The sequence below is a fragment of the Myotis lucifugus genome, unplaced genomic scaffold (assembly GCF_000147115.1).
Source record: "Myotis lucifugus unplaced genomic scaffold, Myoluc2.0 scaffold_776, whole genome shotgun sequence".
In the NCBI taxonomy this organism is placed as follows: Eukaryota; Metazoa; Chordata; class Mammalia; order Chiroptera; family Vespertilionidae; genus Myotis; species Myotis lucifugus.
The window spans coordinates 96434-155150 of NW_005871824.1; the positions used below are offsets into that span (position 1 = coordinate 96434).

General features: G+C 53.7%; 2 protein-coding genes across 2 annotated transcripts; one reads left to right on the forward strand and one right to left on the reverse strand.

Annotated features, from left to right (window-relative positions):
* The first annotated feature begins 1719 nt into the window (after nucleotides 1-1719).
* Nucleotides 1720-35583, forward strand: CLMN (calmin). Its single transcript, XM_006106162.3, has 13 exons — nucleotides 1720-1978; nucleotides 5871-5932; nucleotides 10151-10246; nucleotides 12315-12398; nucleotides 14762-14854; nucleotides 16807-16997; nucleotides 19274-19462; nucleotides 20286-20373; nucleotides 23985-25592; nucleotides 28644-28840; nucleotides 32583-32643; nucleotides 33224-33294; nucleotides 35338-35583. The coding sequence occupies exons 1-13, from the start codon at nucleotides 1720-1722 to the stop codon at nucleotides 35504-35506; spliced, it is 3168 nt and encodes a 1055-aa protein (XP_006106224.1). The 3' UTR covers nucleotides 35507-35583.
* Nucleotides 35584-36593: 1010 nt separating this feature from the next.
* On the reverse strand, nucleotides 36594-52136 carry LOC102429564 (F-box only protein 31-like). The gene is made up of 2 exons (XM_023746972.1): nucleotides 50424-52136; nucleotides 36594-36826 (listed from the first exon to the last, which is right to left on the reverse strand). The coding sequence occupies exons 1-2, from the start codon at nucleotides 51924-51926 to the stop codon at nucleotides 36626-36628; spliced, it is 1704 nt and encodes a 567-aa protein (XP_023602740.1). The 5' UTR covers nucleotides 51927-52136; the 3' UTR covers nucleotides 36594-36625.
* Nucleotides 52137-58717: the final 6581 nt, after the last annotated feature.

Sequence of the window (58717 nt, forward strand, 5' to 3'; positions counted from 1 at the left end):
GGCCAGCAGCCTGGCTGAAGGCACCCGGAGGACCCTGCAAACGTGGGAGGCACATGGGGCAGCGTGACCCTGGAGCCCGGGTTCAAATCCCGATCTTCCAGGGAGAGGCACGTTACTAAAGGTCTGTGCCTCAGCCTCCTCCTCCGTGGAATGGGGACAGCTCTAGGCCAGCTTCGGGGATGTCAGTGGACAGCAGCGTGACGCAGCCCCCACTGCTGCTTTCAGGCCTTCCCAGCGGCTGCACGGGGTGGGCTCCCTAACTCCCAGGTCTCCTCCTGCTCCTCAGCTTCCCTGGGGAGGGGAGTGGCTTCCTGCAGCTTGCCCAGAGCCTTCGTCCCGGTGTCGGTCGGGGTCCGTGGGCACCGAGGGTCTGCCCAGCCGATACCCTCCGCCTCCTGGACTCTGGCTTGGAGGAGTGAGCACAGAGTGGTGGGGCCTCGATCCTCCCTCCTCCTGCCCTGGCAGCGCCTGGAGCTGGAAGCAGGTGCCCCCACGGACCCACCTGGACGATGTCACAGGGACGGCTCCCTTTGGGAACTCAGTCCTCGCAGGGGAATCCCGACTCATCTCTCAGGATCGGAGACTCCCGACTGCGTTCAGGGACGGCAGCCGCTGCCTGCAAGTGCTTGGGCCACAGAAGGAACAGAAGCGACGCTCCTGCCTAAGCGATGCGCACAGAACCGGAGCCAGCGGGGGTGGCAGTCCTCCCGGCTCCGCATCTGCGGTGGGCCCCGTGCTGCCTGCCGCCTCTCCTGGGCCAGGTGATGTGCCACGGCCTTCCTCCTCTGCCCAAGGGGACCACGGAGCCGTGGCACTTGTCTTCCCAGCTAATACCCGGCTTCCTACACTATGCACCGTCGTCACCCCCAGCTGGAGTGAGTCAGTAGGTCAATTGGGGGGGGGGGGGCGGTGTCCAGGGATTAGCCTGTCAGCCGCTGATGCTGTGATCTGTGGGTCCTGCTTCGAGAAACGCTGCGTCGTTCACTGATCACATTGAAATGGTGCGCAGTAATATCCCTCTCCAGCCTTAGCTCCATGTGTGTGTGTGTGTGTGTACGCACATGCTTCCGGAAGGATAGGCAATAAAATGTCAATAGTGGTGATCTCTGGGTATGCTGAGAGTTCAAGATATTTTAGATATATTTCTACAGTGGGGCCTTGACTTACGAGTTTAATTCTTTCCATGACGGAGCTTGTAACTCAAATTACTCGTATGTCAAATCAAAAGGGAACGAGTGAGACACGTGATGCTGGGCTGATGTTGTGGCGTTCACTGCGCCAACTAGCGGTGGGGTATCTGAAGCTGGCTCGTAACCCGAATTTTAGCTCGCAACTCAAAGCAAAAAATCGGCAGAGAGACGGCTCGTATCTCAAAAAACTCGTTAGTCGGGATACTCGTAAGTCAGGGCCCCACTGTATATGCTTTCCTAATGGTTTTAATTGTTTGTGATCAGTATACAGTTTTTATAAACAGATACAGTCACCAAGCCTTCCTCGTGGGCGGGAAGAGCAGACATTTTACAGAGGAAACATGACAAGGATGTGGTGCGAGGGGACCGTGGGCAGAGGGAGAGGGCCACGCCTGCTGTGCAAACGACAGTGTTTGCGCTCAGCTGTGTCCCTCCCTCCGTGGCTCCCACCTCCTGAGCCTGCCACCGACAGCTTGCACACTGTCTGCGTTTGGCAAAGCAGGGACCCCACTCACGCCTGGGGATAGCGATGGTGGGTGAGCCGGAAGGCTGGGCCTCCCTGGGTGAGCCGGAAGGCTGGGCCTCCCTTTCCATCTCTGTCCCCGGAGTCCTGGGCCTGGTGACCTCCTCGCCCACCCTGGCCGGCCAGGCAGAGCCGGGGCTGGCCATTTTACAGCACTGTTACTACTCTCGCTGCCCAGGAAACCCACAAAGGGCCCCACAAACGCCGTGTGAGAAGGCCAGACCCTTCCCGGGCAATGGTTTCCTACACCTTTACAACGTGATAGGTGCGGTGGAAAAAAGGGGCCGTTGGCTTTATGGAAACTATATAAAGTTTATGGAGCCTTGGCAGGCCAGAAGTAGCAAAGGCCTGCAGCGGGGGGTGGGGGCTTCGAGGTGGAGGGAGCCCTGAAGGAGCGGCAGACCTGGTGTGGGACACCAGGCACCGCGGCCTGAGGCTGGGCGTGCCCGTGGAGCGGGGGGTGGGGGGCCGGGGCGAGTGGAGGTGATCCGATCGAAGTCTGGGTGACAGCACAGTCACCTTCCTTCTGCAAAGGGAGGACTAAAGCAAAGGTTTTTGAAAGCTGTGAACTTGCCCAGGTCGCCCAGCTAATGGCGTGTGGCTCTCACGTGATGGTCCAAATTCACACGCTCTCTCTGCTGTGTATTGAGTGATGTGTCCCAGTTTCAGGTCCAGAAAGTATGGTCTCTGCACCCAGTTTCAGTTTGGGACTCGTCTGTTATTTGTGGTTTAGTCTTTTTTTTTTAATATTTTTATTGATTTTTTAGAGAGAGAGGGAGAGGGATAGAGAGATAGAAACATCGATGAGAAAGAAATATCATTGATAGGCTGCCTACTGCACACCCCCCACAGGGGATGGAGCCCATGACCCATGCATGTGCCCTGACCGGGAATCGAACTGGTGGCCTTTTGGTTCTTGGGTCAATGCTCAACCGCTGAGCTACACCGGCCAGGCTGTGGTTTAGTCTTATGGTTCCCTCATAACTTCAGTCACCACCTTGCGCTCCTGTGGGTCAGCTTTGCTGTCCACGCTGAACTGTATGTGCTAGGATTTGCCCACTGACCATGGCTGGGATGGAAGGAAAGCCTCCCAGAGCTTGGCCCTGGTCAGGGCAGAGTGAGACACATGTCCTGGTCTTCAGGAGCCCCTCCGTGTCCCACTTGCACCGTGGGGTCCTCTTAGAGTCCCTGGCGGAGCACCCCCGGGGGTCTGAAACCATGTCCCCACCCTAGAAACTTCTAATTCATTTCTCCTTACATGGGTGCTCCGTGGTGTCTGTGTTTTCTCTCCTACTTGGCTGTGAATTCTTGGAGTGCTGATTCTGTGAGTGCTTAATTCTTTATCTGATTTTGCCCGTAGGGTCTGGCATAGTTCCTGGCATGTAATAATCATTGAATAACTATCAGATGGGAGGAAGCGTGGATGGGAGGATGGATACATGGTGGGGTGGAAGGATGGAAAGATGGATGGATGGATACATGGTTGGGTGGGTGGATGGATGGATGGATGGATGGAAAGATGGAAGGATGAATACATGGTTGGGTGGAAAGATGGGTGGATGGATGAGGCATATATAGACTAACAGACACCCGCTTCCTCATTTTCACCTTTCTGCACAGTTAAACCAGCAGCCTAACCCAGGTTCTCTCGGGCTTCCACTGAATGTACTTCTGTTTCATACTTTGCTCTCTCTGACGCCATGTGGAGGAACCAGCCTGAGTGCTAGAACGTGTGTATAAATACTTTACAATCCCCATAAACTTGTTTAAAGACAGTTGGGGGCGAAAGTATAAACTGGGGCAGCCTTTTGGGAGGGCAATTTGGAAGTAGCTATTAAAATTTTAAATGTGCCTACCACTAAGACCCAGCAGTTTCACTTCTAGTTGTCAAGCAGGAGACATGTATGCATGCGCTTGTGCACAAAGAGCCACATGCCGGGCGCTTGTACAAGGGTGCTCGTAACGGCGAAAACGGGAAGTAGCTAAGTGCCCGTCAACAGAGAGATGGACACCCACCTGTGCAAAAAGCTGCAGAGGCACCAAGGTCTCCAGTGGGGCTTGGGGAGGTGTCTCGGACCTTCTGGAAAGCTCCGAGACTCTGAAGCTCATGCCCCCAGCAGAGGCCCCCCTCCCTACCTCAGTTCTCTCAACTCCCTTTCTCCCTCCTCTTCCTCGCACCAGTTACAAGAATTAGACACTTAACCCTTAGGCCTACTTGCCAGCGACCTTCCCTTATAGAAAAGGAGGAAAAAGAGAGAAAAATCCGTCTCATAAAGCATAATTACTGTCTGCTGGCCCTTCAATTAAAAAGATTGAAGGGCACAATATTAAAATTTGATTTATGGGCACCACTATCTACCCAGTAATGAGGCCGAGAGGAAAAAAAAGAACCACAGTCATTAGAGAAAACTGTAGCCTTCTTTCTCCCGCAGGAGATAAATGGCCTCTCATTTGCTTATGAAATGTTTTCTAAAGAAACGTGAAATGGTCTGAAGTATGTGTGATGTGTCCCCGGCTGTTGAAACCCAGAACTCGGTGACTAGAGAGGCAGCTTCCTGAGAGGCGTAGCGGCTTGAGCCGGCGGGGCTGCCAGCGGGCCCAGCCCTGGGACCCGGCTGCCACATCTCCAAACAACCTTCGGGTCCAGGGGGGCCAGGCCAGGACCGCCACAGGGCTGGGGAGGAGGGGGAGGAGCGCGGCACCAGCTCCGAGTCCCAGCGTCGCTGCTCATTCCTTACTTGACCCTCCGTTTCTTCATCTCAAACTAGGAGCGGTGACCTTAGTGACCGCGTGACCTTGGCAGGTGCCCCAGGTTTCCCATCCGCCTCCACGGGTGGTAGGAGGGTTAGAACAGTGAACGAGGGTGAAGGGCCTAGATGGGCACCTGCCACAGCGAGCGCTTGGTAAATGTTTTCCAATCTCTGTTACTGTTATTGTCGATGTTTTTGCCGTAATTGAAAGACCTGGATTTGAACCCAGACCTCCCCTTTCCGAGTGCCCATGGGAGGCAGACTGACCTGAGGGTGAAGCCCAGTCCTGCCTCTCCAGCAGGTGCCCTGGGCAGTCCTGGTGCCTGGCTGGGCCCCTTTTCGTTCATCTGTAAGATAAGTCTCTGCTCGCAGGCAGCGCTGTCAGGTGTAAAGATGAACGGAAACAGAGTTGATGGCAGGGACTCCTGGAAAGGGAAGCTCTTTCCCTAGGAGCCTGTATGGGGCGCTGTCGGCGGAGGAGGCACCGTCTGGTTTCTGGCCCCTCTGGCCTCTGTGGCTCCTGCAGGACCCTCCTCCCGGGAGGAGGTCACATGTTTCTTGGCTCTAGAAAGAATAGCAACAAAATGTGAAATAAAGTAAATGAACAGCCGTTGTTCCAGGTGCTGTGCTGAGTTGACTTGGGGATCGCAGGTCCCTGAGGGCGGCCTGGGAGTGAGCAGGTCCCACATGGGGACGGGCGGCTGGCCAAAAGCATCCCGCTGGGAGATGACAGGGCCGAGTGAGAGTCCAAACCCAGGCCTGTCCGTTCTCTCCACCCCACGCTGGTACACCCCAAGAGCCCGCACCCCAACCCCTAATCGCTGGCCTCCGCCTGCCCCATCTCTCCTGGGTCCCCGCTCCTCAGCCCCATGGCTTCGGCCAGGCGGGTGGCAGCGCCATCACCTGTGGCTAATTTGTATCTTACCACCAGCGCTTCTTTTTTAACAAATATATTTTTATTGAAGGGAAAAGAGAGATAGAAGCATCATTGATGAGAGAGAATCATGGATCAGCTGCCTCCTGCACGCTCCCTACTGAAGATGGAGCCCGCAACCCGGGCATGTGCCCTGACTGGAATCGAACCGTGACCTCCTGGTTCATAGGTTGATGCTCAACCGCCGAGCCACCACCAGCACTTTACTAAAGCTGCAGAGTCAAGGGCCCAAATGCTTCACGTGAGGGCCGTGTAGAGCATTTTGTTCTGTGCGTCTCAGTTTGTGGTGCTTCATCTACGGGACACGCTGGGGATGGTGGACGCGAGGTGCCACCCAACCCCTTGCCAAGCCCCTTGAGCTCGTCCATGGGACCCTCGGGGCTGCCTGCCATCCGCCCACGACCCCCTGGGGAGGAGCAGGTGGGGCTTCGTCCATGTTTCTGTGCCCGGCTGACGCGTTTCTCTGTTCTCAGAGGAGAGGGAGAATGTGCAGAAGAGGACCTTCACTCGGTGGATAAACCTCCATCTGGAGAAGGTAAGCGGGCCCCTGGGTTTGGGTGACGAAGGGCCCATCCATAACCGAGTACAGTTGGGGAGCCCGGTGAGGGCACGCGGGGCAATGGGTTTCTGTGGTTGTTGTTGTCATTCATTCATTTAAACCTCCACAGTGTGTGTTCTCACGGCCTGGCATCGCGCCCCGGGCCGGGAACTGGGAGGTGAGTAAGGCGCGTTCTATCCTCCGGGGGCCGTCAGTCTAGTTGGGGAAGGAAAGGTCTACCTTTTTATTGATTGATTGATTTCAGAGAGGAAGTGAGAGGGAGAGATAGAAACATCAACGATGAGAGAGAATCATCGATCGGCTGCCTCCTGCACACGCCCCAACTGGGGATCCAGCCCGCAATCCGGGCCTGTGCCCTGACGGAGAATCGAACCAGGACTCACCTCTTGGTTCATAGGTCGATGCTCAACCCCTGAGCCACACCGGCTGAGCTGTTTTGCTCTTTAGCAGAAAGCTGACTCACCGGGACTCATCCCACCCGCGTCACTTGTTTCTTCTGACATCCCACCGTCTGGGTGTCCGGACAGGCAGCCGCAGCCTCCTTCCCTCCTCAGCCTGGCAGGTCCGGTGGGCTAGTGCTTCCTTCTCTCCTGTCCCCTCACAGGGACAGGAGTGACTGCGGACTGTCCTAGACTTAACCCAAATGAGGGCCTGAGAGGGAACCATGGGAGCGGCTGGTTAGGCAGCAGAGAAAATGAATGTGGTTTGTGGGGAGTGGGGCTCTTGGCCGAAATTTTCATTCACGGAGTTGATTTTCGGGGCCTCGGATGTTTCCCTGGCAGCACTTGGCCACCCACACCTCTGTCCCCCACCTGCGGGATGGGGTACCCTTGACCCAGGAGGCTCCTGAACTCTTCAGGGGCGAGCCTCCCTGTCGTGGGTGAAGCGGTAAAAATCATTCGCCAGTTACTTGACTGTGGGTGCATTTCCCAGGGCTCGTAAAGAGAAGTGTTACTTCTGGAAAAAAGGGAGTCCGCGTCCCAGGCCTGAGTTCATTGAACTCCAGATTCGCCCGATGCGTGCGAGGGTGGCCAGTTCCTCCCAGTGGACGGAGTGTGGCCGTGGCGGCTTTCTTCCGTTCTTTTTTTTTTTTTTTTTTTTGCTTTTAATTAAAAAGTAAATAGAGGGAGGTACAGAGGGGAATAGAGCAAATCCCTCCGTTAGCATTTATCCTACGGGGGCTTCTCCCCCTGGCCTGGCCCGGCTCGGCTCCGTCCGGGCAGGTGGGCCGCGCCCACTCTGAGGATAAATCAGGCAGCACCTGGAACTGATGCCTAATAAACGGGGCAAAATTAACAGCCCCGTTTCCAACCCCGAGACGTTCAAGAGCAGCCTTTCATGGGAAGGAAACCCAGGCCTCCTGGGGGAATTGGGCTTACCTGCAATTTGAAGGCTGTCAGAAATATTTACCGAGGCTCTGGCTTCTGGAAAAATTCCTTCATTTACCGAAGGCTTAGATCATGAAGAAAGCCCTGGGGGTGCTGTTTGCTCGGCCATACCGATCTCATGAAGCCCACGGAACGTTCGGCCCGGAGTGTTTGTCCTGGAGCCGTTTCAATTCCTCCGCCTGCCTCGCGCAGGGTGGACTGCGGCCAAGGCCCGGCCAAGGCCCGAGCGCTGCCGCTGCCGCCCAGGCTCCCAGATCCTCCCAGTTCTACTCGCACAGGAGGCTCGGCCACAGTCCGGGCTGCTCGCGGAAACGTTGTTTGTCCGTCCATCAGGGGGTGTTGGTTCGGGTCTCTCGATCGCCGCCTCCCATTAGCAGGGAAAGTGTTTCCGGGAGAGGCTCCATACCCGACACCCGGGTGCTCGGCCTGGAACCTCCCAAGGGGCTGCGGGAGTTTGCAGAGAAAAGAACCTGCCTGTGGCTCAAAGGCAGTCGCTGTTGCCCTGGAAGCGAAGCCCTTTGCTGTGCACCTGTGGGTGGGACCGCCCTGTGTTTGGACACCACAGGCCTCCAAGGCTGGCCGGGCAGGAGCCTTCCTGGAGGAAAGGGTGCCTGGGCCCCAGCTCCACCGTGAGTCTCCGGGGTCACCACCTCTGTGGACACCCCCTTTCATTGTCCCCGGGAGCAGAGAGCACCAGCCTGACTGTTTAATGTTGCAGAGGCCCCAGCACTGAAACGTAAAGGGAATCTGTGTTGGGTGGGGCTCATTAGCACTGGGTGGGGGCTCATTAGCATTGGATGGGGGCTCATTAGCATTGGGTGGGGCTCATTAGCACTGGGTGGGGCTCATTAGCATTGGACGGGGCTCAATAGCATTGGGTGGGGCTCAATAGCATTGGGCGGGGCACATTAGCATCGGGTGGGACTCATTAGCATGCAGGTTTATGGACCCTGTTCTGGAGGTTCTGTTGCAGTAGCTCTTCACCAGGCAGCATTAAAGCTTTAGTTCACAGAAGCCTTTCTTTAAGCAAAGCCTTGCATGAGACCCTGAACAAAGGCCCTTAGGAGCTGGAGGGGGTGCAATGGATCAGCCTCCTTCTTGGCCCCCAGCCCCCGGAGGGCACCCTGTTCTGCTGAAGCCTAGGGGCCCGGCAAGCCCAGTGTGCAGATCCCTGCACTGGAGCATCCGAGCGGCCCTGTGGGCTCCCGGCTGCGTCGAGCCAAACCCTTGGTGGACACAGCCACCTAGACAGCAGGCCCTCCAGGTCTAGGCTCAGAGAAGAATGCCGGGCTGGGAGTGGGGCGTCTACCTCCTCCCGGCCAGGCCCCTCCACCCCCCAGATCCCCTGTGGAGAGGAGCCTTTTCCTCAGGCAGCGGGAGAACCTGGTGAGCTAGGGCCCAGGGTGCCATTTACCGACCCCAGGAACCCAGAGAGAGAAGCAAGTGGGGCATAGAGACGATGCTCAAAGAGTGGCTCCCTGCGGAGGGGCACCGGCTAAGGACACTTCCCTGCAGGACTCCCAGCCCTGAGGCATCCACGGCTGGGCACCCCGAGACCTGCAGGGAGGTAGCCCCTCCATAGGAAACTGGTTTGACGGGTGGTGTTGGTCTGGGGCACAGGTGCTGTGGGGGAGGACAGGCCTTTACCTGTACGACCTCACCCCATTGCAGCTCCCGTCCCTGTGGTGGGTCGGATTCCAGTCCTGACCTTGCAGCCAAGGGTACTCAGGCCCAGGGAGGTGAAGGAAAATGCCAAGGCCAAGTTCAGTCAGGGTAGACCTGGATTTGAACTCAGGTGTGTCCTACCCCCTTGCCTCTTCGTGGGACAGGCGCAAGGTGCATCTGAGAGAACAGTTTATCTCGGGAGCCTGATGTGGTGGAGGCAAGAGGCAGTCACATCCCACCAATCAACTTCTTAAAACTTTAATTAGTTTAATTTGCTATAATGAGCATGTGTTGTGTTGTATTCCTGAACATATAAATGCTCATCTAATTCAGCCTCTCAAATGCTGAGATCCTGGCAGACCTGCAGACTTGGGGGTGGAAGGGAAGATTCTCTCCCTTCATCCAACTACCAGCATCTAGCGGGCCAGCTGTGTGTCCAGCTGTGTGGCCATCAACACCAGCCTCCTTCCGGCTTCCGCGGCCGGGGGTGCCCCACCTCCAGACGTGGACCACAGGCCCCTCAGGAAGGCGTGATGCTTGGACCAAGGAGCATTGGAGACAGGGGAGCCCTGCTGACATCTGGACTGAGTCCCAAAGGGTCACTGACCCAGGGTCATGCCCTTGCGGGGTGGGTCGGGCGGCACTGTGGTCAGCCAGTGTGTCCTGATGCAACAGGACTGCACCAAAGAGCTGACTCGTCCAAACACTGGGCACGTCGCCCAGCCTCTTGGAGCCTCGGGGTCCCCAAACCTGAGGCGAAGGGCTCGCCCCAGGGCGTTTGATGTGAGCCCTGCTTCTAGAATTAGTTCATCAGTGGGAGGCTTAACTCTCTGGCAAGCCTGTTCTTTCTACCCTGAAGAGCAGCGTGGGGGTAATATGACTGGGGTCTGAGGTATCATATTAGGAGGGTCCCCAAGGGTCACTCGCTCGATGGGGCCCCTGACACCGTCCCCCCGCAGCTCCCCAGGCCCCCTGCTGCTCAGGCATCCCCTGGGGAGGGTGGGCCTCTGTGGATGGGCCTGACTGCCCGTGCACGGATGTGGGTGCTGGGGAGTTCTCTCTTGAGTGACAGCCACACACGGGGACTAGTTCCGGGAGTTACAGGTCTCTAATCGCCCGACCTCTTCCCCTCCTTGCGCAGTGCGACCCTCCTCTGGAAGTGAAAGATTTATTCATTGACATACAAGACGGCAGAATCCTAATGGCGCTGTTAGAAGTCCTGTCTGGGCGAAACCTGGTACGTACGGCACGGAAGGGTCAGAAGGAAAGAAAAGGCGAGGGAGGCGGTGCTGAAGGCTTCTGTTAGCACAGACCCTGTGCATGTGCGTCCCGGCCCCACGCACGTCCTGTGGCACCAAACTGTGGTGACGTTCCTTCCTCGGTGATAAGACTGACACAATCCCGCGTAACTAAGCAGCATCTCCCTCTTTTTATTTTTAGCAAATATACTTTAGTAAGTAGGTGAATAAATGCCCAGTGTTTTCTGTGAATATGATAAGGCAAAGAATAAGAACTGGCCAGCCATTGTATTAACCAGAACGATAGCTAAGAATCAGGGTGATGGCCATAGAAAAAGAAGGAGCTCTTACCCTTGGAGACAGCATGGAGGGACCTGGAGAGCATCCTGCTAAGCGAAATAAGCCATCAGAGAAAGACAGGTGTCACATGATCCCACTCATATGTGGAACCTAATGAACAAAATAAACTGATGAACAAAATAGATCCACAGACATGGACGCAGGGAACAGAGTGCGGAATCTCAGAGGGAAGGCGGGGGAGGGTGGGTGGGTGTGAGGTGATCAACCAAAGACCTTGTGTGCACATATGTATGGCCCATGGACACAGACAATAGCGGGGTGGAGGCCTGGGGTGGGCGCGGGGGCGAGCTAGCAGCAATCAATGGGGGGGAAGGGGGACATATATAATACTTTCAACAATAAAGATTTAAAAAAAATAATCAGAATGATGGGAAAGTATATTACAACCACATTCTATCATCCGTCCCAAGGCTGAAACGAACTGCCAGCTTCTAGAACCTTCTTATACGTATGACCAGAATGGACTTGGACCCGCTGGTCTTGAGGCTGTTTCACTTTGATCTGAGCCCACCCCCTTCACGTGGGGCGTCTGGCGTGCGCAGGCCAGCCCTGTCCCCCTCGCGGCCGCGGCTCCGCCTGGTGCTCTGAGGACTCGGTGGGAGGGTTCCTATGGGGGGGCCGTCTGCGCACTGCAGGCTGTTCAACATCCTTGGTCTCCACCCACTCGATTGGGTGCCAGTGGTACCCCCAGGTGTGACAGCCCAACACGCCCCCTCAACACGCCAGATGTCCCCTGTGTGTGTGTGGGGGGGGGGGTGTCAGTGACCTGGCCAGAATGACCCCATCAGGGTTGGATTTGCCCTGCATGGCTCCTGGTGGCAGACACAGAGGTGCAACCATGACCCACGAGTGTGGGCCTGGCCCTTCGAGCCGGGGTGACCGACAGCCCCTGGTTTGCCTTGTCCTGTAAACACCCTCCTGGAGCGGTTGGGGGCGTCAGCTCTTCCCGCCCAGGCCCTGGAGGGGCACGAGGGGATGCGGTGTAGGATGTTCATCCTGACGCTGCTCCAGTGGTGTAGCGGGCATCGCTGGGGCTGGGGCATCTGCCGGGCACCTCCCCCGTCTCGCTCTCTGTCTCTCTCTCCCCTCCTCTCTGCCTGCCTGTCTCTCTCTCTCTCTCTCTCTCTCTCTCTCACTCGTCTCAGTCTCTCTTCCCCCTTCTGTCTGTCTCTTTCACTCTCTGTGTCTCCCCTTCCTCCCTCTCTCTCTCTCTCTCTCTCTCTCTCTCTCTCTCTCTCTCTCCCCTCCTCTCTGCCTGTCTGTCTCCCCCCCACCCCACCCCTCCTCCTCTCTGTCTCTCTCTGACCTGAGATCACTGTTCACAAAGCTCTTGGCCAGCAAACCGGAACATCTGCCCCCGGGGGGACTGGCGGATGATTTAGCAGCTGCTGCAGAGGCTCCTGCCCTGACAGAAACCATCAGTGGGAGCAGAGCACGTCGCTGGGGGCTCTGGAGGGGGAGGCCGATCAAAGGCCAGGAGCTGGGTCAGAGAGAAAGAGCCTGACACATCTGTCCCCTGCTTAACCCCTGGGTCCCCCACTCACCGGCTCGGCGTTGTGCAGTCCCGGGAACCATAAATAAAGGGTGGGTTCAGCTGGGCCCCCCGACTTCCCCGAGATTAATGTGAGCCGGGGAAGGAGAGCGGCGGCCGCGGGCTCCGCGGGGCCGGGATGCGCTGTCTGACGCGGTCTGTCTGGTTTGTTTCAGCTCCACGAGTACAAATCCTCGTCCCACCGCATCTTTCGGTTGAACAACATAGCGAAAGCACTTAAGTTTTTGGAAGATAGCAACGTAAGTATGCGACCCATCTGGCGAGCAGGCCCTTTCCTGCAGCTGCGAGGACCGCATGGCTGAGTGCTGGTCACGGAGAAGCGTGGAGAGGGACTGGGAAAGGCCTACAGACCAAGTTCAAAGTGAACGGAACTCGGCAAACCCGTCTGTTGGCGAGGTGGCCCCTGCCCCGCTCCCTGCCCCCCTGGGCCTCCACTGGGACAAAGCTCCATGGCACCCCACGTGGGAAGGGCGGGACGCTGACGGGGTCTCGGCTCTTTAGGGTAAGGTGACATTTTCCCTCCTTTGACTAAGAGTGTGGTGAGCAGTATAACTCCCGCCTCCTAGAACCCTGCATCAGGGCGAAGTGCAGGGCGAAAGGAAAGGCGAAGGAAAACTTACAAAATCCTCCCCTCCTGGATAGAACTTTCTAGACTTTCATTCGCTTTTTCTATGTTTTGACGCTGCCTGGTATCCTCCATGGGGGCAGGTGGCCGAGAGGAATGAGTTTATGGAGCGCCCCGGGAAGCCTCCGCGGGCAGCCCGGGTGAAACACGCAGCTTGCCCGCCGTGCGGCTTGGTCAGGAAGCCATTCATGTGGCGTCCCTGGCAGCCGGCAAAGGAAGCTCGGATTGGCTGAGTTTAGCAGGAAAGGGATGTATCGAAAGCATGCTGGGGAGCGCACAGAGTGACTGCAAAGCTGGGGGGACCAGAGACGGAGCCCAGGGATGCCAGGCGCACACTGCAAAGCTCCCCACGCCCCCCATCCAATGGGCATGGCCGCCCCGCACTGTCCCCACCGCTGCTGAGAGGACGTCACTGCCCCTGGAATGAACTCAGTGTCACACATTCAGAGTCAAGGCCGGCTCCCGAGCATCAGTCCCTGCCCACACCCCGGCTTCCGGGGCGGGTGAGGAAAGTACTTTGGGTCTTGAATGGGGAGGTGCCCTGCCTCCCAGGCTGTGGGGAAAGCCCAGGCACAGGAGGCGTTTCAGATGGTGGCGGCCAAAAAGCTCACACGGTTCACAGCAGCGTCACTCAGAAGAGCCAAGAGGTGGAGGCAGCCCAAGTGCCCGTCCGTGGAATATTATTCGGCCACGAAAAAGGACCGCGTACCCGTACCGGCTGCCACATGGATGGACATGGAAAACATTATAAAAGATGCCGGGCTCAGAGGACGCCGTGTCCCATGACCCTGTTCCTATGACATGTCCAGGACAGGGAGGTCCCTGGAGTCGGGAAGTGATTAGTGGTCGGTTAGGGTTGAGGGGACGGGGGCTCGGGGAGAGGGAACTAGAGGACAGGGTTTCTTGTCAGTGGGATGACGATGTTCAGAAATGGACTGTGGTGATGCTGTGCTTACCTGTGAACACGTTAAAAAAAACCAGCGAATCGTGTGCTTTAAGGGGGTGGATGGGATGGAGTGTGACTTCCCTCCCCCTTCTGTCCCCTGAAGGGTGGCTTTCACGTGTATGAAGGGTGTAAAGGACCAAGGGGAGGACCTGACAGACAGTGGCCTGCAGAGTCTTGCAGATTCCTCTCTCTCTGATCTGCGGGCTCGGGTTTTGTTGCAGAACAACATGACTAAGGGCCTGGTCCTCATTCTCACCTGGAGGGCCGGTTGAAACGCACATGGGGGGCGCCCTCCCAGAGCCTCTGATTCAGTAGGTCTGGGGCAGGGTTTGCGTTTCTAAGGGGTTCCCAGGAGATCAATCTGGGGCCCACACTTTGAGAACCATTGCCTTCAGAACCATTGCTAAGAGCGTCATCCTGGGGTCAGCAGTTGAATCAGTAGATGATGGCCTAAGGGTTCCTCAGTCGGGTAGTTTAGCCAATCAGTAGGCTATTTGGTAATGAGGCCCAAACTCCGGGTAGCAGCCTTATCCGGCACACTGTGCCCGATCACCCATGGGTCAGTCTCGTTCCCATCGGGGCCCACGATGGCCAGTGTCATTGCTCTGTGTTTGTCCACGGCCGTGTTCAGTCGCAGGTGTGAGGGTGATAGTGCAGCATGCACAGACCTGCCGGGTTCTCACCACCTGTCCTGGAAAAGATGGCCGACCCCGGGCACATCCCGTCTGCCCTCTCTGGAATTCCCTCACCTGAAATACAGGGCTAATCGAAGTACCTACGTGGAGGGGTTGGTTTGGGGCGAACTGAGGTGATACTTTAAGGACCTTAGCCTGGTGTCTGCGGGGTAAGTCCCATGTAGGTGATGATTAAAGACTCCTCCGCACACTTCTGCATGCTGGGCCCTGAGAGGCGGCCTTGGCAATGCTGAGCAGGGCAGGTGACGGAGAAACAGGCCCACGGGGGCATCAGAAAACCACCTGTTTTCCTCGTACGTGGCCACCCCGCTAAGCTCATCCGTTGCTTCCCTGCAGGTAAAACTGGTTAGCATCGACGCGGCAGAAATAGCGGACGGCAACCCCTCTTTGGTTCTTGGGCTGATATGGAACATAATTCTCTTCTTCCAGGTACGATCATTGCCTTTCTGTAACGCGCGGTAGCAATCTGGCGTCTGCTCGGGGCCAGCAGCATGGAGTGGGGCCAGACTGAGGCGACAGTGGGATTCAGTGTCCGGCAGGTTTTGACTTTTCTGTTCCCTGAAAAAGAACCGGAGGACTCCGGAGCTAAAGATTTGAGTCCCCGTGATTTTAAAAGTGGTGAGAGCTCTGTTCCCCGGGAGCGTCCATCCATCCTCTTGGGAATGGAAGAATTAAATATTTACCTCGAAAAAATAACTTCACTCTAAAGCAGCGGTTCTCAACCTGTGGGTCTCAACCCCTTTGGGGGTCGAACGACCCTTTCACAGGGGTCGCCTAAGACCATCGGAAAACACATATATAATTACATATTGTTTTTGTGATTAATCACTATGCTTTAATTATGTTCAGTTTGTAACAATGAAATTGGGGTCACCACAACATGAGGAACTGTATTAAAGGGTCGCGGCATTAGGAAGGTTGAGAACCACCGTTCTAAAGTGTCACAAGAACTGGGGAAATACTTCCAGCGATTGAACGTGGTAGAGTTACGCTCCCAGAGTGAGCCGTGCTCATCAGAGATGAGTAAAGGCCCGTCCGAGAGACAGCTGGAGGAAGGGGCGCGTGTGGCGGGAGACCTTCCATCCGTAGCAACGGCAGCCCCTCCGTGGAAATGCAGGCTTAATGGAGGGAGGACGGGACGTGGCCGGGCTGCAAAGGCGGCATTGAAAGTCACGCTCACGTCCTCTCCCTGAACGGGAGCTGCCGCCTCACCTTCTCACGCCCCTCGTTTGAAATAGAACGTGCGGCGCATCACTTGGCCGCCCTCCCGAGTGAAAGTGACCTAGATGGTGGCGATTGGCTGGGGGTTGGGCTCAATGCTTCTGTTTCAGGGAGGGACGAGCCCAGACAAAGTCTGGATGTAACAGATCAAGTTCTAGGTGAGCCTTGAACTTCCAAAACCAAAGGCGCTCTCTCTGAGCCTCAGTTTCCACATCTGGGAAAGGGGGGGCCATGGTCATAGGCGTGGTGAGCGTGAAGAGCTGCTGTGAGGGAAGCGTGCGGGCAGCTGGCATGTTATCTACAGGCTCAGTTACTCCCCGAGAGCTGCCGAGAACATCCTGAAAATGTGTCGTACCTGCCTGTTGAGTTTCCGCTATGGGCCAGGCTCTGGGCATGCCCAGTCCTCAGCCATGACCTCTGGGATCACAGATGAGTCCGCCGCATCGAACAGAGCTCTCGGGGCAGGCCGCCCTCCGGGTGTGAGCAGAGAGCTGGGAGAGCACCCAGCAGGGGCAGTTACCTCGGAGGGGAGAGGGCCGTGAGGCAGACTTTCAGCCGCAGCGTCAGCCTACGGGAAGTGACATCAGAGCTGGGTTTTGACGGGTGGGTAGGAGTGTGCCAGACCAGTGCTTCTCAGACTTGCCTGTGCACACGAATCGCAGGGTGTGTGTGTGTGTGGACTGCGGATTCTGACTCTGCAGGTCTGGGACAGGGCTTGGGCGTCTGCCTTTCTCCGACGTGCCCCGCAATGGGAGCCACCTTTTGAGTGGCCAGGAGTTCAGTGATGCAGGACAGGGACCTCCCGGCAGCAGGCCCCGGAAGAGCACAGGCAGCGGGCTGGGAGAGCTGCCTTCTGGGAGCCAGGGGCACGATGGGAGAGGACAGGGGAGGCGGTCAGGACGACCTGTGAGCGGAGTTGGGCCACAGCTGGAGAGACTCGGGGAGAGGTGACTCCCCGGTATGTGTCACTGCGTGTGCTGCCAGGCACGTGCAACGGGCAGGCCATCACGCGTGCGGCACGGCCCTGACACGGCGTCGGGAAGGGGCCTCCCCATCTGCGTGAGCTGCTCCCTCCACTCGGGGCCCCCAGGGTCCCTGGGGTCAGACGAGGGTTGGCTCTGGGTCTGTCTCCGGGTCTGAAATGGTTCTTTTCCTTCCAGATTAAGGAGCTCACGGGCAACCTCAGCAGAAACTCGCCACCGTCCAGCCTGTCGCCGGGCTCCGGGGGCACAGACTCCGACTCCTCGTTCCCACCCACGCCCACGGCCGAGAGGAGCGCGGCGCTGTCCGTGAAAGACCAGAGGAAGGCCATCAGGACCCTGCTGGCGTGGGTGCAGCGGAAAACGCGCAAGTGAGCCACGCGCACACCCGCCCGCCCAAGCTGCCGCCAGGCAGGGGAGCAGGACCTCCCGGGTGGGTGACGGAGGGGGGCTGGCGGCCATGAAGTTATGCGCCAGTTCCCTGCCGGCTGCTGCATGGAGCCTGTCAGAGCGGCCGCGTGGGGCATTGGCAGGTTTTGTGCACAGAGAACTGTATTTGCAGAACGTGGTTCGCAGAGAGCTCATGAGAGGATCTGAATACAAAGCAGAGGGGCTTCCCCCGCGTTCAGCCCCACAGCGGGGCTGTCTCTTGGATCCTAATAGCACGTACACATTTCTTACCAAGGGCCAAGGTGTCGCTCAGTCCGCACCCACCTAACTAGTAACAGTAAAGGCTGTAGCTGGTCAGAGTTAGGTGTGGCCTTTCCAAAATGCACACCATGAATTGGAGCCAAGTTCCCGGCCTCCTGTTTGGCCCTGCGCGGTAGCAGGCAAGGCCTTTTAGCCGTTGGGTGTTGGGCCTTTAACTGGCGGTGGCCGACAGCCCCTGGGCCTCTGGGCTGTGGGCAAGGCTGGGGAGAAAGCCAGGCCACGCGGGGCAAAAGCCACCCCAGCTCAGGGCCACCTCCGCTCTGCCGTGCACACGCTGGGTGGGATCCTGGAGAATCGCTTTCCCCGCCGGCCACCGCTGCAAGATGGTCACTTACCCTCCGCTGCCTTGCAGGGTGGTTAGGCTGAGATGATAGAGACCCCGGGAAAGTGCCTGCATGGTGCCAGCACGTTAAAGTCCTTCACAGAGATCCAGTCCCTTCTCCCCATGCACGGGGGTGAACGGGAAGGAAAAAAGATGGGAGTGAGGCTGGGTCTTTGGAGTTTTGATTGAGGGGCAGAGCACGGTGGAGCTGATGTATGCGAACGGTCATTACCTGTTGTTTAAAAAGAAATCAACCCCATGAACCAGGAGATCATGGTTCGATTCCCAGTCAGGTCACATGTCCGCGTTGCAGGCTCGACCCCAGTAGGGGGTGTGCAGGAGGCAGCCGATCGACATTTCTCTCTCTCATCCATGTTTCTCTCTCTCTCCCTCTCTCTCTTTCTCTCTAATAAAAATAAATCAACCAAAGAGAGAGGGGGTGATGAGGAAGGGAGGTGTCCTGGGGGTGATGCCGCAGTCGGCGTCTCCATGGCTCCCGGCTGTGGCTCCAGGCCTCTGAGCCTGTGATAAAATGTCACGGTGCATACACCGCCCGTGAAAAAGAAGCTGGGGAGACCCACAAGGCCTGGAGCGCCATACTCGTCTGCCCCTGCATCAGGGCCCTGGCCTAGTTACTCCGGGACATACGGTGCTCGCTGCTTCTCGGCTTCTTGTGAATCTTAATGGTTCCTAAATGGAAAAGGTCGGGCTGTTTGTTTCCCAGAGAACTCGGTGGCCACAGTGGGGAAACGGGCAGGTCTCGGGATGGTTTCTAAAGGAAGCGGTGCGACAGGATCAGCTCTCTGCGTCCCTCACATACGACGTTAGCTGCCACTTAGTGGCTGGCTCCCGGTGCTGCCTACGTGGCCCATTGGGTGTCCGCCTGCCGTGGCCACTCTTGGGGTTCAAGCTAGTATTCTCTGCGACCGCCACCAGGAGGTCACAGTGCGGTGACCCCTGTTTATCACTGAGAAGCCTGCGGCCTGGCAGGGGCAGGACTTGCCCAAGGCCACGGCCCAGGGAGCCCAGAGGGGCAGCCGGGTGTGCAGGGGGACTTTCTGGCTCCCCCGTATTACACAGCACATGCTGTCTGCTGCTCTGAATGTCACTGAGAAGATGAACATTATAACGTTGCTCTTTATCTCTCTGGACATCGGGGAACGCGAGGTCCTTCCCGCGCGGCCTCCTTGTAGGACGCGTAACTTCCTCTTCCATTTGTCCAGAAGGGACTTGTGATGGCTCCCTGCAGCTCTCTGGGGCTCGGAGCTCAGGGCGCCCAGCCTCGTGTGGTCTGCAGCTCCCGGCTGCACTCAGAGGCTCTAGAGCAGCGGTTCTCAACCTGTGGGTAGTGACCCCTTTGGCGGTCGAACAACCTTTTCACAGGGGTCGCCTAAGACCATCCTGCATATCAGATATTTACATTATGATTCATAACAGTAGCAACATTACAGTTATGAAGTAGCAACAAAAATAATTTTATGGTTGGGTCACCACATGAGGAACTGTATTTAAAGGGCCAGAAGTTTGAGAACCACTGCAGAGGCTGCTGCGTGCTGACCCCGGTCAGTGGTTCTCTTCGCTGAGCTGCTGGGGCCGCCCGCTGCTTTCCCGCAGGTACGGCGTGGCGGTGCAGGACTTCGCGGGCAGCTGGAGGAGTGGGCTGGCGTTCCTGGCTGTGATCAAGGCCATCGACCCCAGCCTGGTGGACATGAAGGCGGCCCTGGAGGACTCCATGCCGGAGAACCTGGAGAAGGCTTTCCGCATCGCGCACGACGCCCTCCACATCCCCAGGCTCCTGGAGCCGGGAAGGTAGCGGCGGCTCTCTCGCTCTCTTCCTTCTTAATGATTCCCATTGCCTGCGTCGCACGTGCTGTCCAAAAATACAGAAAAATCCAATGACGACGTTTTTATAACGCCCACATTCCTACCGCTGAGCTCATGTCTCCAGCGCTTTTCTATGCACTTAATTACATTTTTTAAAAACATAATGGGATCATGCCGTGTATGCATGGTTTTGTCTCTCCTTTTTTTGACTTAACATTTTACTTTTGGCGTAAGTGTTTTGCATGGGGCTAGCGTGTCTTCACTACTTGTTTCTGTTGGGCATCGCGACATTCCCGAGGCTCTCCTGCCACTGGCGCCCTGGGCCGCTGCAGAAACAGTCCTGTCTGCATCTCACTGAGCATCTCGCTGAAGGAGCCCAGGGCCTCCCACTTACCCTCAGGACCACTCCCATCCGGGTAGCGACAGGTTGGGAAGGACACGCCCCTCCAAGGCACTTGGCTCTCACTGTCAGATGGGCTCCCAGTGGGCCAGGCTAGTGTGGGGCTCCCCCAGCAGCGAGGAAGGCCCTGGGTCACCGGACCGGCTGACGGGCTGCAGGGAGCTGGCGGGACGGAGAGGAGTAATGGATGACCTTGGGAATAAGGAGTCCTGGGTTCTACACTCGGGCCCCCCGTTCACCAGCCTTCAGTCCAGTAAGTGTGAGGCTCGGGGCTCAGGGCGCCCGAGTAAGATTGCCCCCCTCGGCCTGATTTCCCTCCATGTGAGACGGGAAAAACCGCGGGGACCAGGGGGTCTCTTTAAAGACCGCGTGTTCACGTGTCCTAACGCCCGTGTCTCTCTTAACAGACATCATGGTTGACACGCCGGATGAGCAGTCTATCGTGACTTACGTGGCACAGTTTCTAGAACATTTCCCGGAGCTGGAAGCCGTATGTTGGTTTTCCTTGCCTTTAATTCTGAAACTACGTTTCCACCCACTGAAGCTGGGGCTTGGGCTGTGTTGTTTGAGGAGGGGGAGTCATCAAAACTTGATCTCAAGCCCCTTGAGCGTTGCCCTGCCCCACGTTAATTTCAAAATCACGTGTGACGTGTATTATGTGAAAAGCAGGACGGGAAGTTAGGCTGCCACGCCCCTCACAAACCTCTTCACATACCAAACTGTATTAAGGTTATAAAAGATGCTCGCATGTAATATGGGTAACTTACTTGATTTTTTAGATGTCAGATAGAACATTTTAGCAGTCTGCCAGATTTTATCAGAGTGTGAAAATTTATAAAAGACAATGTTCAAAACACACCTGTAACAATTTTTTTAAATGTATTTTTATTTTTTCAGAGAGGAAAGGAGAGGGAAAGAGAGGTAGAAATATCAATGATGAAAGAGAATCATTGATTGGCTGCCTCCTGCATGCCCCCTACTAGGGATCAAGCCTACAACCCCAGCATGTGCCCTTGACTGGAATCGAACCTGGGACCCTTCAGTCCACAGGCCAACACTCTATCCAAACAGGCTAGGGCTGTTATTATTTTCATAATAATACAATATATAGTCTAATATATTAAATTGTGCAGCTGTATACATTATACAGTATCTATATAATATAAAAGCCTAAGCGACCATTCAACCGATATCTATGACGCACACTGACCACCATAGGCAAATGCTCAATGCACAGGCATGGAAACATGGAACAGACTGATGAACCTCAGAAGGAAGGGCGGGAAGAGATTAACCAAAGATCTTATATGTATACTAGAGGCCCGGTACATGCATTTGTGCACCCGTGGGGTCCCTCAGCCTGGCCTGTGGGGATCGGGCCAAAACTGGCAGTCAGACATCCCCCGAGGGGTTCCAGATTGTGAGAGGGCGCAGGCCAGGCCAAGGGACCCCACCGGTGCTTGAATCTGTGCACCGGGCCTCTAGTATGATATAATAATATTTTTTAAATTTCCTAGTCCATGACTAAACTCGGGGATACTTAGCCCTGAGCCCTTAAGATGTAGGCAAAGTTTGAAATCAACTCAAACTTATGGTGTTTGTAGAGGTCACAGCCAGGATTCAGCAGTTCTGACAGTTGGGTCTCCCCAGTGCTGCAGACAGGGCAGGGGAAGGAGAGGTGGAGCAAGATGGGACCTGAGGAAGTCCCCCCGAGTCCCAGATCATAGTGCGTCACCACAGAACAGTCCGTATACATCCCCAGGGGATGACAGACGACAAGTCCCAGCTAATCTAGGCACCATCGAACTGTTCCTTGACAGTTCAGCTGAGTTTAGTTCATTTCAACAGACATTCGTTAAGCCCTAGCCATCCGTGTACCAGACACTGTGCCCAGCTTGCTGTCCCTATATATGGTTTATTTTGGTTAAGTGTACCCTATGCACTTGAAAAGAATGTGTCCTATGCACGGAAAGAATTAACATTCTTTAAGTATCAATTAGGTCGGGTTGGTTAATGTGCTGTTCTCACACTCTATAGGCATACTGCTATTTTTTCTTCTTTTCCTATCAGTGAGTGTGAGAGAGAAATGTTTAAAATCTCCAACTCATGGTTGTGGGTTTGTTTTTCTTAGCTCTGTCAGTCTTTGTTGTGTGTATGCTGAAGCCATGCTGTAAACACATACACATTTAGGGTGGTTGTATCATCCTGGTGACTCGGTGGTTGCAGTTTTATGCAGGTTCTTTCTTTCTCTTGCAGGGTACTTTGTCTGATAGAAATATGTAGCCATAGCGGCTTTCTCATGCTGTTTGCACGATATGTCTTTTTCCTTCTCTTTCTTTGCAGTGTGTGTGTGCTAATATTTAAGCACATCTCTTATAAACAGTTTATAGTCAGGTCTTGCTTTCTGTCCCTTCTGACAAGAATTAGCATGTCATTTAACTAGTGTGTTTTTCGGCCATTTACAGAGATTTCATCTACCATCTTGACTGTTGTTTTCCCACTGGTCCTGCTTGCGCTCTGCTCCTTTGTTCTTCCTGCCTAACCTTTTTTGGATGATTCAATTATTCTTTTGTTTCCGTTTTAGCTCCACTGTGGGCTTTTTAGCTACATCTCCTTGTTTTATCTTCTTAGTAGTTGTTCTAGGGGTTATAATACTCATCTTGAACATACCTCAGTCTACATTGAATCCCTATTATAACACTTCTAGTAAAATGGATTTTTTATATATTTTATATATGTAAACATTTAATTCCACTCACTTCTTCTCCATTCCTTTGTGCTACTACTGTCATTTACCTCACTTCTCCATATTCTAATCCCAATACTTTGTCACATTTTTGCTTTAAATAGTTAGGAAGCTTTTTAAGAAAACTTTTTAGTTTTTTTATATTGACCCTATATTTACTATTTCAGGCACTTTTCATTCCCTCCTTCAGATCCTGGCTTCCCTCTATGATCATTTCTCTTCAGCCCAAAGAACTGCCTGTGTATTTCTTGTAGCATAGGTTAAATAGTTATTTCAGCATCTTTATCTGCTAGTTCTAACCCTGGCTCATATATGGGTCTACTTCTAATGATGGTTGTTTCTCTTTATTATGGGTCTCATTCCCCTGCTTCTTGGTATCTTAACACTGTTTCTTTTATGTCAGACCTAGTGTATAAATGAACATTCCCTCCCTCTCCCCCACCCCCCAAGAATGTAGTCCTTCCCTAAACAAGAATTTACAGTGAGGAACTAATCGTTTTGGCCTTCCCAGGACTCAATAAGGGATATGGTGCAGTTTTATTTAATTTTGGCTTTCTGGTTTCTCATCATTTTACGATGAGGTCAACACACCGATTCCACCAGTGCACCGGGTGCCAACCACGGCAATACCCCAAGGTCTCTCTCTGCTTTGCAGCCCTGCCCACAGCTGTTTCTTACTCAGCAAATGTCCCCGTGTGGGAGACTTATCATACTGTCAGGAGATTTGGTTTTGCATTTGGGGTCCTTTTAGATTCATACCTGCCCACACAATCAGTGAAGGGTGGGCTGATCTTTCCTTATCTCAGGTGGGTCAGTGCTCCTCCTGTCCGTCCCCAGACTAGGCAGTGGCCACCGAAGCTGACAGTCACCTGTCCTGTGTGGCTCAGAGGTTGAACGTCAACCTTGGAACAGGAGGTCACGGTTCGATTCCCGGTCAGGGCAATGCAGGGGTTGTGGGTTCAATCCCCAGTGGGGGGTGTGCAGGAGGCAGCTGATCAGTGATTCTCTCACATCAATGATGAGAGAGAATCATTGATCTATCTCTCTCTCCCTCTCCCTGAAATCAATAAAAATATATTGGAAAAAAGAAGCTGAAAATCTTTGCTCACTTAGAAGGGCTCATCCTACTTACAGTTTAGTGCATTGAGATTTCTTTGTATCCAGAGCTGGGAAATGCAGTCTTTGTGAAATACTTTGGCAGAAACGGTAGTCCTTGGCAACCATCTACACGTTAGTTACAACACTGAGCGTTCGCTCCGAAGCCACCTTCCGGCTCTGGGCTTTGCCGTTTGAGAGGGGGATACGTTGTACTTCAAGGCGCTGCTGACGTCCTGTTGCCCTGTGTTTCTCCGCAGGAGGATTTTGTGGATCCCGATAAAGACGCCCCTATTGAGTCCACCTTCGTCCGCATTAAAGAAACGCCCTCGGAGCAGGAGAGCACCGTCTTCTATGTGACTGACGACGGGGAGCGGGCCTACACCGTCAACCACGACACCAGCCATCCGCCCCCCTCCAAGGTCTTTGTCTGTGACAAGCCCGCGCGCGGGAAGGACTCCCGCCCGGGTGGCGCTCCTGGCCCCACACCGGCAAACAGCCCCGCCGAGGTCACACCGCAGGGCACGGACTGGGACACCCTCGGGGCCTCCGGCAGGACCTGCAGCCTCAGCGAGGCGCCTCCAGAATCTTCCATCTTATCCAGAAAGGACAACCAGAGGTCCAGCTCCCTGCCGGGCAAGAAAACGGTGCACTTTGAGGCGGACGTCTACAAGGACGCCTCCTGCAGCAAGGACCCCGTCCACAGCCAAGACTGCGGCTTCGAAGGCGGCCATCGGGGGACCAAGGACTTGTGGAAGCAGGATGGGCACGGCCCGGAGGTCGCCGAGGAAAGGCCGAGGCACGACGCCCCAGAGGCAGCCCCAGACCAGGCCCTGGACGATGTCTGCCTGGCGGACAGTCAGACCGGCCCTTCTCAGACTCCCCAGGGCTCTGCCCCCCGGAACAGGGCCTCGGAGCGGCCGGCCAGCCCCGGCGAGGAGAGCTGCCCCCGGGCGCGCCTCGGAGAGGAGACCGTGATGGCCGATTCCTCGGAGCTCAAGGTGAAGCCGCAGACCGCAGAGGCGATGGACGAGGAAGACGATTTCGAAGGCATACCCCTGAAAGCCTCTAAATTTAACAGTGACCTCGTCGATTTTGCCTCCACCAGCCAGGCTTTCGGCGAGGACCCCCCGCCTGCGGAGGACGGGCCCGCGGAGGCCGGGGCTGCGGAGGCGCAGGCCGAGAACCTGGGGAACGGGAGAAGCACATCCGCCCCCAGGATGGAAGGTGCGGACGAGCCCCCGGGGAAGCCTGGACACGAAGACCACAGCCGTGTGGTGGCCCCAGAGGAGGAGCCGGGGGGCAGGAAGCCAGAGGTGTATGAAAAGGCGAAGCGCAAGTCCCCGCGGCCCCCGCGCGGGGAGGAGGAGGCGGAGGCCGAGGACCCCCCGGCGTTTGAGGGGGACTTGCCCTCCAACCCGCCCAGCAGCCAAGTCAGCCTGGAGACCCTGGGCAGCCACAGCGAGGAGGGCCTGGACTTCAAGCGCTCCCCGCCCCTCTCCAAGGTCTCGGTCATCCCGCACGACCTCTTCTACTACCCGCACTACGAGGTGCCCCTGGCCGCCGTCCTGGAGGCGTACGCGGAAGGCCAGGAGGATTTTAAAGCCGAAGACGCGGACTTTGAAGACCCGGAGGACTACCTGTCTGACCTGGAGCAAAGGGAGGACGAGGACGAGCCCGAGGCCTCCGAGAGCAGCGGCAGCTTCCGGGGCCTGGGCGAGGACCGCCCCCAGCCCCCCACCCAGGAGCCCGACCGGGACCAGGGGGCACAGGGGGCCAAGCCAGCCTCGGGCCCTCCCCCCACCCTGGCCCCAGAGGACCACCAGCAGAGGGAGGCCACAGCCCGCGCCCCTGGGGAGAGCCAGCAGGTAGGGGCTGCCCCCCAGGAGTTCCGCCTCCAGAGCTCAGCTCCTGCCCCGGCACAGCCTCCCTCCCGGGGCCCCGCCAGTCTCGCCGGCTGGATGGTCTCCCAGGAGAGGTGCGCGTTTGTGATTCAGGTTTGGGCTCTGGAGACCCCCTGATGGCCTGCAGTCGGGAGACGAAGGTGTGTTTTGCATGGTAGTTCGGGGTGAAAGGTGAAGGTAGGGTGCACTGAACCCCAAGATAGATGACGATGCTCTGGCTCACGCAGTGGAGGGGTGGAGGAATTAGCCGGCTTGCCGCTGGGAGGCCGAAGGAGGAGGGGGTCCGAGCAGCCTTATGAGGCACTCGGCGTTTAGGCCAGCGTGGTCACTTATGTTTATCGATCTGCCAGCTCTGGACAGGGGTGCGCAGCTCCCAGGAGCGCGGTGGGAGCTCCTATTGCCCTGGGAGTGAGGGGCACTCTGTCCATCTTGGGATGGAGAAGAGGGCTGGATGGGTCCCCAGGGGCCCACTGCCATCTCCCCATTTGCCCCCACATGAAGGGACCTGACCCCGGTCCTTCACCCACCCTACCTGCTGCCTGCGGGCTTATGGGAGGCCAGCCCTGTCCCAGAGGGCTCTTCCTGCCAGAAACCCCAAGATTCAGGGGTTAGAAATGTCCCTCAGTGAGCTCAGGTCTTGGGGTCCTCAGACTGGGGGGCCGTGACAGCAAATGGGGCTATTCTCTGGGTGGTTATGGGCCAAAAATCTCTCTTAGGACAAAAGACAGGGGACCGAGTGTTGGTGGGAAGAAAGCCTGTGTTGCCCCTCTGCCCCTCTGTGATACTTGAAATGGCAAATTAGGGGCTCAGTCCCCCTCCCCCTGCCCCCGGCTGGCTGAACGTGGCCTATGGAAACGCAGATGAGGTGCTTCAATCTCCTCCGCTTTCCTTGCGGTCATTGCCGAAAGTAGGCTGCACACCTGCTCGTGTGCCCAGCCAGTGGCCGGGTGATTTGGGGTGGGGCTGGGAATGGAACCAGAACCTAGACTGGACGCTGATACTGAGCCGGGCCTGCCCTCTCGGCCCTGATCTGCTCCCTCTGGCTCTCACCTGTCCACCGAGCAGTGCCCACTGCGCTCCAGCCCACCTTGTTGTTGGCCCCGAGTGTAGCCCTGGCCTTGATCCCTGTGGGTCCGCCGAGGGAGGGGGTGCAGCTCGGAGTGGCAGGGGAGGTCTAGAGCCTTGCCTCTGGGCAGCCAGGACAGCACAGGAGGGAGCATCTCTCTGATACCTGGCCCTCCTTGAAAAAAGGAAAATACGCCTTCAAAAGAGACCAGAAAATGGCAGGTTCTTCTAGTCTTTAAAAAAAAAAAGGTGTCTCCTCGTTTCACCTCTCAGAAAAAGTACCACTGATGACGGAGGAGGGGCTGGAGCTTCAGTTGCCGAGGGCGGTTTACTCTCTGCACAGAGCATTGTTCTGTGGCTGCGCAGGCCGGCAGCTCAGTCCTTAGTCCACCTCCTGTGGAGCAGGTTCCTCCGGCCCCGAAGGAATTCTCGAGACACTGCTCCCACCATTCCCACGCTTCTTGGTTTCACTCGCGAGCATTGCCAACGGGTTTCAGAGCGTTGGCTGTAGACACGGCTCAAAGAACGTGCCTTATCCAGTAAGTGCAAGAGGTGCCCTATAATCCACCTCCGGCCGAGGGCACGGGGAAGGGTCCTCCCACCAGCTGTACGTGTGTCTGTGTGTGCACTTCTCCAAACTCGGGCGACCCTGCACCCTTGGGCCCCCTGGCTTCCAGGGGTCGCTTCTCTGTTTAAGTGGCTGATGGTTGTGTGACGGGTCCAACCATTGCCCGTTGCGAGGGGCATCCTTTATAGGAAGCACAATCCTGTTGTGGGAAGAGGTTGGTCATTATTATACCCACTAGAGGCCCGGTGCACGAAATTTGTGTACGGGGAGGGGGGGGGGGTGGTCCCTTCAGCCCAGCCTGCATCCTCTCCAATCCGGGACCCCTCGGGGGATGTCCCACTGCCGGTTTAGGCCCGACCCCCGGGGACATCCCTCTCACAATTCTGGACCACTGGCTCCTAATCACTCACCTGCCTGCCTGCCTGGTTGACCCTAACTGCCCCACCGCCGTCGGCCTGATCGTCCCTCGCTGCCTGTATGTGCCAGCCTGATCGCCCCTAACTGCCCCCTCTGCTGGCCTGGTTGCCCCCCACTGCCCCTCCCCCTGGCAGCCTGGTAGCCTCTTACTGCCCCCCTCTGCTGGCCTGGTCGCCCCCAACTGTATCCCCCTGCCAGCTTGGTCGCCCCTAACTGCCCCCTCTGCTGGCCTGGTTGCCTCTCACTGCCCCCCCTGCCAGCCTAATCGCCCCCAACTGCACTCCTGCACACACACACACACACACACCGCTGGCCTGGTCGCCCCCAGCTGCCCCTTCCTCTGCCAGCCTGGTAGCCTCTTACTGCCCCCCTCTGCTGGCCTGGTTACCCCCAACTGAACCCCCCTGCCAGCTTGGTCGCCCCTAACTGCCCCCCCTGCTGGCCTGGTCACCCCCAACTGCCCCCTCTGCCAGCCTGGTCACCCCTCACGGCACCCCCGCCAGCCTGGTTGCCCCACACAGCCTGTTTGTCCAGTCGTTTGGTCATCCCCCACTAACCCCTTGCCGGCCTGGTCGTAGGCAGCCATCTTGTGTGGGTGTGAGGGTCAATTTGCATATTACCTCTTTATTATATAGGATTTGACAGACAAGGAAACTGAGGGTCAGAGAGATAAAGTCAGTCACTCCAGGTCAGAGAGCTGACTTGGTCAGGGTTTTAAACTAGAGTCTGCGGACTCTAGACCTCCTGCCATTTCACCGCACCTGTCGGGAGCATTTGAACTCTGCACTGGGGACAGGAGTTCGGATGGCCCCCCTTCCCCGCAGGCTGTACTGGAGGGAATCCGTGGGAGAGGCAGAGTGAGAGGGAGGCCCCCTCCGGGCCTTGGATCCAGGTGCGGGATGGTGTCACCCACTCGGTATCTCAGCATGAAATGCTGACTTATATTTGGTTGCCTTGTCCTTAAGTCCCAGGAATCCCCAAACTCGGAAAACTTAAGAAACCCTTTAGAAGAAAAAGTGATGGAAGAATCGGTCAGCAGCAAGAAAAAGGAAAAAAAGAAGCACGTGGACGACGTAGAGAGTTCAGTATTGCTCACCCCCGGGGCTGTGCGGTCCTCCGACGACCTGGACGAAGACCCTGGCTTCCACAGAGTCCCTTCCAGGTACTGTGTCGCCGTCTCCTCACCCGAGAGACCCAGCGAGAGAGAGAGGGTCTCTTTGAACCCAGCACATTGTTAGTTTCTGACGTGACGGGGTCGTGGGGTGGGACTGGCCGCAAAGGAAACTTTGTAAGAAGGTTCTTCTGATTCGTACCGAGTTCGTCTGGCCAGGTGGCCGTCTGCCATAATCAGAAACCGACTCCCCAGCTCTCCACCCAGGTCCCCGCCGGCCCTCACCGTCACCAGGCCTGCTGACGAGCAGCACAGCGGGAAGACGGGAGCCTGCCCCCGCCTCCTCCGGGTCCCGTGGGGGAAGAGCAGTGAGCAGAGACGTGGCTGGGCCGAGGGGAGGTGTGGGGTGTGCCGAGCAATGGCCAGCCCGGCCCGCAAGTGACCGCAGGTTGCGCAGTTAGAAATGGGCCGTAGCTGACGATCAGCGTCCTCCAGACTCGGGAGGGCTGAGCCGCCTGAGGCCGGAGGGGACCCTTCACAGCTGTCACATGGAATTTGGACTTTAACACTATGGCTTCACCCAGGAGTTTGGTTCTAAGAGCTCAGGATGGTTCCTTTATGTCAGGGAGGATCATGAACTTGAACTGATCGGCACGAGGTGTGTAGCGCGCATCTACTCTGTCACTCCCGGGCCACCAGGTGGGCTGGATTTGTCCCCGGGAAAGCATTGAACTGCTGACTTTCAGGGGACCCTGGCCTCTCCCCATTATCACTCCTGTCACGGGGTCTCTGTTTGCCCTTGATGTCAGGCATCGCCCATGCGTTTCCTCTTTAACTCCCCCGGCACCCCCAGAGGCGGGGGCTAGGATTGTGCCTCATGATGGCGGACAAGGAGGCTCGCAGCAGCCCTCAGCCTAGGCCGCCACGGAGCTGGGTCTCGGACTCAGGCCTGTGGGACTGCACCACCGCGTGCTTTCCTGGCCCTCGTTGCCTTGCAGGGGGAGCCATCCTGGCTGCAAAGGGAAGCTGTTGAGGTTTGCATGTGGGGTGGTGAGAAGCCCAGACGGGAGAGCCGAGAAGTGGCTGGCAGATGCTCGGGCTCCCGCCTCCCCTCTGCCCTGCTTCGGGGGGGGGGGGGGGCGCACAATGGGAGACTGCCACCACCTTTGGCCCTGACTCCAGAGTCCCTCTCCCCACCCCTTTCGTGACTGTCCAGCGGACACCTATGTCTTAGTGTGGAGCTGGGCCTGCTGTATGTGCTGCTGACACTGTAGGCACACGGCCCGGCTGTCACCTACTTGATCACAGCCTGGGGAGGGGCCGAGGGTCACTTGTCAGGCCGCTCAGCTTCTCCCCTGAGCAAGTTAGTTCTCAGTGATGTGTGGGCAGCCACCTGTGATGGTGTCCACGAGGCTTGGGGACTTCCGAGGAGGTCAGTCACCGCGGGTGCAGGCTCAGCTCTGTCCTCCAGGGCCTCCTAGCTGGAGAGAGAACAGCTCCTTCCGGTCTCCTAGGACTAGGCCTGGAGGGGACGCCTCAGGTGTCAAGAGGCAGGTGGGGATTCACGGTTTAGGCCTCAGAGGCAGATGGAGGGTCAGGGTGGCGTGGGGGCTGGCCTGTCATTCACGGTGAGCGCTGAGGATTCTGCGGGATTTGGACCTGGGAGAGGGAGAGAAGGGAAGGCATCGCAGGTGAAGGAAACAGCCGGGCAGGCGGCTGGCACGCGGGCGCTCAGTACACATGTGGCACGTGAGGGGCAGGAGGAGAGTGGGCATGGGGAAAGGAGCGGCGGGGCATGTGCGGGGTGGGCTCCTGGCTGTGACTGAGGACCGCGGGGCCCTCCTGGGCCCGGCCAGCTCACCTGCTCCCTGCAGTGTGGATGGTGCTGAGTTTAAAGTCAGGACCTGGCCCCAGGCGACTGAATGGGACTGAGCTCTGGGCCTCTCTCTTCCCAGGATGCTTTTCCGACTGCCTCTTGGCTCAGTCACCACCCTGTGGCTTCCTATTGGTCGAGGCAGAAAGGCCCGGGGTCCCCAGCCTGCTGGACCCTCGTGACCTGCCTCCCAGCTTCGTCTCCGTCCACCTCAGGCACCCTGTCCCCTTCTCCCCGCGCTCCAGGCACCTGGTGTTAGCTGAGGTCTTTGAATGCCCACCCCCTCATCCAAGTGCCTTCACCTTTGAGGACCCTCTGTCCCCTGCCCGTCTCCTGCCGTGCTGCTCCCTTGGGTCCAACCCAGCGTCACTTCCACTTCCTCCAGGCAGCCTTCTTGGATTCCTCCAGGCGGTCTTTGACCCGCCTTTCTATGTTCTCACGGCCCCTGCTCTTGTCAGAGCAGGGCTTCTCTAATCACTTGTGGAAGAGCATGTTTACCGGGGCTCCCCGCTGGAGGTCAGCCAGCGCCCTGGGGGCGGGGAGGGCGCACCAGCATTGCCCGCACCCTCAGCACAGCCTGGCTGCAGCTGGCATTCAGGAGGAGTTCTGTGGGTGGACAAATAAAGGAAGGAACGTGTGCTTATAGGCAGTGGCTGGCTCCCCGGGGGGCCGGGGCCTCGGCACCTGGCCCAGTGCCTGGCGCCCGTAGGCCCCGGGGTGCTGTGCGTGCTCAGAGAACCACGTTCAGGGAGCAGACCTTAGTCTCCTGGGGATGGCACTGTGACACAGCCCACCTCGAAGAAAGCATCTGGGAGCGGAACGGGGTGGGCAGAGCGGGAGGCCCCTCCCTGGGGGGATGCGCTTTTTGCTAGAAAACATCACAAATCCGGGAGAGAGTGCCTGCACCCGGGCCCTAGCGCTGCGCCCGCTCTCAAGGACACGGCACGGGGGCTCTTTTCTTTGTGGGCGCGTGTGGTTGTTTCGTTCTGGTGCCGTGACACCAGCACAAACCAGCACAGGCTTTGGGTGAAGGACAAGGCGGAGGTTTCCCCGAGGCCTGGCCGGGCGCCCCCACCAAGCAGTCCCTGAAACGTGCCCGGTGCGCAGGCAGGGCTGGCTGACGTTGGCAGAGCTGCAGGGGGCGGGCGAACCGGGGCTTCGCTGGGAATGCCTTCAGGGTCAGCTCTGCATCCGATGCCTTGTTTCCGGACCCCAGGGTGCCACACAGCTGGTCTCCCAGGAGGAAGCTGAGGTGACTGTGCCGGCACGTCGACACCCAGCATCTGGTTTTCCTGCTGAGCAGCCAGAGGGGCCACTCTGACCTGTTACCCTCCCAGCTGTGTGCAGTGCAGGGCGGGGGAGGAGCTGATCCATTTTAGAGACGAGGAAAACTGACCGTAGACGGTCAGAGATCTATTCCACATCAGCCTCAAAGCCACGACCAGGAAATCAGCCTCCTCGCGCATGAGAAGCGGGCGTCAGCCAAGGGTTGGCCGAGCTGAGGGCAGGCGGTGCCGGGGACGCAGCACTGGGAGGGTGCGGGTACCAGGTCCTGGCCCAGGTCTGACCTCCGCTCTTCCAACCCTTGGGTGGACCTGCAGAGGGCGTCGGGCAGGCCCCAGACATCTGGCCGCTGGGAAAAGAGGGCCCTTTCTGCTGCGAAATCCTGTGACTTTCGAGAACACGTGCTTTGCTTTCTGTGTGCAGCGCTGGCTCACTGTGTCTCTCACATCCATCCTGGTGTCTGTAGCCCTCTCCGGCCCGCGGGGACGTCCTGGGTAGAAGGTCTCCCCTCCCTCGCTGGGTCTGAAGTCGTGGTTTGCCTCATGCGAATGCAGAAGCTTCGGGAGGTGGGGGAGCCCCGCTGAGCCACGCGGAGCTGTCGGTGGCACCAATTCAAAACGTGTGTTTATTTTTCAGGACTAGCCACAGCGACTCCAGCATTTACATTCGACGACATACTAACAGGTCTTTGGAATCGGTTAGTATGCGACTTTCTTCTTCTTCTGAGCGCCACTGCTAATCACTTCCTTTCCATCCTTCCTCCTCCCCAGCATGCAACAACTAGACTTTTGGATAGAAGGCAAGCACACTGAAATCTTGTTGTTAAGCACAGTCCAGTCGGACGTCCAGTTTGGGCCATAGGGGATGTAAATAAAGTGATGATTTTAAAGCCCAAAGGTCTCTTTGTTATATAAGAAAATGCACCCAATGCCCCCGCCCCCACCACACCCAGAAAGAGAAGTTCAGTGGCAGGTGCAGCGGGAGAGGAGGGTTCTTGGCGCTTGCAACGACGTAGCTCTGCTTGCGCTGGGACCCAAAGCACCGTGGTCCACAGCCCTGACTCGGGGGATGGGGCCCCGGTCCGGGGTGGGCGGGGGAGAGGGTGGACTAAGGTGGAACGTGGGTTAGCCCTTGGCCTCAGGAACTAGATGTTTACAATATTGAGAGAAGCGGGGCGTGCTCGGCTTTGTATGTTTAAAATCATTTTATTTTCTGTTTCAGAGATTTCATCTGTACTAATTGGGTTGCGGGGGTTTTGTTTATGAATTTCACTGTAGGATCATTCTAGCTATGTTCAGTTGAGGAATGCAGCCGATCTGGATGACAGAAGGAACCGAATGTTAACCAGGTTGGTGGCTTTCCTCCAAGGGTGGTGGGGTTTCCAAAAAACCTCTTTCTATTTTAATTGTGCAGCCAACCGTCTGCAAAAGGTGGGGACAGGGTGGCTATTCCCCCCGCGAGGCTTTGTCGATAACAAAACGGAGTCTGAGATAATGCCACAGAGCTTAACGGTTCCGAGGGAATGAATGGGGACGGACGAAGAGTGGGAGGGAAGAGTGATATTAACGAGCAGAAAGCGCCCTCCGTGTGGAGACAGGTGTGGGTCAGGCACCTGCCTGCGAGCAGCCCGGGCAGCGTGCGCCGGGGTCCCAGGGAGAGCCGGGCGGGAGAGGCAGGGGTGCGATACTGGGAATGCCACGCGCCTGACAGCCCTGTTCATTCTGTCGCCACTGCAGGTACAATACTCAGAGGCTCACTGAGCTGATTTTACAGTTTTATGGCATCAGAGCAGACATGAAGAGGGAGTGCAAACATGCCAGGATGTCCATGAAAGTATCTCTTACCGTGGAGAACTAGGCTAAGCTGCCGCATCGCTGTCCGCTGCCCACTTAGGGCCTAGGGAGCCAGGAAACCTCTAACATCAAGCCGGGCCGCTCCTGGTGCCTGGGCGAGCCGCTGACTCGCTTCATTTTGTCGATCTTTTTTTAATATTTGCCACGGATTTGAATGGGCTTGGAAGGGCTTACATGGTTGGAATGGAAAACCCCTGCCTGAATACTCCCCGCCCCCAGGAGTGTGATGCCCGGAATCCCGCCTCTGTGGCGCCTCACTAGAGGCCAGACCTGTTCCCTCTCCTGCCGTAACACGGAGAGATGAATTCACATTTTCCGTCAGGCTCGACACCCTCCTGGGGAAACGGCACTGAGCTTTTATGAGGGGGTCACTCGGAAAATGGAACCGGCAAGGTGGAGACGTGCAGTCGGTTTTCCACATTGTTTTTTAAAAATAAATTTTTACTGACTTCAGAGAGGAAGGGAGAGGGAGAGAAACATCAGTGATGAGAGAGAATCGTTGATCGGCAGCCTCCTGCACGCCTCCTCCTGGGGATCGAGCCCGCAGCCCGGGCACATGCCCTGAGCGGGAATCCACCTGTGACTTCCGGTTCACAGGTCGCTGCTCAACCACTGAGCCACACCAGCCGGGCAGTTTTCCATGATTTTGAACATTTATTACCTTTGCAATAAAGAATATAGTTTAAATTTTCTCTAAAAACAGTTTTGAGAAAGAGAAAGCAACTCTGTCCATTGTCGGTTTTCTGCATGTGAATCGCTGGGTTCCTAGGCCGAGGCCTAGCCTGGCCTGTCACTGCGGGAGACAGTCGATGAAGTAGGGTTCCCTCCCAGAACTTCCATCACAAGCCCCAAAACGTGCCAGTGAGATTCAGGCAGAGGCTCCCAGCACCCCTTCCAACCAGATGGGGAAAATTTGGAACTTCTGGGCTTTATCCACCAGGCAAAAGCTAAAGGTCACTTTAATGCTGCCTTCTGCGGGAAAAAAAAAAAAAGAAAGACTAATCTGACCAAAACCAAATCTAGTCATTAATTATTTTAAAAGCCCCAAACTAAACTTGGTGGTAGTTTTTGGGTTTTGGCATTTGTTTCTGATCGCTGTTTTCAAATGATCTGACATCAGGGAATGCTCTCTCCCTTTAGATGACCCAGGAAGTCCCCTCTGTCCCTAATAACAGAACTGCCCGTGTCTAACGGTGTTCAGGCCACTGAGGTGGCCAGGAAGGTGTCCCGGCCAGGGAGTGAGACCTGGGCCAGAGCCCAGCTCTATCACAGTCATCGTGTGGCCTGGGCAAGCCCCGTCACCCAGTGAGTCTCAGTCTGCCCATCTGAGCAATGGGCTCACAGCTCCTCCCTCTTCGTGCTGTGGACGCCTGGCCCCTAGCGCTCTCCTTGGGTCTATGTGTGCACTGCGGGGGCTCGTGGGCGCCTCCCTGGGCTGCCTGCAGCTCTCCAGTTGGGCAGCGAGGTTGGAGCATGGGAGCCGGTGGGGTCCGCTCACCCCGGGTCCCACTTGTAACAGCCGTGTCTCCCTCCTGCAGGAAGGCCAACCACTCGGGCGAAGCCTCGCTGCGGGAGAGCCAGAGCCCGCGCAGCGACTCCCTGACGCAGTTCGTCCAGCAGCCGGACATGATGTACTTCATCCTGTTCCTCTGGCTGCTGGTGTACTGCCTGCTGCTCTTCCCCCAGCTCGACGTCAACAGACTCTGAGCGCGTCCACGCAATAAAGAGACCGGACCGGCCGGCGGGAGTGCCTTCTCTCTCACTGTATCCGGGCCCTGGACAGGGCACCTCTGCACACAGCTGAGGGTCTCCCAGCAAACGTGGACGCCTCGCTTTTTTTTCTTCACGATTCCTTTTCCTCCTGTGCGTCCTGAGCGTGCGTTCTCTCAGGCCGCGTCCTCGGCACGCGGGGGTGCGGCCCCCCGTGGGCTCCGTGCCGCGTGCCTTGCTTTGTCAGCATCTAGCCATCGCCCGGGCTCAGCCCGTCCCACACGCGGTCCTAAGGTCCTGGGTGGCCTCGGGTTCCTCTCCCCTCCTGGTGAGAAAGGGGGTGGAGGCCCCAGGCAGAGCCTCCACTGGGCCGAGGGGGCCTTGGAGCAAAGGGACCTGGTGTCCGTGCACCTGTGTGGTCTGGCGGTTGGGGGGACGTCCGAGGGGGACACACAGCTGCCAACCCCAGGAAGGCATCTGGGAAAAGCAGAATCCAAACAGGGAAGCGACCGCTGTGCGTGAGCTGCGGGGCGCTGGCGCTGTTTCGCCCGCGGTGTGTGTTTTGAGCGGGAGGGGTGCGTTTTAATTCACTTCTGCGTTGATTGGTTTGGGGTAGAGCTGGATCTTCAGATCTTCTCCACCAACGGAACCCTCCTTTCAAATGAATTCTTGGGGCGGAGTGTGGGCAGTCTAGATGATAGTCTGGCTGACGCGGGGCGGGCCTGGGACCCCTCCCACTTTGCCCGGGCAGCCCCCTGGCTTCCGTGGGGGGCTCCTGGGGAGTCTGTGCTAACCCCCAAGGCCCCACCTGGCACTGCAGATGCCGAAGGACGACTACAGAAGAGGCTGGGCCAGGAACCAGCTCCGGCTGATGGTGCAGATGGACGTGGTCCAGCAGGTCCTGCCCAGACAGCCTGGCGCTCCTGCCTGGGCGTGCGGTCTCGGCTCGGGCATCCTTTGTGGTCCTTCGCAACGGTTTCCCGAAAAGGCAGGCGGTTTGGGAGAGGAGAGGGCACCCAGCCGCCCTCCCACCCTCCAGCTGGGCTCCCTCTGCGCCTGCTTCCTGCAGAGATGCAGGTCCCGGGGCCGTGTGGCTTCCTCCCCGGAGAGCATAAGTCAGGTGACACTTGTCAGCCACAAGCGGTCAGGCCAGGAGGGACCCTCAGACAGCATCTGGTCCGCTGAACCCTGAGAGGCAGAGGGGACTGGCCAAAGTTGCCCACCTCCCCAGGAGCAGACGTGCCAGCACCCCAGGCCACCCGGCGCCCAGCCCAGAGTCACCCCTTTCAGGGAACTCCCATTGTGCCCATGAATGTCCTGAAAAAAAAAAAAAAAAAGAGAAAATGGTTAGATAAGAATGACCTTCTTGGAAGCAAAACCAGGATTTTTAGGCCAACTTTCAGCCTCTGATTCGTTCTCGGATGTTCCCACGAAGAGTTTCTATTCACTCTCAAGCCCGCCCCCGCTTCCTGCTGGGGACCCTTGGCCGCGGACAGACCAGCCTTGCTCTCACTCCAGGAACCACGTGTGGCTCTCGCAAAGCCAAGGACTCGTGTATGTCAGGCAGCGAGGTTCAAGTTGACAGAACCCCAGCCTGGCCAAAAGGACTCGCGCGGCCCAGCCTCTACCCCGCTCTGATTCGAGCCTGCCTTCTCCCCGCGAACCGGCCTGAGCCTTCTCCGCCGAAAGCTGCGGGAGCCTGGAGCGATTCCATCCTGCAGGCCGCGTGTCCGTGGAAAGTGAGCTAATTAGCGCCTGGCATCGGCGAAGGCTCAGCGGCACAGATACTAAAGATGACGCCGGGGTGTTTTACAACCCTGAGCACCACGCGTGCTCGCCTCGCTTAGGCGCTCGAACGCCCGGGGAAGGGCCGACCCAACGTCCAGCCATTTCATTTACGGTCTAGGCCTCGTTCAGAAAACCCCCCGCAGGCTGCACTCTCACCCGTTACAGCTTGTAATATTGTTTAAAGCCGTCCACTGGCCGGATGCCTAAGAGTCATTGGGTTCGGGTTGGCAGCAAACTGCATTCTTTTTTTAAGGAAAAAACATTTCTCATTTGAGTAAAGGCTCACAGGGAAGAAGCTGGATATAAAAGGTGGATAGAGAAGCCTGCAGGACAAACCACCCCAAGGGTTTTAATTTTTAAAAACAATTTAGACTCTTATCCAAGGAATACATGTTCATAGTTTAAAAAGAAAAGGCTGTGAGGCTCTTAATGAGAACCAGGAACTGCGCCCCCCCAGTCTTGCTCTCTTAGAAGTAACGCTTTCCACTCTAATGCTTGCTTTTGCGTTTCTACAGAGCATGCTCATGCTTTTGTTGTTTAATTAATTTAGAAGCATCACTTGCTTTATGGCAGACGAGGCTCTCTCTGCTTCGCCAGGGCAGTCAGATCATACTGTTTGGTGCATCGCTGTTCAGTGGGGCTGTATAGGACTGTTTGCCCCTGAATCACTTGGTGTGTACTGTGCTTACGTGTTCTCTCCTGTCAAATTTAGTGTTGATTTTATTTTTTTTTATTTTTTTGATGTGGCGCATTCATATATATATATATATATATATATATATATATATATATATATAATGTAGTGAGAGAGAATCATGGATCAGCTGCCTCCTGCACGCCCCCCACTGGGGATCGAGCCCACAACCCAGGCATGTGCCCTGACCTGGAATCGAACTGTGAACTCCTGGTTCATAGGTCGATGCTCAACCACTGAGCCACGCCGGCCGGGCTGACACATTCTTTAATAACTTCTCAAGAAAAGGAACATGGGAATTAACTATTGTAAAATTTTGGGATTTTTGCATAACTTCAAATATCTTCGTTCTGCCTTTTCCCAGGCGTGGCTGGATACAGAATTTTCAGGGGGAAAATAGGAAAATAACCCCCCCCCCCCCCCCCCCACTGTGGTCTGCCTGTGGCTCTGCAGCTGGAGTGCATCATAGGAACTCTCGGTTAAGCTCGGGTTTTCTCGAACATCCAGGACGACTCCAGAAACCCCACCAGAGTTCAGAGACGGGCCCTCTCCTCTCTGCTGGGAGACCTCCCTCGGGCCTCTGCCCAGGGACCCGCCTGTGGTCAGCTTCCCCACCCAAGTCTGAAGTGGACGGAAGGAGGTGGGAGCCTCCATCACCCGCTCCCAAGTGTTGGTCCCACCCACACCTCTTAGTCCTCCTGTGCTCACAGGAAAGTGACTGCGGAGGCGCCGGTTTCAGGTTTCAGCCTATGGTTGCAAATTCACAACCAGATGCCTCAGAGGGGCCCTTAGTAGTAAAACCTCAGTGTTTGACATGGAAGACTTCAGTACTAACTGTGCAACCTGTCCCCTCCCCTGCTCATCGCTTCTCCACCACTAGCAGGTGCTTCTCAGAGTAGGAAGGTGGGCTCTCAGAAAACGCTCATCTCAGCGGCCTGGGTGGAGCACAGTCCCCGTGGGATGGGAGCACAGTCCCCGTGGGATAGAGAGCAGAGTCCCCGTTGGATGGAGAGCATGGAGGGGGCGGAGCACAGTCCCCGTGGGATGGGGAGCATGGAGGGGGCGGAGCGCAGTCCCCGTGGGATGGGGAGCACAGACGAGGTGGAGCACAGTCTCCGTGGGATGGGGAGCACAGTCCCCGTGGGATGGGGAGCACCGTCCCCGTGCGATGGGGAGCACGGACGAGGTGGAGCACAGTCTTCGTGAGATGGGGAGCATGGACTACCTGGATGACGTCACGATTGGTTGGTCTGAGATGGGTATCGTAATTTTTATTTAAGTTTAAAAGTCATAATTTTTGCAACAGCCACCACTTCTATCCACCCCACCGCAAGTCTATATGAGCACATTCTCTGCCAAGTATGCTGTGGGTTGGGCGGCCACAACGCGTTTGTATCCCTGAATGCCATGCAAGGCTGGGAACGCTCTTTAAAAGGGAACACTGCGAGAGTCTAACCTAGAGAGCTGGCTTTGTTCCAAACCAGGACAAGCTGCCTGGGCACCAGGAGCCGGCATCCTGGCTGCGGCCCCCCTGCTCTGACACCTTGAATAATCCATTCACCTCTCTGGGTTGGGCATTGGAAGACTTCTTTTGAAAAGCCCTAGATTTTAAAATCTAAATCTTAGCAAGTTTAGATTATTTTTATAAAAGCTCAGTTCGTGGCCTATTTGCTTAAAAATAAATGTACCTCTGTATTGGCAAGCGAATGCCAAAGCTTAGGGCATTCTTCCTGCTTTGTATCTTAAGAAAGTGCCTGGGAAGGTTTAGTAAATAAAAGGTAGTTTATGTTAAAGGTGTGGGGATGAGAGTTTGCGAGAGAACGTGGGAGATCTCCTTCCTCGGGCTCCTAGAACGAACGGGGTTTCCCTAAGCATCAGGTGCAGTTTCCCCGGGGAATGTCTTTCGATTTGAGAAGTTCAGCCGCAGGAATAAATAGCTTTTACTCACTAGCCCTGCCTGCTCCTCCCATCTTGTTCCCGTTCCCCCAGCAGACTCGGGGCCTGGGCACAGGAAGTCCTCTGGAGTCAGAGGCCCTTGGCATGCTGGCATCGGGTCCCTGAAGCCAAAGGCTGGCACGTTGGTGTGGCCTGTTCCTGCAGGGGGCACGGTACTGGTGGGGGAGGGGTGCCTAAGAGCCCTTTGCCCTTGAACCTGCACCTGAGATAGCTGCCTGCATCCCTCGCGTGCTGCTGGTGACATCAGCCAAAGACGGAAGGTGGCAAAATCCTCGTCCGCGCGCCACGAGGACAAAGGCCGAACCCTGGACACGGGAGTTGGCTCAGAGGATGTTGTATTGGATGGTGACGGGCGTTTATCTTTTCAAGGTCTGTCATGTGTTTAGCAGGTTTCGTGCTACAGTTTCTTTTAATGCCCTGGCAGGACATAATGGACAGTGTGTGAGGGTTTTCGCCGAGGCCTCCAAGAGAACTATTGAGAAAAGCGGGATGTTATTTTGTAGTACGAGGGTTATTTTGTCGATTTAGTATATATATCGCCGTAGCTTTGTAAAAAGGGATCTTTGTAAAAACAATTGTATGAATGTGCACTCTTATTTATTGATGATTGTAAATGAAGATGTTAATGACTATTTGCATAATTTATACCTGTGGGAAATTAACTGGAGTATTTTTGACTGTTTTCTATTAAGGAAGTTTAGGCTTGGTGCTATGATGAGTGGTCTTGTAAAATTACATGTATTCTTAAGGAAATTTTTGAGTATAAATTTCAGGAACCGACACTCTCGTTGATGATCTTTATTTCCATGTGCATTGGTGTCTCTGCCGACCGGAAATGACACTCTTTCCTTTGTCCCAACAAAGAGTGCTATTGCCAAGGGGAAGGTGAAGCCGCTGGTTGTAGGGACGGTAGGGAATGTACCCTCCTTAACTTGCCGCTCGCCTTGGGCCTTTGCATGGGAGGCTCCAAGAAGAAACAATAGTTGTATTACTAGTAGTGGTGGTGGTGGTGGTGGTGGTGATATAGTAGCAGCACTGGTAGTGGTAGTGATAGGGGTAGTAATAGTATAGTAGCAATAGCAGTAATAGTAGGAGTAGTGGTAATAATATAGTAGCAGCACTAGTAGTGGTGGGGGTAGTGGTAGTAATAGTATAGTAGCAATAGCAGTAATAGTAGGAGTGGTGGTAATAGTATAGTAGCAGCACTAGTAGTGGTGGGGGTAGTGGTAGTAATAGTATAGTAGCAGTAGCAACACCAGTAGTGGTAGGACTAGTGGTGGTGGTGAGAGTGGCAGTAGTAGGAGGACAGTAGTGGCAGTAGTGATAGTAGCAGTGGCAGCACCAGTAGTGGCAGGACTAGTGGTGGTGGTGGTGAGTGGTGGTAGGAGGAGGACAGTAGTGGCAGTAGTGATAGTAGCAGTGGCAGCCGCGTGGCCCTGGAGTTAGACTTCCTGCTTGGGTGCCTGGCCTTGAATCTTGGATCTGTCTCTTACCAGCTGGGTGAGTGAGGGCAGCGGGAGTGAGGCGAGGAAGGACGGAAAGCAAATGAAAGGCGAGGCGCCAAATCTTGATTCCCCATCTGCTGGGTCTCGGCACTGTTCTGGGTGCTGAGAACAATCAGTGAGACCACAGCCCTGGCCCCCTTAGAGCTCATCTTGCAGTGGGAGGAGCTGGACATAAACAAAATAAGTGAAATATAGGCACATCCGCTATGCATCCGTAAGCGCATGAGAAAGGCCGGGAAGGGGGAGCAGAGTGGGGCGGGTGGGGAGGTGACACGATGTTGGCAGAGTGGTCTGGACGGGTCTCTGAGGAAGAGACACTTGACTAAAGCCTTGAAAGATGCGGAACAAGGCACTTGACCATCTGGGGAAGGAGCTTTCCGGGCAAAGGGAGCCGCACATGCAAAGGCACTGAGGCCGCGGCTGGCGTTTTCAAGGACGGCAAGGAGCCCGCTGTGGCCAGCGCAGCGCGGGAGGAGGGAGAGGCCAGAGGAGCTGGACGAGATGCAGGTCGGGTCGGCCTTGGAGGGCCTTGGCCTCCACCCTGCACGAGTGGGATCCACGAAGAGTCTGAGCGCATGGCCTCCACCCTCCACAAGTGGGATCCACGAAGAGTTTGAGTGCATAGCCTCCACCCTGCACGAGTGGGAGCCACTGGAGAGTCTGAGCGCATGTTGACTGGCATGTTAGCAGGCTCACCCTGGTTGCCATGGCTTCCGTCTTATTTTTGTTCAGGGTGGTTATGTCATAAAGAACTCACATGGGAAGATGGGGTGTCAGTCTTCTTCCCAGGAATTGCCATAACATCTAGGACTAATGTCAGCCGCCTCCGACAGGATAACCCCCCGGAGCAATGGCTTCACCGCAATCAAGGTTTGACTTTTGTCTCTTACGAGAGAGGCCATCCAGGCCGGTTGGCTCCGCAGCTTGGCGTCTGTCCGTCTGAACCACACATCCACGTGCTGTGCTGAGGATGGGAGAGGCGGCAGGATGGGCCGCCCCTGCCTTTCGACTTCCAGAACCACCACACAGCGCATCAGCCCTCAGCTCGTTGCCCGAGCGCTGTCACTGACCACAGCTGCTAGGCAACCAGGCGGGCCCGGCGCCCTCTGGCTGACCGCTGGGCTGAGTGACCTACCCGTAGGGCAGGACCTAGGCAGCTGGCCACCTGGGTAACACTTGCCCCATCTTAGCTGGCAGGTTGGGCCAGAGGCGGGCAGCGTGTGCATTACACACTCTTACAGAGGACCGACTGGGTGTGTGGGCTCAGTGTCAGGGGCAGACAGAGGAATAAGATCAAGTCCGTCCTCTGAAGGCGCTCGTGGGAACATGAGGGGAGCGCTGTGCATGGAGCAGAGCCGCCATTTCCCCAGGGCTCTCAGGCCCTCGACTGGAGACTCATTGCAGGGTCATAAACTCGCCCCCACCCAGGAGGCAGCGGCCCCATCCCGCCCACGGGAAGGTTAAGATTGGGAAAAATGCATTTGTTCATGTGCTGCCCCACAGAGCAGAGGAAGGGCTGGGGCTGCCAGGCTTGTACCAACCCATCAGCCCGCCTTCTGAGCGCCCAGAAGTGGCGAGAGAACGGAACAGGCCTGGGGTCCACTGCGGCTCCCAGATGGGGCTGCGGACAAACCAGGCCTGAGAGCGCCCCCCGCCACGGGCATCAGCGGGCGGATCCAGGCCCTCGGTCAGTCTCCGCTTTCCCAGGCCTCGATTCCTCCCAATGTGAAAAGGCACTGACAGCTGCCCGTGCTGAGGTTTGAAATGAGCTACTGTCTTCGAAAATACCCAGGAAATAATCCAAGGACAAATGTTCATGGTATGATTAGAATTGCATTCTTCTCTCTTTGCCTCTTAAACAACAGAATCTTAAAACTCCAATTATTATTTTATAGGACTCAACCCCCTCCTACCCAATAGTCCTCATCTGCAGACATTTTTTTGTCACTGCCATAATCCTTGAAATGTCCCGACAGCCTTGAACGTTTCCAGGGGTGGGAACGTCTGGCCTGCGGGCCATATAAGGCCCTCAAAATCATTGTTCTGGCCCTGCCAAGGCATTAGGGGTGAGTTAATTAAAAGTTAGACCAAATATAGCAGGCTCCTTTTATATATATTGATTTCAGAGAGGAGGGGAGAGGGAGAAGAGATAAAAACATCAACTATGAGAGAGAATCATTGATTGGCTGCCTCCTGCACGCCCCACACTGGGGATGGAGTCCACAACCCAGGCATGTACCCTGACCAGGAATCAAACTGTGACCTCCTGGTTCATAAGTCGATGCTCAACCACAGCTTCACCAGCCGGGCATGCAGGCTAATTTTTAAGTGCATAACTTTGTGTGGCCTGTGACTGATGTCATAAATATCCAATGGCCATTGGCAGGGAAAAGGTCCCACCGTCTTAGATGGACAGTGTTTTGGCACTATAGTTCTCTCTGGCCTGCGCAGTGATATCCGAACTGAGATTTGACACAAAGGGACAGAATGAATTCTTGTAATGGGGTCTTCAAGATGTCATTGTATCTCTGGCTCTTTTTTTTAAGTCTTTGTTTTTTAGAGCAATTTTAGGTTCATGGCAAATTGAAAAGTATTCAGATTTCCCACATACCCATACCCTCTGCCCAAGACACGCACAGCCTCCCCCACTATCAACATCTCCCACTAGAGTGGGATGTTTGTTGCAACTGATGAACTTACACTGATACATCGCTTTCACCCAAAGTCAGTAGTTAAGTAGTTTACTTTAGGGGTGATCCCTGGCTTTCAATAATGTGTATTATTTGTACCAATTGATTTTAACCACAGCACAGTTTTCACAGTACAATTTTCAAGAACACTTTTAATAACATTTTCTAACAATTTCGAGCTAACAAGGATAAACAGGTCAAGTGAGCCCCATAACTTTTCATATATGTAAGCAGAAAGTATAATGAAAAACTGCCAACATGTTAGTAATTTCACACGGTCAATGACATTCCGCGTGGAGCACAGTGAAATATATAGCTCCATCTACTGTAAATACTTTGAATTGGCTACCTCTGGATTTTATACGTTATGGATCTGAGTTTACTTTCATAATGAATTTCATTTAGGAATTCTGTAAGTCATGCTGCGCCTGGAGCACTTTGCTAGACGCTGAGGGGTGTGAACGTAATTAACAGGGAGTGGGAGGGAATCAATGACAAGGGGGAGAGGACTTTTGGAAAGTGTTGGGGAGGTGGGTAGAGAAATGGAAATCCAGAGGCAAGCTAAGGAGAGGCCATGAGGGTCACATTGATCCGGGGCTGACCAGCATTTCAGGGCAGGGATAGGTCATGGTCAAAGGTGATGGTTCACCTGCAGCAGCTATGTGCCTAGCACAGGCCAGATGGCATGCTGACCCGGAGAACCCTCCAACAGCTACTGCCTAGTGGTGGAAAGGATGCGTAAGTAGAAGCCGTGCCCTGTGAGAAATGCTAGAATAAAGCTATTTGCCATGTGCCTTGAGAGTAGAGAGAAGATAGACGTTCAAAGGGGCTGGACCAGTGGGGAACCAGGTCTCAGGATGGATGACCTCATGAAAGAGGAGATAAACACTGAAGAGGGGGAGGATTTCTAAGGGCCCAGAAAGAGGAAGGGCATTTCAGGCCAGGGGAACAGCATGAACGACTGCGCAGAGGTGTGGAATTTCATCCTGGGTTAGGAAACAGGACAGCCTGGTTGCAGCTGCAGCTCAGGGAGATGGCAGGGCAAGAAGTTACATGAGCAGCGACCAGCTTCTGCGGGACCTCAAACTCTGGGGTGAAAAGTCTGCAGACACCGGGAGCCGAGCTGGGAGGCTGGGCGGAAACCAGAGAACGATCGGGGCGCGAAGCAGAGGGCGGACTGCAGCAGCCGAGACGAGGTCAGGGAGACGGGAGGAAGCTCTTGTAATGAGGTCAGAGAGAAACAGAGGCCCAGGACCAGGGCAGGGGCAGCATAAAAGGAGGAAACAGGGTCACCAGAGGGAGGTCACATCCTCCTTTGGAATGGCCAGCACTGGGCCGCTGGCTGGGCTGGAGTGACCTCTTTAACCGAGACCGGACAGTCAGAGGAGGAGTAATCAGGCATTTGATTATGACCCACCTGTTGGCACAGGAAATGACACATTAAAAGTGTTCTAGCCCAGCCGGTGAGGCTCCGTGGTTGAGCATCCACCCAGGAGCCAAGAGGCCACTGGTTTGATTACCGGGCAGGGCACATGCCCATGGTGCGGGCTCAATCCCGTCGGGGGAGGGGGGTGGTGGCTAGAGGCAGCCGATGACGATGTTTCTCTCTCATCGATGTTTCTATGTCTGGATCTCTCTTCCACCCTCTTTCTCTAAAAAATCAATAAAGACATTTTTTTAAAAAAAGTGTTCTATCCATGGCATTTATTATTGTTACTACTCTTATATATCTCAAAGAGTAAGTCATCTTTGTGATTTGATTCAGGTACCCATCTTCATAGATAACTTTTAGGACAGTCCTGTCATTGGATTTCTTTACAGCAAGCAAAATACCAGAGGCCACTCGAAAACCCGTTTTATTGCATTTATGATCATGAAGCCTCAAGTCAGAGCCTCTGTAACTTAGTGTATTTAATGCTGCCCCGTGAAGCAGCTGCAAAGCGTGAGGCTGTCACGACACCTCATTGGCCTCTGTTTCCAAAGCCAGACACGAGGACTCATTCGCCATTGCGGCCGCCGTCTCCAGGGGGAGTTCAGACCGTGGCCAGGGCTGCAAGCCCTTTGACCAAGAATGAATGAATGGATGGATGAGTGGGTGGGTGGGTGGACGGATGGGTGGATGGAACAATAAAAATCATTTCATCTCTTCTTTAAAAAAATGACTTCCTTTTGGATTAAACATACTGTGTGTCCTCCTTGGAAACTGCCCCGTGGGCCGGCTCCTTCGGAAGCCCAAGGCCACGTCCCTGTGGCTGCCACTGACTGCACATGCGCTGTGCTTTGGTGAAGGTGGTAGAGCTGGACTCTAACCACCGTGTGGAGTCACTTCGGGTTTTGGTTTCTCCCCGGTGTTTGTGATGCACGTGTTAGTGAAGCATTTGTTTTCCTCTCGTTAATCTGTCTTTGATTACAGGGGTCTCAGCCAAGAACGGAGAAGGCAAAAAGAACATTAAGTTCCCTCCCTTACAAGTACAAGGCTGTTCGCTGGGGAGCCCCGGCGCTGGGGGATGGGGCGCGGGGCCGGGCCTGAGCGGCTCGACCTGGCGATGCTCTAAGCCTGAGAGCTGGCCGAATAGCCCTTGTCCGGCCCCCAGCCTGCAGTCCCCCCATACTCCAGCCTTGTTTGCCCAACTCTGGTTCCGGGCTTCCACCCAGGTTCTGGGTTGCCTCTTAGTTCTCCAGGCAGAGATTCAAGAGCAGCCCTGAGTCCTGCCGATGCGGCGGAAACTCGGATACATGGCTCGGCTTTTCCTAGCTCACTCCTTGGAGCCTAAAACTATTGTCCAAATATCCTCAGTTAGTTGGAATCCTATCGCAAACCGGAAAATGAGGTGAAGTCATGACTCTCCGAGAACCCCATCTGCTACTGGTCCTACCCAGCAGACAGGGTTCTTGGACCAAGCCCAGACCCATCAACCTCTTTTGGATCCTGGGAACCTGGTGGATTCCAGTCTCCGGGTACACTAGTCTCCCGAGCCCTGACCCCCAGCCTGTCCCGACTCTCGGCCGCTTCCCTCTGGTTCACCGCTGACATCCACGCTGGATTGCAGGTAAGGCCATCCGTCAACCAACAGCAAACTGGGAAGACCTAAGACTAGTCTTCGGGACCCGCAGAGGTGGTTTCTACGGATGTGGAGTTTTTATGGGGTGGGGTGTGGGATCTAGAATGGTGGTCGCCAACCGTTTTGGACCTCAGGGACCACAAGTGGTTCGTGGACCACCGGTTGGCGACCGCTGATCTAGAAAGCCCTCCACCTAAAGTATTTCTCATTCCTTCTATTCCCTGCTCTCTCATTCCCCCCAGACACACACCTGGCCCATCCTCTCTCCAGGCTGGAAATGCCACTGGTGGTGTTTCCTTTTGGAGTTACACTGTTGTGACTGCAGAAGAGAGGGGAACCCGCTCTTTTCCTCTATGAACCCCTTACAGAGGCTTATGTCCTCCTTGCTTTCCACAGCGTCTGCAAATGCAGCCCGAGGAGCTAAGCGGCAGAACACTGAGGTGTGGGCTGACTATGCACCCACTTGCCCGGGCAGTGCCAGCCCATGTGTGTTGTCTTGGTGTTATTTTTATTGGTGTCCCATGTCACTCCTGCCCAGGTTTGGCCATGAGTGAATATGCGTCTAAGTCCTAGGGAATCATACGAGGACTTGGGTTTTGTCTTCTCCCCCTCCCTCCTTCTTCCCTCTCTTTCTTTCTTACTCTTCGCTATGTGTGGACCCTGGAGATGCAGAGATGGGTAAGACACCCCCTGCACCACCACCACTATGTGTGCCTGTGAGGAGCTCTGCTCAGTGGGGAGTAGCTGGGGATGAGGGTGGGGAGGCAGAGAGAAGAGTAAGTGTAATGCGCTCAGTGTTACAGTTGGGTGAAGTTGCCGTGATTAAACCAAGGAGGGAGCATCACCTCTTTCTGGGAATAGGAGGCAGGGAAGGTGGCATGATGAAGCGGAACCCAAGGGAAGGTTTGAAGGACAAGGAGCTCTGTGGCCGGAGACCAGGGGAGGAGGGCTTTCCAGCAGACACCCTAGAACTGTGGTTGGCAAACCGCGGCTCGTGAGCCACATGCGGCTCTTTGGCCCCTTGAGTGTGGCTCTTCCACAAAATACCACGTGCGGGCGCACACGTACAGTGCGATTGAAACTTCGTGGCCCATGCACAGAAGTCGGTATTTTGTGGAAGAGCCACACTCAAGGGGCCAAAGAGGCGCATGTGGCTCGCGAGCTGCAGTTTGCAGACCATTGCCCTAGAGTAACGACCTTAAGTCAAAACTTGTGAGGGGCCCGAACGTCTTGTCTCTGGGAAGTTTTCACGAGGTCAGTGTTGCAGAGGAAGGAGATCAGGGAGGCGGGACATGCGGCCAGAAACCGACGTGGAAGCTGGTCACGGAGGGCCTTGAATGCCACACTAAAAAGTGTGCACGGGGTGCCAGGGGATGTTTTGAGTAGAGGAATGATCCAACCAGAGAAAGCTGTTGGAAAACTGGTCTAGAAGCAATGTGGTGCACGAGAGGAGAGAGACGAGCCTTGAGTTTAAGGAGATTGCAGGGGATTCCCAGCCAGTAGCCTCTCTTCTTCCTCGGAGTTGCTAGGTGAGAGGGAAGGTCCTAATTGGACAGTGAACAAGTGAAAAAGGTGTCTCCCACCAGTGTTCCGAGTGGGATGGCATTACAGGGGCAGCCACACGCATCCTGACACCATGATGGCAGAAGCATTGTACAGTGTGATGGGCTGGATTGTGTCCCCACGAAATTCCTATTTTGAAGCCCTACACCCCAGGAGTTCGGAAGGTGACTGTATTTGCAGGTAGGGTCTTTAAGAAGTGATTAAGGTAAAATGGGTCCATGTGGGTGGGCCCTAATCCAATATCATTGGTGTCATTATAAGAAGAGGAACTCGAGACACACAAAAGGAGACCGGAGGGGTGTGGTCGTACAGAGGAGAGGCCATGTGGAAACACAGCAGGAAGATGACCATCTGCAAGCCAAGGAGAGAAGCACCACAAGAAACCAAACCTCCGGACACCTTGACCTTCACCTTCCAGAGCCATGAGGAAATACATTTCTGTGTTTAAGCCACCCAGGCTGCAGCATTTTATTATGGCAGCCTAAGCAAGCTAATCCATAGAGTCTAGTCGTAGACATAGGTAGTGTCTTAGTCTGTTCAGCTGCTATAAGAACATACCACGGACTGATAATGGTGAAGGCCCTCCTCTAGGCTGCAGGCTGCTGACTTTTTGCTGTGTCCTCACATGGCAGAGGGTGAAAGCAAGCTCTTGGGCATTCCTTTCATAAGGGCACTAATCCTGTTCCTGAGGGCCCCACCTTCATGACCTAACCACCTCCCCCAATCCTCCCTCCGAATACCATCACCTTGGAATTTCAACATATAACTTTGGGGGAGACACAAACACTCAGACCATACCAGGGAGCTCCCCTGGCAGTGGCCTTATCTCATTTGTTTGACTCCTATCACACGGGAAGGTCTCAGGGAATTGCCTGGAAGAAAATCTGGAGTGTGAGAACCAAGAGAAAACCACAGGAAGGCTCATTTGCCCGTGAAAGCAGGTTGGTGAGTGTAGTGAAGAGAGCGGGAATGGATGATAAAGCTACTTCAGATCAGTTTTAAAGTATCGAGTAGTTCTGTTGAACTGTTTTATTTTTATTTTTTAATCTGAACAATAAAGATTTAATTAAAAAATAAAATAAAATGTACAATTCAGTGTTTTTAATTATATTCAGAGTTGTACAATCTAACAATTACCACTATCTAATTTTAGGATCTTTCCTTTTTCTTTCTTTCTTTCAAAAAGACATGCTCAGCCCTAGCTGGTTTGGCTCAGTGGATAGAGCCTGGACCTTTGGATGGAAAGATCTAAGGTAGCGGTTCTCAACCTGTGGGTCGAACGACCCTTTCACAGGGGTCGCCTAAGACCATCAGAAAACACATATATAATTATAATTGTTTTTGTGATTAATCACTATGCTTTCATTATGTTCAATTGGTAACAATGAAATTGGGGGTCGCCACAACATGAGGAACTGTATTAAAGGGTCGCAGCATTAGGAAGGTTGAGAACCACTGGTCTAAGGTTTATTTCTACCTCAATTGCTGGCTCCTACCCAGCCTGGCCCTGGTCTGGGCTTGGGCAGGAGGCAACCAACTGATGTGTTTCTCTCACATGGATTATTTCTGTCTTTCCCTCCCTCCCCCACTCTCTCTAAACATCAATGGGAAAATATCCTCGGGTGAGGATTAAAAAAACAAGCAAAGGTGGGTAACCTGGTCAGAAGTCATATCTTCAAAGTGCATGCAAGCTGCTCCTCCTAGGGGTCCGGACTGAATGTTTGAGAGCATCTCCAGGAAGGCCTGCGGGGATGGCGCCTCCGCAGTCTGGAAGGTGTTCTGGACTCTGCTGAACAGGAAGAAGTGTTTCGCCTCCAGCCAGAGGAACCCGAAGTGGTTCTCATCGAACAGGATGAAGACTCCAGGGTAGCGCCAGCGGTGGGCGAAGCCATCAAAGGTAATAGTAACAGTGTCCACGCCATAGAAACACATCCTGCAGGTTTGGGGGTAGTTCCGGTCTCTTGAGCGCACGCCCACAGGCAGAACAAACGGAACAGGCTGCTCCTCTGCAGCTGCAGCCCCGGACTCCCCGACGCTGGGCTGGGCAGGGCTCTGCCAGCCATGGCCCTCGCTTTCCTCAGTCCCGTCTTCTTGCTGCTGCTGCTGCTCCCAGATCACCTGCTCGTCAATCTCCTGGACCACGCGGGAGAGCTCGTTGAAGTTGCGGAAGATCTCGCCATCTCGCAGCTGGATGCGGCGCCTGAGGTGGATCTCTAACGTCTTGGCTATTCCCGTGACTCTCGTGACCCTGGCATACTTCCCATGGAAGCTGAGCATGGCCATCATTAGGCCGTAGTTGCCTTGGAAGAGGCCTGGCCTGATGAGGTCGTCCGGGTGGCTCGGCGGGAGGTAGAGGCGGCGGTAGATCTGGCAGTCATACTGCTGTCTGTCCTCCTGCACCAGCACCAGCCCCCCTTCTCCCCTAAGCCGCGTTGGGGAATCCTTTCGGTGGTCTGTCTTCCTGCACTGGAGGGTGAGCCTGTCCTTCCGAATCTGCACGTGGCAGTTGTGGGGCCTGCTGAAGCGGCCTTCCAGGCACTCCACCGTGGCTGATTTCCTCTCCGTCAGGCGAATTCTGAACGAGGGCTTGAATTGCAGTGTACCATCCCCATGGAAGTTAAGGTAAGGTCCGCACGTCCAACCAGTAATGCATAAGCCGTCCACCACGACATTCAGCAGTGTTCTATAGTCATCATGTAGCTGCCACAATCCCAAAATGTGTCTGTATGGGTGGAGCAGCTTTGCATAGACTTCTCGATAAGACATACCGATCATCTCCAGGTTCTGCAAGTTTTCACAGACACCAAACTCCTCGCGGCAGCGCCGTCTCCAGATGCTGTCGATGTGCAGGATGTGGTGGAATTTGGTGCAGGCCCGGGCCAGGCTGGGCAGATTGTTGCCGGGGAGCGAGGCGAAGATCTCCACCAGCATCTCCACCGGCAGGTCCTGCAGGGAGCAGTGCGGGGGCGGCATGAGGCTCGAGATTCCTCCACTCCCCGCACAGCACCGTGCTGCCGCGTCCGCCACGACGTGCTTTTCTGCAGGGGCCATGGCCAGCTGGCCATTGGCCGCTGCCGTCTCAGTTGGGCCTTGGCGCTGCTGACGACATCGACATTCCCGAGAAGAGCCCACGGCACAGATGCAAGCGCACTCTTCCATGCCTCCACGTGTAACAGCCACCACAGCATGGGCCTCCTAGCCTCAGCCAGACTTTAAGCTGAGTCCAGCCACGCCCACCAGGGCCTAGCCACGCCCCCTCAGAGAGGAGCTAATTGTAGGATTTCAAACCCATACCCATTAACAGTTGCCTTCCTTTCCCAGTGCCCCCTCCCTGTCCTCCTGCCCTAGCCCCAGGCAGTCTCTAATCTGCTTTCTGTATGGATATGCCTCCAGGGATATGCTTATGGGTGGGGATGGGGGGGTGGAGAGGGGACATTTCACATAAACGCAATCATAATATCTGGTCTTCTGTAACTGGCTTCTTTCACTTAGCATAACATTTTAAAGTTTTATGTATGCTATATTCTAGTGTATGGGTATATCACATTTTGTTTACCCATTCATCAGTTGGTGAATATTTGGGTTGTTTCCAGTTTGAGGCTCTTATGAGTAACGCGGCTGTGAACATTGTGTACAAGTTTTTTGTGTGAAGATGTTTCCGTTTCTTTTGGGTATGTACCTAGAAGTGGAACTTTTGGGTCATCTGGTAACTCTATACTTAGCATGTTGAGGAACTGCCAAAAGTGTTTTCCAACGTGGCCCCATTATTTTACATTTTCACCAGCAATGTACGAGGGGTCCAATTTTTTAAACATTCTCATAAATGCCTTTTAAAAAAATATATTATAGTCATCCTAAATAGTGGTATTTTATTATAGTTTAGAGCAGAGTTATTGACTGTAGGCTGACTTGACCTTGAACTCCATAAGGGAAATCTCTCTTTTTTTAATTGCTTAAAGTATTACAAAGGTCTCCTTTTTTTTTCTCCCCTTGACATTGCCCCGGGCTCCCCTACCCCCCAGTGTCTTATGTCCATTGGTTATGCTTATATGCATGCATACAAGTCCTTCGGTTGATCTCTTACCCCCACTTCCCACCCCACAACCCTCCCCAGCCTTCCCGCTGTAGTTTGACAGTCTGTTCGATGCTGTTCTGCCTCTGTATCTATTTTTGCTCATCAGTTTATAATGGGCTTTATTATCCATAAATGAGTGAGATCATGTGGTATTTTTCTTTCATTGACTGGCTTATTTCACTTAGCATAATGCTCTCCAGTTCCATCCATGCTGTTGCAAATGGTAAGAATTCCTTCTTTTTTACAGCAGCATAGTATTCCATCATGTAGATGTACCACAGTTTTCTAACTCATTCATCTGCTGATGGGCACTTAGGCTGTTTCCAGATCTTAGCTATGGTGAATTGTGTTGCTATGAACATAGGGGTGCATATATCCTTTCTGATTGGTGTTTCTGTTTTCTTGGGATATACTTCATCAATGTTTCTTGGGATATACTCTCATCGATATTTCTAACTCTCTATCCCTCTCCCTTCACTAGAAGTAGGATCACTGGGTCAAATGGGAGTTCCATTTTTAACTTTTTGAGGAAACTCCATACTGTCTTCCATAGTGGCTGCACCAGTCTGCATTCCCACCAGCAGTGCACAAGTGTTCCTTTTTCTCCACATCCTCGCCAGCAGTTGTTGTTTGTTGATTCGTTGATGATAGCCATTCTGACAGGTGTGAGATGGTACCTCATTATTGTTTTGACTTGCATTTCTTGGATGATTAGTGACTTTGAGCATGTTTTCATATGTCTTTTGGCTTTCTGAATGTCCTCTTTTGAAAAGTATCTATTTAGGTCCTTTGCCCATTTTCTGATTGGATTGTTTATCTTCCTATTGTTAAGTTGCATGAGTTCCCTGTAAATGTTGGAGAGTAAACCATTATCGGTGATTACATTGGCAAATATGTTCTCCCATGTAGTGGGCTTTCTTGTTGTTTTGTTGATGGTTTCTTCTGCTGTGCAGAAGCTTTTTATTTTGATGTAGTCCCATTTGTTTATTTTCTCTTTAGTTTCCAATGCCCTCGGAGATGTATCGGTGAAGAAATTGCTTCGGCATATGTCTGAGATTTTGTTGCCTTCGGATTCCTCTAGTATTTTTATGGTTTCCCGTCTTACATTTAAGTCCTTTATCCATTTTGAGTTTATTTTTGTGTAGGGTGTAAGTTGGTGGTCTAGTTTCATTTTTTTGCATGTATCTATCCAATTTTCCCAACACCAAATATTGAAGAGACTGTCTTGTCTCCATTGTATGTTCTTGTCTCCTTTGTCAAATATTAATTGAGCATATTGGTTCGGGTCGATTTCTGGGCTCTCTATTCTATTCCATTAATCTATATGTCTGTTCTTGTGCCAGTACCAGGCAGTTTTGAGAACAGTGGCTTTGTAATACAACTTGATATCTGGTATTGAGATCCCACCTACTTTGTTCTTTCTCAGGATCGCTGCAGCTATTCGGGGTCTTTTTTTATTCCAGATGAATATTTGGAGAGTTCGTTCTAGGCCTGTGAAATATGCCGTTGGTATTTTAATGGGAAGTGCGTTGAATTTATAAATTGCTTTGGGTAGTATGGACATTTTGATGATGTTGATTCTACCAATCCAAGAACATGGTATGTTCTTCCATCTGTTTATGTCTTCCTCTATCTCTTTTTTCAATGTCCTGTAGTTTTCTGAGTAGAAGTCTTTTACCTCTTTAGTTAAGTTTATTCCTAGGTAGCTTAATTTTTTTGGTGCGATGGTAAATGGGATTTTTTTTTAGTCTCTCTTTCTGTAAGTTCACTATTGGTGTATAGAAATGGCATAGATTTCTTGGCGTTAATTTTGTATCCTGCTACATTGCCGAATTCATTTATTAAGTCTAATAGTTTTTTGATGAAGTCTTTAGGGTTTTTTATGTATAATATCATGTCATCTGCAAATAAGGACAGTTTTACTTCTTCTTTTCCAATTTGGATGCCTTTTATTTCTTCTTCTTGTCTAATTGCAATGGCTAATACTTCCAGTACTATGTCGAACAGGAGTGGTGAGAGTGGGCATCCCTGTCTTGTCCCTGTTCTTAGGGGAAATGGTTTTAGTTTTTGTCCACTGAGTATGATGTTGGCTGTGGGTTTGTCATATATGGCTTTTATTATGTTGAGGAATGATCCTTCTATTCCCATCTTGCTGAGAGTTTTTATCAGAAATGGGTGTTGGATTTTGTCAAATGCTTTTTCTGCATCAATTGATATCACTATGTGTTTTTTTTCTTTCAATTTGTTTATGTGGTGTATGACATTTATTGATTTGCAGATATTGTACCATCCTTGCATCCCTGGGATAAATCCTACTTGGTCATGGTGTATGATCTTTCTGATGTACTGCTGGATCTGATTTGCTAAGATTTTGTTGAGGATTTTGGCATCTATGTTCATGAGGAATATAGGCCTATAATTCTCTTTCATTGTGTTGTCTTTATCTGGTTTTGGTATTAGGGTGATGCTGGTTTCATAGAATGAGCTTGGAAGTGTTCCTTCCTCTTGAATTTTTTGTAGTAGTCTGAGGAGGATACGTTTTAGTTCTTCCTTGAATGTTTGGTAAAACTCCCCTGTGAAGCCGTCTGGTCCTGGGCTTTTGTTTGCTGGAAGCTTTTTGATGACTGCTTCAATTTCTTCGATAGTTATTGGCCTGTTGAGATTTTTAGATTCTTCCTGATTGAGTTTTGGAATGTTGTATTTTTCTAGGAATATGTCCATTTCCTCCAGATTGTCTAGTTTGTTGGAGTAGAGTTGTCCATAGTATTGTTCAACAATCATCTGTATTTCTGTGGGGTCTGTTGTTATTTCGCCTCTATCATTTCTGATTTTGTTTATTTGGGCCCTCTCTCTTTGCTTCTTGGTGAGCCTGGCTAGAGGTTCATCAATCTTGTTTATCCTTTCAAAGAACCAGCTCTTGGTTTCATTGATTTTATGTATTGTTTTTTTGGTCTCTATGTCATTTATTTCTGCTCTAATCTTTATTATCTCCTTCCTTCTGCTCACTCTGGGCTTTTCTTGTTGCTCTCTTTCTAATTCTTTGAGTTGTAGAGTTAGATGATTTACTATCATTTTTTCTTGTTTTTTGAGATAGGCCTGTAGGGCTATAAACTTCCCTCTCAGGACTGCTTTCATTGTGTCCCAGAGGTTTTGGATTGTTGTGTTTTCATTGTCATTAGTTTCCAGGATGTTTTTAATTTCTTCTTTGATCTCATTGGTAACCCAATCAATATTTAATAACATGCTATTCAGCTTCCAAGTGTTTGAGTATTTTGGGTTGTTTTTATTGTAGTTTATTTCTAATATTATGCCATTGTGATCTGAGAAGATGCTTGGTATGATTTCAATCTTCTTGAATTTGGGGAGACTTTGCTTGTGACCCAATATGTGGTCTATTTTTGAAAATGTCCCATGTGTACTTGAGAAGAACGTATATTCCGTGGCTTTGGGGTGAAATGTTCTGAAGGTATCAATTAAGTCCATCTGATCTAGAGAGTCATTTAGGATTGCTGTTTCTTTGCTGATTTTTTGTCTAGAGGATTTATCCAGTGATGTCAGTGGTGTATTAAAGTCCCCTACTATGATTGTATTGTTGTCAATCTCTCCCTTGATATTTTCCAGTTTTTTTTTATGTATTAAAAAACATTGGGTGCATATATGTTTATCAGGGTTATATCTTCTTGTTGTATCGATCCCTTTAGTATTATGAAGTGGCCTTCCTTATCTCTTGTTATGGCCTTCACTTTGATGTCTATTTTATCTGATATAAGTATTTCTACCCCAGCTGTTTTTTCATTTCCATTTGCCTGAAAGACATTTTTCCATCCCTTCACTTTCAGTCTGTGTGAGTCCCTTATTCTGAGGTGGGTCTCTTGTAGACAGCAGATATATGGGTCATGTTTTTTCATCCATTCAGCCACTTGATGTCTTTTGATTGGAGCATTTAGTCCATTTATGTTTAAAGTCATTATTGAAAGGTACTTTTTTTGTAGCCATTTCTATTTTTGTGCCTGTTTTCTTTCTTAGCTTTTTATTTCTTCTTTTTACACCAGTCCCTTTAGCATTTATTGCATTGCTGGCTTGGTGGTGATAAACTCCCTTAACCTTTTTTTGTCTGTGAAGCTTCTTATTTCCCCTTCCATTTTGAATGATAGCCTTGCTGGATAGAGTATTCTTGGATTCAGTCCTTTGCTTTGCATCACTTTGTAAATTTCCATCCATTCTTTTCTGGCCTGATGTGTTTCTGTTGAGAAATCATTTCAAAATATAATGGGAGATCCCTTGTATGTAATTTTCCGTCTCTCTCTTGCAGCTCTTAAGATTCTCTCTTTGTCCTGAACATTTGCCATGGTAATTATGATGTGTCTTGGTGTGGGTCTTTTCGGGTTCATCTTGTTTGGGACTCTCTGTGCTTGTGTGACTTTTTTCTTCCCCACCGCAGGGAAGTTTTCTGATATTATTTCTTCCAATAGGTTTTCTAACCATTGTTCCTCTTTCTGTTGTTCTGGCACCCCTATTATTCGTATGTTGTTTCGTTTCATGTTGTCCCATATCTCCCTTAGGTTCTCCTCCTGTCTCTTAATTTTTTTCTCCAATTGTAGTTCGGTTTGGGTGTGTTTTGTTTCCCTGTTTTCTAATTCTCCACTTCTCCTAGTCTACTGTTGAAAATTTCAATGGTGTTTTTGGTTTTTTAAAAAATATATTTTATTGATTTTTTATAGAGAGGAAGGGAGAGGGATAGAGAGTTAGAAATACCGATGAGAGAGAAACATTGATCAGCTGCCTCCTACACACTACCCACTGGGGATGTGCCCGCAACCAAGGTACATGCCCTTGACCGGAATTGAACCTGGGACCCTTGAGTCTGCGAGCCGACGCTCTATCCGCTGAGCCAAACCGGTTAGGGCTCAATGGTGTTTTTTATTGCAACTATATCACTCTTCATTTCTTCTTGATTCTTACATAAGTTGTTGATTTTTTCATCTGTTTCTTCTTGAATCTTGCATAAGTTGTTGATTTTTCCCTCCATCTGGTTTATGCACTCTAGGACCCTTAATCGGAGTTCTTTTTCTGACATGTTGCATGCCTGTTTCACTTAGCTGCTTTTCTGGCGAGTCCTCCTCTTCTTTCCTCTGGGGGTTTCTTTGTCTACCTATGTTTGATTTCACTGACAGATCTAGATGTTGAGTCGTTCAGGGGCTGTTCCTTGGGTGGCTGTGGCTCCCCGGGCTGCAGTTGCTCCTCGGGTGGTTGTGGTAGCAGTTGCTCCTCAGTTGGCAGCAGCTCCTCTGGTGGGTGCTGTTCATAGCCGTGGTGGCTCCTCTGGCTGGTTGGGGGAGGCTTCTCACACAGCTGCTGTTCCTCAGACAGAAGGTGTACTGATCACAAGGCTGCTGTTCCTTGGATGCGGGCAGGCTACACACACAGCTGCTACTCCTGAACTGGGGCAGACTGCTCACGTGGCTGCTGTTCCTTGAATGAGGGCTGGCTGCACGCTGCTGTTGTTCCTCTGATTTGGTGGGCTGCTTGTGGGGCTACTGCTCCTTGGACTTGGAGAGGTTGATCGCAAGTCTGCTGCTCCTTGGATGGGGGTGGGCTGCTTGCACGGCTGTTTCTCTTTGGACAGGAGTGAGCTGCACGCGTCGCTGCTCCTCCTCTCCAGGTGCCTGGTTATGTGGCTTGCTCTCTAGCACTTTAGCCAGACAGGATAAAATTCACCTTAACAAGACATGACTCAAGGGGAACAAAGCATGAATGTACTCATGACACCGATCACCCCAATATAAGTGACCACCTGAGAAAAGAGAATTAGGGGAGAAAAAAGAGAGTACAAATGATATCTAAGAGAGAGAGAAAAAAAAAAGAGAAAAAAAAA

Coding starts and splice junctions, on each gene's coding strand:
- CLMN (XM_006106162.3), top strand. CDS start 1,720: ATGGTGGGTGAGCCGGAAGGCTGGGCCTCCCTGGGTGAGCCGGAAGGC. Junction 12,399..14,761: donor AGTTTTTGGAAGATAGCAAC/GTAAGTATGCGA, acceptor GCTTCCCTGCAG/GTAAAACTGGTTAGCATCGA. Junction 20,374..23,984: donor ATTTCCCGGAGCTGGAAGCC/GTATGTTGGTTT, acceptor GTTTCTCCGCAG/GAGGATTTTGTGGATCCCGA.
- LOC102429564 (XM_023746972.1), bottom strand. CDS start 51,926: ATGGAAGAGTGCGCTTGCATCTGTGCCGTGGGCTCTTCTCGGGAATGT. Junction 36,827..50,423: donor AAGATATGACTTCTGACCAG/GTTACCCACCTT, acceptor TTTTTTTTTCAG/GACATTCATGGGCACAATGG.